The sequence below is a fragment of the Mesoplodon bidens genome (assembly GCF_964165515.1).
Source record: "Mesoplodon bidens genome assembly, chromosome: 18".
Classification (NCBI taxonomy): Eukaryota; Metazoa; Chordata; class Mammalia; order Artiodactyla; family Ziphiidae; genus Mesoplodon; species Mesoplodon bidens.
The window spans coordinates 40,289,478-40,360,515 of NC_138175.1; the positions used below are offsets into that span (position 1 = coordinate 40,289,478).

At 49.9% G+C, this 71,038-nt stretch overlaps 2 protein-coding genes across 4 annotated transcripts; one reads left to right on the forward strand and one right to left on the reverse strand.

Annotated features, from left to right (window-relative positions):
- The first annotated feature begins 8,206 nt into the window (after positions 1-8,206).
- PLEKHF1 (pleckstrin homology and FYVE domain containing 1) lies at positions 8,207-16,036 on the forward strand. The gene is made up of 2 exons (XM_081215341.1): positions 8,207-8,321; positions 14,376-16,036. Exon 2 carries the CDS (start codon positions 14,390-14,392, stop codon positions 15,227-15,229), a length of 840 nt encoding a protein of 279 aa, XP_081071467.1. The 5' UTR covers positions 8,207-8,321; positions 14,376-14,389; the 3' UTR covers positions 15,230-16,036.
- Positions 16,037-35,627: 19,591 nt separating this feature from the next.
- Positions 35,628-45,343, reverse strand: LOC308606187 (protein C19orf12 homolog; the record flags this gene model as incomplete). 3 transcript variants are annotated; one of them, XM_081216796.1, is made up of 3 exons in its annotated part: positions 35,628-36,630; positions 40,962-41,131; positions 45,261-45,343. In XM_081216796.1, the coding sequence occupies 2 exons, from the start codon at positions 41,119-41,121 to the stop codon at positions 36,365-36,367; spliced, it is 426 nt and encodes a 141-aa protein (XP_081072922.1). In that variant the 3' UTR covers positions 35,628-36,364. The 3 variants fall into 3 exon arrangements, with proteins under 3 accessions (XP_081072922.1, XP_081072923.1, XP_081072921.1); XM_081216797.1 differs by having other exon boundaries at positions 45,265-45,340; XM_081216795.1 differs by lacking the exon at positions 45,261-45,343 and having other exon boundaries at positions 40,962-41,145.
- Between the last annotated feature and the right edge of the window lie 25,695 nt (positions 45,344-71,038).

Sequence of the window (71,038 nt, forward strand, 5' to 3'; positions counted from 1 at the left end):
GAGTAGTGGGAAAAGAGACCACTGGTAATCTGTGTCTTAGTTGGGGTCTTCCAAGAAGCAGACACCGAGACAGGAACAGACATGCAGGAGATGTACTAGAAGGAAGACCTGTGAAGGAAGAAGAAGAGGTAGCCAGAAAAGGTGAGGAGAGCCTGCAGACTACCATGCCAGTCTACCACCTGGTTAGAGAGGGAGAAGGCAGAATTGCATAGAGTCTCAAACTTCAGTGCAGTTCCAAGAAAGTGTACCCCGCCAACAGGAAATCCTTGATCCAGGGCGGCCTGTCATGGACTGAGCATGTGCCCTATAAAATGCATGCATTGAAACCTAATTCTTTATGGGCCCCCTTTAGGAGGCACATAGGTCATGAATGAGATTACACGAAGAGGCAGGAGAGCTAGCTAGCTCTCTCCTTTCTCCATATGAAATACAAGGAAAAAACAGCATCAGCAACCCAGAAGAGGCTTCTCACCAGAACCCAATCATGCTGGCACCCTGATCTCAGGCTTTCAGCTTCCAGAACTGTCAGGCCTAAATTTTTATTGTTTAAGCTCAGTCTATGATAATTTGTTATAGCAGCCCAAACTGACTAAGACATTGCCCAAGATCCCACATCTCACAGGAACGGACCAATATTTCAGCCCTGCATGCTCAGACAGTGGCTGGGAGCAGTTTCTAGAGGAAGTAGGGCCTTGGCATGAAAGGAGTGAAACCAGAAAAGCAGCTTCTGGGGCTATCAGTTAACCAGGCAGCTGGAGGCTGAGCAGTGCTTTAATACTCTGCATCCAATCCAGACACTGTCTACCTGGAGATAGCATCAGGCCCCACAGGTTAAAGGCTCAGTCCCACAGGACTGCCAACCACCCACCGTCCCCAGTTCAGACGCCAGTCCAGGTTGTCACCTGTGCTTCCAACTGACTGGCTGTAGATGGGAGCTTCCCAACATCTCTTCCTTGGGTTCAATTAATTTACTAGAGCAGCTCACAAAACTCAGAGAAATGTTTTTCTTACTAGATTACTGGCTTATTATAAAAAATATATCTCAGGAGCAGACAGATGGAAGAGATGCACAGGGCAAGGTATAGGGAAAGGGCAGGGAGCTTCCATGCCCTCTCCAGGGGCACCACTCTCCCCAAATCTCTATGTGTTCAACAACCTGGAAGCGCTCCCATTTCAGTCCTTTTGAGTTTTTATGGAGGCTTCATTACACAGGCATGCTTGATTAAATCATTGGCTGCTGGAGACTGATTTAATCTCCCGTCCCTCTCCTCTCCTGATATGGGGTGGGGGGTGGGGGGGTGGCAGGGCACTGAATGTTCCAACCCTCTATTCCCAGCGGTTGGTTCTCCTGGCAACCTGCCGGCACACTTAGGTGCGTCCCAAAGGTCACCTCATTAACATAACAAGAGACACCTTTATAGCTCTCAACACTTAGGAAATGCCAAGTGTTTTAGGAGCCCTGTGCCAGAAACAGGGGACCGACCAAATATATATTTATTATAAATCACAATATCACACGTATTTTCTTTTTTTTTACAAGTTTATTGGAGTATAATTGCTTCACAATGGTGTATTAGTTTCTGCTTTATAACAAAGTGAATCGGCTATACATATACATCTGTTCCCATATGCCTTCCCTCTTGCGTCTCCCTCCCTCCCACCCTCCCTATCCCACCCCTCTAGGTGGTCACAAAGCACAGAGCTGATCTCCCTGTGCTCTGCGGCTGCTTCCCACTAGCTATCTACCTTATGTTTGGTAGTGTATATATGTCCATGCCTCTCTCTCGCTTTGTCACAGCTTACCGTTCCCCCTCCCCATATCCTCAAGTCCATTCTCAAGTAGGTCTGTGTCTTTATTCCTGTTTTACACCTAGGTTCTTCATGACATTTTTTTTTCTTAGATTCCATATATATGTGTTAGCATACAGTATTTGTCTTTCTCTTTCTGACTTACTTCACTCTGTATGACAGCCTCTAGGTCCATCCACCTCATTACAAATAGCTCAATTTCGTTTCTTTTTATGGCTGAGCAATATTCCATTGTCAACCTCCACTGTAAGGGGACTGGGCACAGTGTAGGGAAGAAAATCCCAGTAAGATTGCTGTCCTCTGTCGCTAGCTGCCCGCCCCACCCAGACTCCAGGGCTACTCCTCCTGGAGAGGCACCAGTAGAGGGCACGTCTTGCAGGAACTGCACTCAGCCTTCAGAGTCCAGACGCTGGGAAGGAGAGAGCCTGTGGGGAACCAGGATGTGCATGCCCTCTAATAGTACTCAGCACAGATTTCTTTAAAGTTACTTCTATTTTATTTTATTGAGGTATAACATACATACAATACAGAGCATAAATCTTAAGATTTATGTTCACACTTAAGTGAACTGTTTATATATGTATACACATTTGGAATCATCACTAAGATCAAGATAAATAAAATTCTATAAAACAGCCCTAAAGGGCTCCTTCCTACCCTTTGCCAATCAATACCAGCCCTTTCCTAGATCGCCACTACCCTGATTTCTACCACTGTAGTTTAGTTTTGCCTTGTTTTTTTTTCTTTTTTTCTTTTTTTGCGGTACACGGGCCTCTCACTGTTGTGGCCTCTCCCGTTGCGGAGCACAGGCTCTGGATGTGCAGGCCCCACGGCCATGGCTCATGGGCCCAGCCGCTCCGCAGCATGTGGGATCCTCCCGGACCGGGGCACGAACCTGCGTCCCCTGCATCGGCAGGCGGACTCCCAACCACTGCGCCACCAGGGAAGCCCCTCACACTTACTTTTTTTGCACCTTACTTTTTTCACTCAATATATCTTGGAAATCCTTCCACATCAGGACATAAAGACCTGCCTTCTTCCCTTTAAGTGTGATAAACCATTTCACTGCATGCATAATTTATTTAACCATCCCCTATTGATGGTTGTCTGGGTTGTCCTCACTGTTTCCCTACTGAAAGCAAAGCTGCAATGGATAAATGTAAGCATATACCCTTTTGCACTAGCATAAATATCTAGAAGTGGACTAGCTGAACAGAAGAGACTGGGCATCTTTCACTGTAGCAGATGTTGCTGCATTGCCCATCATGGAGGTTGGATAGAACAATTGACTTTGCCACCAGCGAGGGTGTGGATTTTATGAAGCATTGAGGGGTAATGGCCAAAAATGTGGGGCATCTCGGGCAGCTCAGCAAGTAATTAAAAATGGAATATCAGGGCTTCCCTGGTGGCGAGTGGTTGAGAGTGCACCAGCCGATGCAGGGGACACGGGTTTGTGCCCCAGACCGGGAAGATCCCACATGCCGCAGAGTAGCTGGGCCCGTGAGCCATGGCCGATGAGCCTGCCCATCCGGAGCCTGTGCTCTGCGACGGGAGAGGCCAAAACAGCGAGAGGCTCGCGTACCGCAAAAAAAAAAAAAAAAGGAATCTCACCCATCTTTGCCTTTTGAAACTTTTCTCAGTCACACTCCTCAGCCAGAGAGTTTCCCCTGGCCCTCTCCCACACCATGAGCTAGGCCTTTTTCTCTCTCCAGCTTGCTTGCTCCTGGCCCCTAAAATTCTTGTTCTTGACTTAAATGCAGCAGGTGAAGAGTTCTTTGCCAGCCAAGCCCCAAACGCTGACATTTTAATGCCAAAATGGTGCTCCAAGATGTGTTATCCAACAAGATGGTTCTCACCAGAGATGACCTCTGCCCTCTGCCCTCTGCCCTCTGCTCTGGGTAAGCTGTTCTCGCTCCTCAGGGATAAACCTGTGTTTGCAGGTCTGCCTCCTGCTTGACTGTGAGCTCCTCAAGGGCAGAAACAGTGCCTCATTCATCATGGCATCCGCTGCTCGAGGTGGCAAAACGAGCGTCTAGGAACTGTTTGTTGAATGAATGAGTGACGCAGATGGAACCTTGTCAAACCAGTGTTGTCAGAGGCCTCTTAGCTTTACTCTATTTGAGAAGGTAGGTGTGTCTAAATCACTGTGAAGACTATATTGAGATGAAAGCATTTATTTCCTCCACCTGAAGCATTTCTCAAAGGGCAGCATTTCTTTTCGTCTTTCTTGTTTTCCCCCTTTGGCCTAGTCAGAGCCTCATGGAGACATCTATGATGAGAAACAGGCACAATAATGCCCACAAACACGAAAAGGATGTGCAGACTTGGAATGACAAACACGGGGCAAACTTAGACAAAGAACAGCATAAATATTGATACTGCAGAGGGAGGGATGGGAAGCCACTGCAGTTCCAGTTCCATGATTTAGCAGAGGGTAGATGTGGTCGTGGTTTCAAATCCAATACTTTAGCAACCCCAAATCCAAAAATTTTGAGAGATATTCTTTTGAAACCATAGTTTCTGAACATTCCAGGTGTCTTCCTTTAAAACAAATCTTCGTAACCGTTTGAACAGAAATCTTTCCCCAATGTCCCACATTTCCATGGCTTTGAGACAGCCTCAGGTGTGTAATTGATAAAGAAGGCAGCATGTAGAATCATGGAAACCTGACTAGTTCAAAGTCTGCCTGTTATAAGCAGGATGGCCTCTGTTTCCTTTTCTTCTTTATTTGTTTTCCCTACTTTCTGTTTTGAATATCTTCAAACAGACAAAAGAGTTGCAGGAAAAGTATGATGAACAGCTTAAGTCAGGGCTCAGCAAACTCCAGCCTGCAGCTTGTTTTGGTACAACCCGTGAACTAAGAAGGGATTTTATATTTTTAAGTGGTTGAAAAAAACTCAGAAGAAGCTGTCACAACACATGAAAATGACAGGACAGTCAGACGCGTGTCCCTCGTTTGCTGAGTGCTTGCGCACTATCTATGCCCTGTTCACTCAACAATGGCTGAGTTGAGTAGTTGCCACAGGGATCCTGGCTCCCAAAGCCCAGAATATGTACCATGTGACCCTTCTCTGACCCCTGACCTAAGGTCATCAACTGATACTATTTTGCCCCCTCTGTTTTCTCTCACTCTTGCTGAGACAAGAGTGACAGAAAGTATTGCATTAGTCTCAATACTTCACCCTTAGATGCTTTGGCATCTGTCTCACTTTCTCTAGCCCAAAGCTGGGAATCACAAGTCTAGCCTGGGGAAAGATAAGATGATGTGAAGTGTGTAGCACACACTGCTTGGCACTTAGACAGAACTTAAGAACTGATCCAGGACTTCCCTGGTGGCGCAGTGGTTAAGAATCCACCTGCCAGTGCAGGGGACATGGTTCGAACCCTGGTCCGGGAAGATCCCACATGTTGCGGAGCAACTAAGCCTGTGCGCCACAACTACTGAGCCTGCGCTGTAGAGCCCATGCGCCACAGCTACTGAGCCCACGTGCCACAACTACTGAAGTCCACGCGCCTAGAGCCCGTGCTCCACAACAAGAGAAGCCACCGCAATGAGAAGCCTGTGCACCGCCACAAAGAGTAGCCCCCCACTCGCAGCAACTAGAGAAAGCATGCGCAACAGCAACGAAGACCCAATGCAGCCAAAAATAAATTAAAAAAAAAAAAAAAAAGAACTGATCCAATAAAAATTCCTAGCATTTTCCACAGAGGTCATTGCCGTGACCCCTAACCTGAAAACCCTGAGACTGGCGCTTTCCTGAAAGCCTGGTTCCCAAAGTTTAGAAGCCAGCTTTCCCTCAGAAAGGGCTCCTTACCCGAGGAGCTGAAAAAGCCTCAGGGAGACTTCATTTTTTCCACAGCCTGTGGCTTGGCTGACTCAACCTCTGCCTTTCCCTGAGTCACGAGTTTTTCCTCTTATTTGGAGGAGCTCAGCCCTCCACCCACGGCTGGTCTCTGGTGGGAAGGGGGTGGACAGCTAGAGGATCAGAGCTTGTGCTGCCTCCAGGGGGTTTCCCGGAGCTCCACCCACTTCCATAGAATATCAGCACTGAAAGGAAGGACAGATGAGGAGACTGAGGCCCCAGTGGGCCCTGGACCAGCAGTGAGAAAAGGCTAGTTGGGGGGTCTCCTGACTCCAGGACCAACAGCTGTGTATCTTCTCTCTGGTTTTCCAGAATCATGAAAAGGCCTCCTTTTCCTGGACACCTGCTCTGTGCCAAGCACAGAGTCAGATGCCAGACAGCTGTTTACAGGGCTTTCCAGCTCCCTTCCTACAGCCACCTCACCCCAGGCAGGACCTGCCTTCCTGGAGAAGGCCCCTCTTGCTAGGGAGGTAGGGGATCTGGCACTGAGGCAGTCACAGAACATGGCCTACAAGGCTAAGCTCAAAGTCCCTCTCCATCTCCCCCACCCCAGGCAACAAGATGTGTACACTTGGGATGGCATTTCCCAAGTGTCTCAGTGTCCCAACTGACCTTCCTTGTTTTAACTCAGCCTCTGGGATCTTGGGGTCTTGTCTCCCCCACCCTCTGTCTGGTGTATACCATCAAAACTCATAAACTCAAATGCTTATTCAACTGCAGGTACATAAATGTGTAAACAGGGGGTGAGAGGGAAACCATGGAGAATGGTGGGGACTGTGGTGAGTGGGAGAACACATGCCCCATCTAAAGGGGACAGCTCTGTGCGGAGATGGGGGACCAGCTCTTTCAAATCCTCTGATTTAAGAGAAGCTGAAAATCCTGAAATTTTTTTGTAATCTCTCAAGACGAAACGTTGGCAATGCATTTTATAAACGTTTAAATACATTTGTGAGGCTGTGGCTTATGTTGGGTGAGGGTAATAGCCATGAAGGTGGTGGAGGTGGGGATGCCATGGTGGGGGGATGTGGACTCTCCAGGGTCACAGCTGGTGGCCCTCTCACTTGCCTATCCACCCCTCCTCTTTCTCTTAGCCTCTCCCTGCTCTCTCCTCCCTTGCCCCAGCCCCTTGCCCTGAGGCAATGTGCCCATGTCCCGGCCCCACTCCACTCGGGCTGAGAAAGGCCGATCCCCAGTACCGGGCCCCACCTCACAGCCTCTGCCCACACCACCCAGGAGAGTGGGTCACCCCTGTTCAGCTCATGCCTCCCAGCACCAGCCCTTCAGGCCCCAGCCCTGGGCAGAGTCGGAGGTCTGGACCCAGGCACCTGGAGCTGGGTCAGCTCTTTCTCCCGCTGTTGTCTCTTGCCTTGGTCCTGGCCCAGCAGGCACTGCCTTGGACTGAGCCAGCCCCTCTTCACAGTACCCAGGTCTCCCCTATTTGGCAAGACAAACTCACCCCTGCGACAGACACTTACTAAATGCTGAACTCAGTTCTCAGCACTGGAGAGAGAGAGGAATAAACAAGATGCATACTGTCCAGCCCACGGGGCTCACAGCCTACCTAGGTGGGGAAGATAATCCATGAACATGTAAACAAGCGACCTAATCAGATGACTTCAGGTTGAGAGAAGTGCTTTGCAAAATAATAAAACGGAGTGAGGTAGATGAGGGTGATGGGGTGGGTCAGGAAGCCTCTGAGGAGGGGACAGTTTGAGTTGGATCTAAATGCCAAAAATGCAGCCATGGGAAGATCAGGAGGCAAAAAGGAAGTGCAAAGGCCCAGAGGTGAGAACAACCTTGGAGTTTTGAGGAACAGGAATAAGCTAGTGTGAAATGAAGTGTTGAGAGGAGGCCAGAGGGAGGTTGAGACAGCCCTCGAGGGGTGGTGATGCTGAGGCTTGGACTTTCATTTCATTTCAGTGTTGCTGGCCGGGGGGGCGGCGGGGGTGGGGAGGAGGGGGACAAAACCTGCTGGTAATGTTGGAGCTGGGTGATGGGTACATGGAGTCCATTAAATTAGTCTCTTGCCTTCAATGTATGTTTGAAAGTTTTCACTATAAAAAGTTTAAAACATAAAACAGGTAAAATACTGATTTTTCATATTATGATTATCAATCTCTCGATTTCTGAGAGAGGACTATGCCAGCCAGCAGCAGGAAATCCCGCCAGAGGCAGCAGAAGGCACAATAACGCCAAGGCCTCCCTCCCCCTTTCCTGGCTCACAGGCCCCAGTCCGGCGAGTTCAAAGTCTGCTGCCTGGCGAGAACAGCCAGCGTGCAGAGCGCGGCGTCGGAAAGGGAAACCGGGGCGCTTGAGACGGGGTACCCAACGCCGGGAGAGAGCTACAAGCGAGCCCCGCCCACCCCTGGCTCGCAGCAGGGGCGCAACACAACGCACTCAAACTCTGGCCGCTCCGCCTGCGCACTTTTCCCGGGAACTTGGGGTTCTGGAGTTGGAGTCCAGGCTCCGCCCCCGCCGCGCGCCAGGGCTCCAATTGGCGGAGCTGCCGCGAGGGGCGTGTCGGGGAGAGTTGGAACGCGTTGGCTTGGGCGGTTAGGGTTAGCCCCAGCTGGCGAGAGAAACGGCGCGGACGAGTGCGGTCTGACACGGAGGCTGCTGGGCGGGGCGCGCGGGGCCCCGGCCGAGGAGGTAAGGGTCCCCGGCCGGGCTGCGGCGAGCAGAGCTGGCGGGCTTCCGGCCGGCCGGCCGCCTCCAAGCTCCCCTGGCCGCCTCGACTATATGGCCCCGGGGCTGGGGCGGGGCGGGCGCGCAGCCAGGACCGTCTCGCACTCCGGCCCGGAGCAGAGGCGCGGAGCAGGGCGCTTATTGCTGGCTGGTCGGGCTGGAGGCGGGGCGGGGGCTGCAGGGGCTCCAGGGATAGCGGGGTGACAACAGGTAAGGGGTCTCCGGGGTGAAAACAGGTTAGGGGTCTCCGGGGTCGAGGCAGGGTCCCCGGGGTATGCGCGACGTGAGAGCGGAAAAGGTCAGGAGGCGCCCGTGGGCGTTGAGCCCTGGGGCAGCAGGGATCTCAGCGCTCCCGCTGTCCGCAGATGGTTCAGGGTTTCCTGACTCACGCCGTCGTCGGTCCCAGTCTGCGGGGTGTGGAGAAGTGGGCTGAGATAGTTGCCCTAGCTATGGGGGGAGGAGAGGGAGGGTGGAAGCGCCTTCCCCGTCGTGACCTAGGTGCTCGCTGGCCTCTCTCATTTAGGAACCGCCTGGCCCCTGAAGCGTGTGAGTTTGTGACTTTTGGTGGGAGTTGTCAAAGGAAACAGGGCCGGGCTTAATCTCCCATTTCACAGAGGAAGTAACTGAGGCAGGCCCAGAGAGAGGTGGCAGCTCCTTCCCAGCCTGCAGTCACCTGGAATCTCCTTCCCTTTCTCTCTCCCTGAACACCTGAAGAGCTGTGCAGGGGGAGAGTTGTCATCAGCCCCTTTTGCAGGTGGGAAAATGGACGCTTTGAGTCACACTGAAACTGTTTTGTTTGTTTTTTTATAAATTTTATTTATTTATTTATTTTTGTCTGCATTGGGTTTTCGTTGCTGCACGCGGGCTTTCTGTAGTTGTGGCAAGCTGGCTTCTCATTGTGGTGGCTTCTGTTGTTGCAGAGCACGGGCTCTAGGCGCGCAGGCTTCAGTAGTTGTGGCTCACTGGCTCTAGAGTGCAGGCTTCAGTAGTTGTGGCGCACGGGCTTAGTTGCTCCGCGGCATGTGGGATCTTTCCAGACCAGGGCTCGAACCCGTATCCCTTGCATCGGCAGGCGGATTCTTAACCATTGCGCCACCAGGGAAGTCCCTGAATTATGCATTTGACAGCATGTGGTGGTATAGATCAGGGGTCTGCAAACTTTTTATGTAAAGCGCCAAATAGTAAATATTTTAGGCTTTGCAAGCCAGTCCCCATCGCATGTGGCTGTTTTCCAATAAATTGTATTTAGAAAAACTGGCAGTTGTTCAGACTTGATATAGATTTGCCACTCCTGGTGTAGATCATGTGTGACACCTCGACTGTCAAGCACAGAACCCTGGCCACCCAGTGACACTTAGGGCATGGCTCACTCACTGAGAGCACCTTTGGCCCAGCTCAGGTGGTGGGATCACCTGTGTTCAGGAAGGCCAGCCCAGGAGACTGCCCTCCTTCCAAAACCTGCAAGCAGGAGCAGGTCTGTTTACTTCCCTGTTCCCAGACACTGGCCCTTCGGGAGTATCCACCTTGTGTCAGCATCTGGGGTACCACATGGGGGTCAGCACAGGCTGTCCTGAGGCAGGCGGCCCCCGAAGGAGTGGGCACAGGCTCAGCTCTCTCCTCCGCTGTTCTAAGGGAGGATGGTTCACTTCCCTAGTGGGAACAGTAAGAACAGAATTCCCCACCTGCTGGGAGGGGTGGGGAGGTGGCGGGTGGGGAGGTGGGGGTGCTGCCTCGTCTACCAAGAAAATCTCCAGGGGACTTCCCTGGCGGCCCAGTGGTTAAAACCGTGCGCTTCCACTGCACGGGGTGCGGGTTCGATCCCTGGTGAGGGAAAGAAGTGAGGGGCGCGGTCCAAAAAAAGAAAAAATCTCCAGGCCATGTTATAGCAGGTGTGAAGTTCTGGTCGTGGCAGGTCTGGTAGGCAGATGTGGGGGAGCCCCCCAGGAGGATGCTGTCTGCCCGGCCCCTCACCCCAGCTGGTACTCGCTGCAGGCCCACGGAGGAGGGGGCACAAGAGCCTTCCCACTACCCCAGTCAGTGTGTGGAGTCAGCACGGAGCCCAGACCCCTTTCATTGTCACCAGGTACTCCCCACCCTTCCTGCGCCATGTTTTGCTGCCAACAGGGCCTGGAGGGGGTCTGTAAACCACTGACTAGAGACAGAGCAGCGTGGGGCATCCTGGGGTCTCCTACAAGGGACGGGGAGACAGCGTTGTAGGCCTCCCCTGCCAAAGCTCTCCCCTCCCTGGGCGCTGTTCCTCACTTCCTCCATGGCGCCCACCTGGGTAGCATCTAGTCAGAGGTGGACCTGGGCAAGTCTGCCTCCAGAGCTCACCCACTGTGGGGGGCATCTGCTCTTCTCTCCACGTAAAGTCTGTCTGCTCAGTGCTGAATGTGTTAGGCCTCGGCGTGTGGCTGCAAGATTGGATTTTCACCCAGTTCTGCTAGGTGGCTGCCAGGTGTATTGGAGGGAACAAGTGGCATTCCGGCCTCAGATGTTCATCCTGGCATGTCCTGCAGCCTGGGCCCTGCTGCTGTGCGGTCAGGGGAGGCCCAGCCTGGTGACCTGCTGCGGGGCCAGTAGAGCCCAGAGCTCTTGACCCAGACATTGTACTGTAATTCTTTTCTTTTTGAGGACCTTAAATTTAGAAAGAGAGAAAGAAAAAGCTCATGTTCCCACTTCCCAGAACTGACATTTGCTGCTGCCTTCTTTTAAATGAAAGAAATAAAATTTTCTTCTGATTTTGGTTTGTATCTATCTTTTTTTTAAAAAAACATCTTAACTATTTTTAAGCTTACAGTTCAGTAGTGTTAAGTATATTCCTATTGTTTTGAAATATCTCCAGAATTCTCTTCATCTTACAAAACCGAAACTCTATACCCATTAAATAACAACTCTCCTCCACCACCACAGCCCCCGCCCGACCCCGTTCTTCCTCCGCCTCCACCCCCAGCCCTGGTAACCACCTTGCTACTTTCTGTTTCTATGAATTTGACTACTATAGATACATCATATTAGTGGAATCATGCAGTATTTGTCTTTTGGGGACTTGCTTATTTCAGTTGGCATAATGTCTTCAGTGTCCATCCATGTCGTACGTAGCAAGTGACAGGATTTCTTTTTAAGGCTGAATAATATTCCATTGTATGTCTATACCACCTTTTGTTTATCCATTCATCCATCAATGGACACTTGGGATGCTTCCATTTCTTGGCTGTTGTGAATAATGCTGCTATGAACATGGGTGTGCAAATACCACTTGGAGATCCTGCTTTCAATTCTCCTGGATAAATAAACAGAAGTGGGTTGCTGAATCATATGGCAGTTCTATTTTTAATGTTTAGAGGGACCTCCATACTGTTCTCCATAGTGGCTGCACCAGTTTACATTCCCACTAACGGTGCAGGAGGGTTCCAACTTTTCCATGTCCCTACCAACACTTACTTCCTGTTTTTTTGATAGCAGCCATCCTCATGGGTGCGAGGCTCCATCCTATCCATTTTTATTCACAGATATAGTTCTTGAACGCTTTTTAAATGTTGCGTAGCTTCTGCATACGTGGTGTCACACAGGCCATTCTGCAGGCGGCTTTTTCCACTCAGCGTTTGGTGTCTGTTGTCGTTCCATGTTGGCCCACGTGGATCGGGTGGAGGCACTGTAAGCGCCAACAGCAGCCCATTGTGTGAGTGCGCCCAGCTCACCCTTTGTTCTGCCCTTTCCCCTCTGCCAGGCATCTCCATTGTCGCTGCTGTAGGTCCCAAAGTCCCTGCTCTTGGTGCCTCTCTCTCCTTTGCTACACTCTGAGCTCCTCCAGTGGAGTCCTCATTCAGCCCATCCCGGGGCCCAGCACCCAGCCCAGCGGTCCTGGGGGTGGCCTCTGGAATGTTACCAGACTGTCCACAGCAGGGACGCAGTGACTGGTCCTAGCAGGACAGCCCGGGGCTGTCACCCACCCATAATCAGCTGGGTTTGCAACATGCAGCCGAGATCAGCAGCCTAAAAATAGTGGTTCTTACATGAGGTGGTGTGGACAGCACTTCTCAGGATGGCTTGTGGTCTGAAAGGGGCAAGGGGCGCGTGAGTCGGGGCCGAGCACCCCTGTTGTGTCCTGCATCCAGCCCCCGCGCTGGCCACACACAGCTTCCCACAGCTCGCCTGACTTACAGAACTGCAGTGTGGTGACCCAGAAACCCTGCGTGTGTGATCAGTTTGGCCAGGGGTGTGCTGTGTGTGCCTGTACACTTGTGCGCACATGGTGCAGCGGCAGCAGCGGCTGTGGGGTCAGCTCTCATCTACTTCCTCTTCGGATATAGGAGGTGCTGGCTCCTTCCTCCTGTGGTGGGCCCCAGGGAGCTTTGGTTCATTCATTCACTAGCCACTCATGAAGCACCTACTATGTGCTCGGCACTGTTCCAGGCATTGGGGATACAGCAGTGAACAAGAAAAGGCTCCTGCTGTGATGGAGCTTAGAAGTGGGTGAGGGAAATAGAAAACACTCAAGCAAAGGATGGATAGACAAGAAAATATCAGGTCCTGGTAAGTCCTGTGAAGAAAAAGCAAAATAGGGTAACATCCTACAGAAAAGGTGAGCAAACTTTTCCTGTAAAGAGTAAATTTTAGGTTCTGTAACCATGTGGTCTCTGTCACAGCTCTCAGCTCTGTTATTGCAGCAGGAGAGCAGCACAGATGATCGTAAATGAACGATGTGGCTGTGTTCCAATAAAACCTTATACAGGAAACCAGATTTGACCCTCAGGCCATGGTTTGCTGACCCTGTCCTGGGTAGCGGGAGAAGCTGCCTGAGCTGGGGTGGTCAGAGAGACGCCTTCTGAAAGGGAGGTAGCCTTGCTGTCAATCCACTGGTGGAGTTGTGTGGTGAGAAGTGGGCAGGCTGGGGCCAAGTGTGAGAGAGAAAAATGATGGAGCTTGCTCGTGGGTTGAATGGGGGTACAGGAAATTGGAGATTCAAGGGGGAGTCCTAGATTTGGGGCTTCAACAACTAGGTGAATGGTGGTTTGTTTCTGGAAAAGAAGAGGAGCTGGTGGAAGGTCACGGGGGCAGCTCAGGGGAGAGCTGGGACTGCAGGCTTGCCCTGGGGTCGGCGGTGTTTGGGTGTCCTCAAAGCTGTGAGTCTGGTGAGTCAAAGGGAATGGGTATGGATAGAGCAGGGGGGCGCCCAGGTGAGATCTGGGGCTACCACATGGAGTGCTTGGCAGAGGAGGATAGAGGCCTCCTGCTCCATGGGGGAAGGCTCTGAGCAGCACCGTCTCCAGGGGTGCAAGCTCCGGGCTGCCTAGTTACTAACAGAGCCTCAGTTTCCTCCTGTCAAGGGGGGACCTACCTGCTACGGTTGGTGTGAGGACTAAATGAGATAGTCATGCTTGACATGGAAGAAGCACTCAGCAGTGGTACCTGGGATGATGATGTGGTGACCACTGGGCTCATGGGCTGAGTGAGTGGGTTGCAGGGTCTACGATGCTTTGTCTTGGTAGGTGGGGGGTGGGGGGGGTCACTGACAGGCTGGGGTTGCAGACACTCCATTGCCTGGCACTCCCCATCCTGGTGCACGCACCTGCACCCTTCCGCCTGGGGCAGGCCCAAAGTGCTGGGTAGTCAGTGCTCCTGGAAGCCCCTGAAGGGAGTTGGGGCTCAGTATTCTTGCCCCTTGGGTGGATGGTGTTGAGGCCTGTTCTACCCTGTTTTCCAAGGCTCCCCAGGGGCTTGAGCCCCCACTTCTCAATCACACATCTTTATTGCTGCCTTCCTATCCCGGGCTGGCTTCCACACGCCCCTCACTGGGTGGGGGGTTCCCCCTTCACCTCCCAGTAACTCCTTGTCTAAGGGTCGTTTTCTGGGGCAGCGAGTTTCCTTGGTTGAGTGGCCGTCTGGGCCTGCATTGGGGTAATTAGTGGGTTGTCTGACGGATGGGTTGGTGAGCTGGGGGTTGGGGGGGTCCCGCCCCCCCCGCCCCCCCTATGTCTGAGCAAGCTGACGCCTCCTCTGCTGCTCCTCCCACAGCCGAGTGGCCGAAGATGGTGGACTACCTGGCGAACACGGAGATCAACAGCCAGCGCATCGCGGCTGTTGAGAGCTGCTTCGGGGCATCGGGGCAGCCACTGGCCCTGCCGGGCCGAGTGCTGCTGGGTGAGGGCGTCCTGACCAAGGAGTGCCGCAAGAAGGCCAAACCGCGCATCTTCTTCCTCTTCAACGACATCCTGGTGTACGGCAGTATCGTGCTCAACAAGCGCAAGTACCGCAGCCAGCATATCATTCCGCTGGAGGAGGTGACGCTGGAGCTGCTGCCCGAGACCCTGCAGGCCAAGAACCGCTGGATGATAAAGACGGCCAAGAAGTCCTTCGTGGTGTCAGCCGCCTCTGCCACCGAGCGCCAGGAGTGGATCAGCCATATCGAGGAGTGTGTGCGGCGGCAGCTGCTGGCCACGGGCCTCCAGCCCAGCACGGAGCACGCGGCGCCCTGGATCCCCGACAAGGCCACGGACATCTGCATGCGCTGCACGCAGACGCGCTTCTCGGCGCTCACCCGACGCCACCACTGCCGCAAATGCGGCTTCGTGGTCTGTGCCGAGTGCTCCCGCGAGCGCTTCCTCCTGCCGCGCCTCTCGCCCAAGCCCCTGCGCGTCTGCAGCCTCTGCTTCCGCGAGCTGGCCGCCCAGAAGCGGCAGGAGGAGGCGGAGGAGCTGGGCACCGGGGCCGCCGGGCAGCCGGCCTACCTGGCCGGGGCCGTCTGCGGAGCGTCCAGTGGAGACGACGATGACTCAGACGAGGACAGGGAGGGCAGTGGGGATGGTGACTGGCCCAGCCGCGTGGAGTTCTACGCCTCGGGAGTCTCCTGGTCATCCTTCCACAGCTGACCCCGGGTCTGCAGACATGCGGGAGGGCTTCCCTAGTCACTTTGGCATCCAAGCGGATGCCATTGACCGGGCCCCTGAGAGGGCAGAGTTCCCCAAGCTGCCCGGCACCCTGCAGGGCCCTTCCCCATGGGACCCTACCCCACGGCAGAAGTGGCTCTTTTTTTCTGAATCCCCAATGCCTCTTTTTGGATACCGGCGTCCTTCTAGTTCCACTTCAGGTAGTTACCTTTTCATTGAGCAAACCCAACATACTTAGGCCTCTTGGGAACAAATGTCGTTTCTCGTTTCTCGGCCCTTTGAGCTCTTGATCCAGATGATCCCTTGAATTAGACGACCTCAGGCAGCTTTAGGGACCAGAGAGAAGGTTGCACTGGAGTGAGGTCCCCTCTTCTCTGAGGCCTTGAATCCCCAGACCTGGCCCCGCCCCCCTGCAGGAAAGACCGTGGGTCCTGAGAGGCCTCCAGGAAACCAATGCCTGCCCACCTACCTTGCTGATGCCCACCTGCCTGGCTGGCTGGGCCTTGTCAAGGCAGGCATGTGGGCTCACCCAGAGCCAGGCAAGAGACTGCCATGCTGTGGGTGCCCGCCAGGCCCAGGGACTGCAGCCTGAGCTCCCCATGGTCCAGAGTGGCCTGCCAAGCCCTCTGGCCCAGTCTCACCTCCCTCCAGGTGTCTGATGCCTCTCAGTCCTGTCCTCATCCCTCCCTGTGCTGGAGAAAGCAGTGTTTTCTGTTAGGATTCTTAATTGCAAGTGACAGAAACCCTACCCAGACTGACTTAATAATAAAAAGAAAGTTTATTGACTCATGTGTTTGCAAAGTCCAGGAGTGTTCTTGCTTCACACACAGCTCTGTGATTGAGGACCGAAACCATGCTAAGTGGCAAATGTCAACAACCGTCCACCACTCTGGGCATTCCTGAGAATGCTGGCAGTTCCAGTGGGGTCAGATGTTTGCACCACACCGTGGTTGATTCCCAGGGACAGAGCCCCGTCCATCCAGGCGCTGTGACTGTAGCCCAGCACCTGCAGCCCTGTTCACTTGGTGTGAGTTACCTAAACAGCCAGACAGCAAGTAAAGGAAACAAGGAGCCACTTGTCCAGCTTTCCATGAGCCTTCCTGGTTTAAAGCTCTCCCATGTGTCCTCCTGCTCTGGCCCACCCCCGAGGATGGTGCCATTGAGTGGGGAAGTCCCAAGTGCAGCAACCTGCCATGCTCAGCTAGTGTGCATTGGGGCTGGAGCTTGAATGGCAGCCACCTGATGCCTGGCCCACACCCGGCCACGGAGTTGTGGTCCTTCAAGACCAAGGCCTGGCTGGCCTTGGCCAGAGCCCACTGGGCAGAGAGGGGATCACTGTCAAAAGTGGTGACTCTGGGGCCAGGAAACCTGCCCCCAGCCCACACTGTGCAGTGCCTGAAACCCCACCATCAGCTCCAGTCCCTGGGTGAACAGTTGTCCTCCCGGCCCAGTTCTCAAAACGTTCACTTGCAGACAGAACCCTGAGAATCTCCTTTGAATGCTAACTCTGATTCAGCAGGCCAGGTGGGCTCCAAGGGGTGGCAACACCCCAGCCTACTCTTGACAGGAGCCACCCGTGTGAGGGAGGGCGGGAGGGGCCAAGTGTGAGGCACCCAGGGCCTGCCTGTGGCCTAACCGGCAGGGCAGAGGGACTGGGTGGGGAGGGTCAGAGGTGCTTCCAAGAACTGAGAGTCCTTGGCCTCCCTGAGCCACACAAACTGGTTCAGGCAGTTCTGCCTGGGCACGGGGTTCAGGGTGCAGGGCAACTTACTGAGGCCAGATCGGCATGAAAGCCCGGGCCAGCCAGTCCTATCCCTTCACCCAGCGTTGGTGCCCAGGCAGGGAGTGCCCAGCTCCAGCCACTGGCCTCTTGGTCACTGCCCCACTCCCCTAGAACCTCCCTTTCCTGGTAAATGGGAAGTAGAAGCACCAGGACAGTGTTCCTTTGGACAGAAGAGAATTTCTGCACCTGATTCCAGGCACCGGCAGCCTTCTCCACAGCTGCCTGCCAAAGGGGCACAGGGCACAGAACCCCAGGCAGGTGAGGCCATGCTCTCCACACTGGAGCTGGACAGGTGCCGGCTCGGCCCTCAGCCTTCGACCCTCAGACCTGCTTCCTTCACAACCCCAGCCACCAGGGCTGGGACAGGGCGGCAGCTTCCCTGAGCCCTGAGGCGTTAGGGCCTGTAAGGACCCAAGGGCTCAAGTGGCCACCAACCTTTGGAGGGCTTTCATTCACGCACACTCACTCATCACTGTGTGCTGCGTCATGGACTGGGGACACAGGCTGAGTGAGATGCCCAAGTTCTCGGCTCTCAATGAATGAATATACAGCCTAGCACAAGAGGCACAGAAGTGGGTGGCATCGGGCCTGGCGTGGGCTGTGATGGGGGCATGGACTCGGGCATGGCGGGGCGCGGGAGGAGGGCAGCACTCCTTGAATAGTGAGAATGAGTGAGTGAGGCCAGTTGGGGAGACGGCGTTCCAGACTCCAGACGGGGCAACAGCAAGTGCAAAGGCCCCGAGGAGGGGAGGAGCCCATGTGTTCTGGAGCAGCTTGGCTGGACTGAGGCCAGAGAGGTGGTGGCGGCAGGTGGGATGCACCGGGAGCCACTGGAGACTTTAGCAGGGCGGCAGGTCTGCTGTTGGCTTTCAGGAGCTTGCCCCGGTGGCTGTGTGCAGCTGGCTGAGGCGGGACGATGGCCGTGAAGCCTCCTGCTCCCCCTGGGATCCCCAAGGGGTGGCCTAGGCTTCACTAAGGCCACATCTGCCTGCCACGGTAGGTGGCGGAAGGCAAGCCTTGGCTGCCCTCAACTTATCCCAAAGGGCTGGCCCCTGCCCTGTTCTGCAAGACGCTCTGATGACAGCAGATGGTGCCCTCAGAAGCAAAGTAAAAGCCCTGGGCGGAATGTTGCCCTGGGCCAGCGTGTGAGGTGGAGCAGTGATCAGGCCCCTGACCACTGAAGCACAGAGGGGAACGTGTCGGAGGAGTCAGGACCTCCTGAAAGGGAAGATGTGGGCCCAGGAAGGGAAGGCGCTGCCTCGGGAGACCCCATCTCTGACTCCTTACGGGTCTGTTTCCCTTCAGAGACAACCTGGTCAGCCTGGCTTGGGTCGAGAGTCAGGCCAGGTCCTGACTCCACCCCCCTCACGCACAACCCCCCACCCTACTCCCCCATTCCCCCCACCGGCTGTTCTTAGCAGTAGCCTGCTGCCCAGCCAGGCCGCAAGGGTCTGCGCTTTCTTCCCCCACCTACCCAGTGGCACATGTTGTCCAAGACTCTGGAGTTGCCCTCAGTCAGGGCCACGTGGCTGGCCCTTGCCCTTGGCCACCATGCTGTCCCCACACGTGGAGGAGGTCAGGAGTTCTCAGGCTGAATCAACGCCTGGCTGTTTGTGGATGTTCCCTTTCCCCCAGGACGATGCTTAAGGTCTGGCAGGAGGGCTGAGTCTGCTGGGCCTGCGTCTAGGTCCTCTCAATCCCTCCTGCGGCTTCACTTGCAAGGCCTGGTAAGGGCACGAGAATCAACTGTCCTGCCAGCCAAGTACTTCTGTTCCTCACCCAGGAATCTTCCCCCTCAGCTGGGCATGGACTCCGCGTCCCTGCCAGAGGCTAAGCCTGCTAACAGGCTTTGGACGCTGGGAGGGGCCTGCCTTGCCCCTCCTTCTCAGAGCGGCAGATGGACGAGGGTCTGAGGATCAGGCCCAGGTGTTTGAGGGGCACTGTGGAGCCCCTACCACCTTAGTACTGCCTGAGGCACCCTTGCTGGAATCCGCCCAGACGGAAGTCTGAAGTTGCTCCAGGTGGAAAAACAACTCACAACGGGGACCTCAGGGCATTTGGGGACTGACTGACAGGCAGGCCTCCCTTTAGAGTTTAGCCCACTCCTAGGCAGGGGTGCTATGTTCCTACAGGACTTAGCTATTAGGGGAGGCCTCCTCAGGCCTCCCCCACAGTTTTGTCTGTTGGGATTTTTAGATGCTGAGTTTTCTTAAATAGGGCCCACTGCATGTGTGCTGATAAGATTTGGGTGCTTTCTGCCACAGGCAGGCAAAGGATTCACAGGACCCAAGGAATCTTATCCCTCCTGGATGATGATGATGGTGGGTAGTGGTGCTGATGGGGTCTGTGGCTGCCACTTACTGAGACCCATCTGTGCACTGGTCCCAGAGAGGCAGACCCAGGTCACACAGGCCATCCTAAGGCCCTCAGGACAGCTGTTTGATCAGGGAGGGCTTCCTGGAGGAGGTGGTGTTTGGTTGAGTCTCAGAGGAGGGCAGGACTTTATCATAGAGGGTGGTAGTCTCCATGAGGCCTGGGAGTCTGCGTCTTTTTGTTAACCATCCCCTCCTGTCCCTGGCATTAATTTGTTGACTGAATAAATGAATCAAGTAAGAAATAGGCTGGGGGCACTGGGGCAGAGGGGATGACAAGGAAATGGGAATTGGGCCTCATTCCTGAAGCCCCCAGTCAAAGCACTGGATGAGAACCCTGGCCTCTTTCTGGACGGTTGGAGACCAGCCCCTCCCCCAAGACACTGATTGTTGCCCTCTCAGGTAGGGCAGGAAGTGCCCATCCACCCCCACCCACCCAGGCAGAGCTTTCTGGAAAGGTGTCATCACACCTGTTTGCAGGGGTCCAGTGGCTCCCTTGGGGATGGCATCCAGGTTGGCATCAGAGGATTTCTGGTGGCCTGGCCTCTCTCCTGCCCCAGCCTGTTCTCTGGGACACGGCCACAAAGAGGCTGCAGGGGGGGTCAGGGCCACTCTCGGGCTCAGCCACTGGGCAGGGTGGGAGTGGGTGTGAGGCTGACCCAGTTCTCAGCCAGGACCCAGGGTCTCTCAGGCCAGGCTTGCAAAGCAAGGCAGCCACTTCCTCTGCCCTGAGCCTGCAGGAAGTGGCCTTCCTGAGGGCTGTGGGCGGGGGAGGGGCCGCCTCTGTGTCTGGGGCTTTTCACACCTGGCTGGCAGTCTCTGGGCTGACTGAAGCCTCCCTCCTCAGTGCTCACCGCCTAGCCCGTGCCTCTTTCTGTGCCCAGGCCCGCAACTGTGACAGGGCCCCTGCCCTCCACCTAGGTGCCCTGCTTCAGCCCTGAGCAGACTCAGTGGGACCTGTGCTCAGAGGGCAGAATGTGGGCTGGGGGCCAGAGGTGGCGGAGAGGGGTCTGCGTCACTGAGACCAACAGAGCCAGGCTCTGGGCTTCTCTGGGCTCCTTGCTGTCTCTGTGCTCACCATCCCACCTCTGCGCATGAACTTAGCCCCCCTGGGAACCCCAGTGCAGCTGCCACCTCCACTCTGCTGCCTTCCTGGGATGCCCCAGGTCAGCATGGCTGTCCCATTTATGCTCCCAGAGCACCTGCAGCCCTGCTCCAGCTTCCCCACCCTCTGTCCTCCTGGAGGTGGCTGAGTGGGCCTGTGCCCATCAAAGCTGGCCCTCAAGGCTGAGCCACTCTAGGGCAGGGGGCAGCTCAGTCATCATTCATCTGCGGCCCCCACAGCTCCCAGCACAGGCCCAGTGCCCCTGGCCATTCCACACATGCTTCTCTTCTAGGGGGAGGTAGCCTTGTGACTTCCCCTAGCTCCCGGGGGCCATTGGCAAGATGCTGGGTTCACAAGGGCAGCCCCTGCGGCCACAACTGCCCCCATCGGCTTGGCCTAACCTGCTTGTCTGGCCTGCATTGGCGCCTGCACTCAGGCCTTCTAGCCAGACACTGGGGTGTCTTCTGGCCCTTCCCTTGCCCTTCCAGGCCACCCAGGTCCGAACTGAGGGAGTCTGTGGTGCACTGAAGCACCGAAGGAGCTTCCTTAGGGCCTTGCAGGGAGCAGTTCACACAAGGCCATGGAGCTGGATGTGGACCAGGCTGGGCGCCCCCTTCCCCAACACAGACACCTCCAGCCCCTCTCGGCCTGCCTCCTCCTTTTCCCCTCCTGGACTCCCCATCTCAAAGCCTCAGACTGGCCTTGGATGAGTCTCGAAGGGAGGAACAGACAGTGAGGACTGGCAGGAAGGAGAGGAGAGTGAAGCCCACGGGAGGCTCTTGGGGCTCTTCCCCGCCCCCTTCCCAGGCCCCCAGGGCAGGGGTGTCCCCGACACTCGCAAGTCAGGGTCAGTGCCGCACGAGAAGCAGTGGCCAGATCCCACCTCCTGCTGGCTGCTCTCCACACCACAGAGCCCAGCGCTGACCAGAATGTTCCAACACTAAAGACAGAAAGGCAGGCGGGCAGGCGGGGGTGGGGGGGATAGAGGGAGGGCAGGCTGAGCCAGACGTTTCTGGGCAAAAACAAGAGGAAATTTCAGTCCTTGGAACGTCAGCTTAGGGATCCTGCCAGACATTCTGACCCCAAAGAACAGGCTTTCCAGAGACCGGTTCCTGCCCTCCGTGGCTCCCAAGCAGGGAGGGGTGGGAGTGGGGGCCTGGGGCCAGCCATCCTTGCCACCCATTCTTTCTCAGTACAGAGGGTCCTCTGGCTGCCCACAGCAATGCCCAGGGCTGAGGAAATCAGGGTCCCAGGATTCTGGCACACACACACACACACACACACACAAACTTTAAGTAGTTTGTAAATTACCAACATTCTAAAATGTCAAAATGCCTTCCTTTGTATCTCAACCAAGGCTCCTGGGGTCCCCACCCCCCCTCAGGAAGTGGAAAAACCCGTCAGCCTTGGTCTAAGACCAGCCACTAGCTGACAATTTCTTTCCCCAACACCTGAGCTGAAATAGAAGTCAGAGTTGAAGCAAAGGCACTCAGTGAGAGGGAGGGGGCCTGGGGGGCCACAGCGGAGGCAGGGCTCACGGGCGCCCAGCACTGAGTGGGGCTGGTGTGCAGATCATCACCCCAGGACAGGCCCAGGATCCCCGTGCTCTTTCTGTTCTGCACTCATGCTGTGTCCTCACCTGGAAACACCCGTTTGCTTACCGCTCCCTACCCCCTGCTGCTGGAGCGAGTTCACAGGGTGGTGGGCACCCGTGGCTCACCTGAGTGCATATTCCTCCCTCGGGCGGTCACACTCTGGTATTCCCTGGTGTGGACTAATACAAAAAATATATATTCGTCTCTGCCCCCAGTTCCTGGCATAGAGCTCCTAAAACCTTTGTAATTTCCCAAGTGATAAGAGCACAGGAGCGTTTCTGACACAGAGCTCCTAAATCCCCTGGAACTTCCTGGGTGACAGCAATGTCTCTTTTTTCTAATGAAGCAACACTTAGTGGGCAGTAGAAAGACTGAGCCATGATTAGAAGCTTGGAACTTGTAGTCCCCCGCCACCTCCACCATCCACGCAGACGGGGAGAGGTTGAGTTAATGATCAATCATGATGAAAGCTCCATAAAAATCCCACAAGCGGGGCTTCCCTGGTAGCGCAGTGGTTGAGAATCTGCCTGTCAATGCAGGGGACACGGGTTCGAGCCCTGGTCTGGGAAGATCCCACATGCCGCAGAGCAACTGGGCCCCTGAGCCACAATTACTGAGCCTGCGCGTCTGGAGCCTGTGCTCCGCAACAAGAGAGGCTGAGACAGTGAGAGGCCCGCGCACTGCGATGAAGAGTGGCCCCCGCTTGCCACAACTAGAGAAAGCCCTCGCACAGAAACAAAGACCCAGCACAGCAAAAATAAATTAATTAATTAATAAAAATCCCACAAGCGCAGCGTTGGGAGAGCTTCCAGGCTGCTGAACATGTGGAGGTGCTGGGAGGGTGGTGCACCCGGAGTGGGCACCCAAGCTCCACATCCTTCCCCACTCATCTCTTCATCTGGCTATTCATCTGTATTCCTTATTATATCCTTTATAACAAACAAGTAAACGAGTATTTCCCTGAGTTCTGTGAGCTGTTCTAGCAAATTATCAAACCCAAGGAGGGGGGTCACAGGAACCCTGATTTATAGCCAGTTTGTCAGAAGTACAGGTGACAACCTAGGACTTGGGATTGGCATCTGAACCGGGGGGCAGTCTTATGGGACTGAGCCCTTAACACCAGTTAGTGCCAGAATGGAATTGAATTATAGGCCATCCAGTCGGTGTCACAGAGAATTGCTTGGTGCAGGGAGGGGCGGGTGGGGTGAACCCCCGCACATCTGGTGTCAGAAGTGCTGCGAGTGTGGTACTAACATGAGAGAAAATGAGATCACGGGGTGTTTTTCCCACACCCCTGGGGAAGCCCTCTTCCTTACCTTTAGCCACATGTTTTGCTGCAGCTGACTCACCTACACCCTGGCTCCAGAAATGGGCACAGGACATGGGTCTGGACAACCAGTGCAACCGTGGGACTAAGTGAGGGGACCTACTGAGAGCTGCGAGGGTCCACAGCCACTTCCTCCACCTGTGCAAAGAGAGGAGTGGTCCTGAGTCATGTGACGGGGGTCTCAGACCAGCTCTCAGGGCAAAGGACCAAGGAGTCTAGGGAAAGGGACCAGGTGAGGGTCTTGGGGCCCAGATTCACACCCAGAATGAGGCTGTTGCCAAGACACTGTGCAGATTTCAATTCAGTTAGGGAGAAATCCACCCAATGATGAACAGCTCCAAGATATGAAAACAGAACATTCACAGTGATTGTTTCCTTTATTCAAGGCAAAAACAATGCGACATCTCACTCAGGCAGTCTGTCTCACAAGCTGATTATCACATGAGTGGGGGAACAAACATAATTCAGATGAAAATCTGATTTGGGGAAACAAAGCCTGCCCAGCCCTCCTCAAGTTAGGAGAGCAATGATGCAGAGAGACCAAGTTCTTCAAGGATATACTTTGTGAAAGCACCCGTGTCCTCCAGGATTAGGTCCTAGGTATTTCGGCACATCGACCTCCTCTCCAAAGGTCGAGTAGTGAGCAGGGAGGAAAATCAACAGGTCTTCAGAGCATTACAAGGATGAAATTAGCACAGGGTCGGATATAAGACAGAGCTGTCATCTGTCTGGGTTACCACTCTGGGACTTTTGTTTTCTTTCTTTTCTTTCTTCCTTTCTTTCTTTCTCTTTCTTTCCTTCTTTCTCTCTTTCTTCCTTCCTTCCTCCCTTCCTCGCTCCCTTCCTTCCTCTCTCTCTTTCTCTCTCTTACTTTATTTTTTTCTTTCTTTCTCTATTTCTTTCTTCCTTTCTTTCTTTTTACCTTCCTTCCTTCCTTCCTTTTTTATTTCTTCCTTCCTTCCTTTCTTTCTTTCTTTCTTTCTCTCTATCAAGGTCTAACCTTCATTCAGAAGAGTGCACAAACTTCAAGCGTGCAGCTCAGTGAGACTTTGCACACTCTCACACACACCTATAAGCACCACCCAGATCAAGATATAGAGCATCTCCAGCACCCAGAAGGCTCCCTCAGTCCCTCCCAAGCAGTACCTGCCTCTAAAGGTAACTGATGTTCTGCTTTCTGTCACCACAGATTTTTTCCTATTTTTTTAAACTTCATATTGATGAAATAAAATTCATACTTTATGGCAAGACAAGAAAAATTTAAACGTAAAATTTTTCTCTGCCCATTTGGGCCTCCTCCCTTTAGTGTGTGTTGTGCATCTGCATTAACCAGACCTCCTTAGGAGATAACATTCCTCCTTAATCTCATCAAGGGTCACAACTCTTTAGGCGATAACCTTCTTTCTTAATCTTGCAAGGGGCCATGATGACCCATGACCCACTACTCGCTTTGTACTCAGAGATCTGGATTATGTAAACTGTCAATAATACGTCATTTAATACACAGGCCTTTGTCTCAAAAACTTATGTAACTGTGCTTTGATCTCTAACAAGTGGAACAGTTCTTGGAGCTTTCTGAGAGGCTGTTCCTGGGTTATAATCCTCAGTCTGGGTCGAATGAAATTTTCTATTTCTTTCTTAGGTCGACTGATTAACTTTTCTTCGACAATATGAATAGAATCACACTGTATGTATCTTTTTGTTCAGGTTTCTTTGCTCAACATTGTGTCTGTGAGATTCCTCTCTGTCATTGTGGGTGGCGTGGTTGTTGTTTTTCATCATAGTAGAGTATTCCACTCTGGGAACCCTCCACAATTGTTTATTCATTCTGTTGCCAGGCATTTGAGTTGTTTGCAGTTGGGGTTATCATGAATGAGGGTTCACTAGTAATCTTATAGATGTCTGTTGGTGGACGTAAGCCCTCATTTCTCTTAGGCACATAACTAGGAGTGAAGTTGCTGGGCCATAGGAGAGATGTATACATGGCTTTAGCAGATGCTACCCAGCAGTTCTCGGCAGGAGGCAAACCAATTGGCACCCCACCAGCAGTAGATGAGGGTTCCAGTCATTCCACGTTCTCACCAGCAGTTGGTGTTGTCTGTCTTTCCCACTGCTGTCATTCTGGAAGGTTACTTGGCACGTAGGCCTCAGACACTGCACTGACGTTGGAGCCAGCCTCACCAGGCACACGGGAGGCTGCCTTTTCTCTCGCACTTGGGTGGAGTGGATGTGTGAGATGGAGATGGTGTGGGAGTTAGGCCTGGCCTGCGAGAAGCAGTCAGCCTGCGTATGGGATGCAAAATGAAATGGGAGAAAACCTGCCTGCTAGCTTTTAAATGTTTGTTTATTCATTCAACAAGTATTGATTGAGTACCTACAAGCACTGGGAATATGGCTGTGACCAAATCAGACAAAAATCCCTCCCCTCCTGGAACTCACACTACAGTGAAGAGAGACAGGCAAATACAATTTTTTAAAGTATGTTATACTCTGTCTCTGGTGTCTTTTCTAGCACTAGGGTGATTTCCAACCAAGAGGGACCACACTATTTGGAAATGCTCATGTCTGTCCCTTGTCAGTTCAGCTCTGCTAATGTGCTTTTTCTTTTGTTTTCTGAAAAGATTATCTCAACACTTCTTGATATAGATGGTCTCTACATCATCTGGGAAAAAAAGTGTGTAATGGAGTAAATTTGTAGGTATTGAGTGCTGTAGATGATAACAACGCAGGGTAGGGTACAGTGAGGGCTGGGCAGCCACAGTTTCAGATCCAGTGGCCAGGCAGGGCTTCACTGAAAAGGTGTATTTGAAAAGGTGTATTTAAGTTAAGACCTGAAGGAAACGAAGCAGATATTCAGGAGAGGGAAGAAACAGGTGCAAATGCCTTGGGGTGGGAAGGTCGCTGCCCTGGTCCAGGAGCATGGAGGAGGCCAGTGTGGCTGGGGCAGAGCCAGTGGCCGGAGATGAAGAGATGAAGGAGATGAGGGGTAAGGGGGAGGGAGGTGAAGTAGGGGCCTGGAGGCACTGTAAAGGCTCTGGTTTTTCTCTGCAGTCAGACAATGGGAGTCATGGGAAGGCTCTCAGCTGAGAAGTGGCACAAGCTGACTCATCTTTTAGCAGGATCACCGGCTGCCATGAGCTTGACTAAGAGGGCCAGGAGGGCAGCTGGGAGATCACCGAGGAGGGAGAGATGATGGTGGCATGGACCAGGGCCCAAGTGGATGTGCTGAGAAGAGATTAAATTACGGATATACTTGAAGGAAGAACCAACAGAATTTGCTAATGGGATGGATATAGAATGTGAGAGAAAGAAAGACGTCAAAGCAACTGGAGGCGTAAAGTCCCTTGTTTCTGAGATCCAGAAATCTGAAGGAGGAGCCGCTTTGTTGTTGCTGCTTGTTTGTTGTGGGTTTTCTGAGGAGTGGGGAGTACGGTATCAGGAACTCAGTTTTGGAAGGTAAAGTTGGGAAGATTGAGCGAGCAGTTGTATTTAAGGGACTGGAGTTCAGGAAAAAAGTCTGAGCTGACAAACACACTTGGGAATCTTCAGTGAGTGAGCAGGCTGTGCACAGGATGAGAGCCCCAAGGGGCTGCTGTAGATAGAAAAGAGAAGGGGTGAGCCCAGACGTGGCAGCAATGTAAGTGTCCATCGATGGATGAATGGATAAAGCTGTGGTGTACGTATACAATGAAATACTACTCAGCCACGAGAAAGAGTGAAATCTTGCCATTTGCAACAACATAGATGGACCACGAGGATAATATAAGTGAAAAAAGTTGGAAGGTGAAAGAAAAAAAATCATATGGTACGATCTCACTCGTATATGGAATCTAAAAAAACCAAAAAAACCCACAAGACCCCCAAAACAAATGAACAAACAAAAAAACAAAAACAAACTCATAGACACAGAGAACAGACTGGTGATTACCAGAGGGGAAGGAAGTTGGGAGGATGGGCAAAATGGGTGAAGGGGGTCAAGTGTAAGGTGATGGATGGTAACTAGACTTTGTAATGAACACAGATGTTGAATTATAATGTTGTACACCTGAAACTTATATAATGTTATATACCAATTTTACCTCAATAAAAAGAGAGAGGGAGGGAGAGAGAGAGAGAGGAGGGGTCCAGCGATGAACCTTGGACATTTCAGTGTTTACAAATCAGGACTGGAGGTGGAAGCAGCAAAGATCAAGAAAGAGCAGCCGGGGAGGCCAGAGGAAACCAGGAGAGCACAGGGTCGGGGAGGCCAAGTGAAGAGGGGTGGTCAACTGGGCCAAATGCTGCCCACGGGTCAGGTAAGATGAGGACTGAGAATGACCACTGGGTTTAGTGACGTGGAGGACAGTGACCTTGACAGGAGATCACTTAGTGGGGTACTAGGAGCAGATGCCTGCCAGAAGGGGAAGAGACAAACTGGTGACACTGAGTGTGGAAGACTCCTGTGAGGAATTCCACTGCAAAGAGAAAGAGAGAACTGGGGTGGTGGCTGGAGGGGGCAGCACTGCCAAAGAGAGTTTTTTTAAACAGCTTTATTGAGATATAATTCACATCGCATAAAATCCACCCTCCCTCTTTAAAGTATACAGTTCAGTAGTTTTTAGTATATTCACCAGATTGTGCGACCATCTCCATTGTCTAGTGTCAGACATTGTATGTTATATACAATGTATATGCCTCGTTTTGTTCATCCATTCACCAAGTGATGAACATTTGGGTTGTTAACACTTTATGGCTATTGTAAAAAATGCTGCTAATAAACATTCGTATACAAGTTTTTGTGTGGCCATATGTTTTCAGTTCTCTTGGGTATATACCTAGGAGTGGAATTGCTGGATCATATGATAATTCTGTTTAATATTTTGAGGAACTGTCGAACTGTTTTCCAAAGTGACTGCACCATTTCACATTCCCAACAGCAACATATAAATGTTCCAATTTCTTCCCAATCTCATCAACATTTGTTACTGTCTTTTTTATTTTTGCCACCTGAATAGGGGAGAAGTGGTATCTCATTGTGGTTTTGATGACGAATGATGTTGAGCATCTTCTCATGTGCTTATTGGCCATGAATATGTTTGGAGAAATATCTGTTCAAATCCTTTACCCATTTTTAAATTGGGTTATTTGTCTTTTTATTGTTGAGTTGTGAGAATTCTTTATATATTCTAGATAGTAGTCCCTTATCAGATACATGATTTGCAATTATTTTCTCCCATTCTGTGGCTTGTTTTTTCACTTTCTTGATGGTGTCCTTTGTCTTTTTTTTCTTCTTTCTTTTGTGGTACGCGGGCCTCTCACTGTTGTGGCCTCTCCTGTTGCGGATGTGCAGGCTCAGCGGCCATGACTCACATGCCCAGCCACTCCGTGGCATGTGGGATCTTCCCGGACCGGGGCACAAACCCGTGTCCCCTGCATCAGCAGGCAGACTCTCAACCACTGCGCCACCAGGGAAGCCCGATGGTGTCCTTTGAAGCACGAGAGTTTTTAATCTTAATGAAGTCTTATTTATCTATTTTTTCTTTTGTCACTTATGATTTTGTGTCTTATCTAAGAACCCATTGCCTAATCCAAGGTCATAAAGAGTTATTCCTATGTTTCATCTTAGAGTTTCATAGTTTTAGCTCCTACATTTAGGTGTATGATCCATTTTGAGTTAATGTTTTATATGTTATAAGGTAGGGGGTCATCCAACTTCATTTTTTTACATGTTGTTCCAGAACCATTTGTTGAAAGGACAATTCTTCCCCATTGAATTTTCCTGGTACCCTTGCTGAAATTTTTGTTGTTTTTTCAATATGGGAGAAATCATGCACATGTGCACGCTGATGGGACAGGTCTGTGCAGCGGGGGACGTGGCGATGAGGGGGAAGGAGGAGAATGACTGGAGCAGTGCCCTCAGGAGGGAGGGGGTGGGATCTGGTGTCCAGTGGAGGGGCTGGCCTGAGTCAAGAGCAAGGGCGGTTCATAATACCAGGAGGAAAGATGGGCACAGATGTAGGGAGTGAACATTCTCTTCTGGTTAATTCCTTTTCTCAGGGAACGAAGGTCATGACCTGAGGGAAGACACAGGAGGAAGGGTTGGGAGCTGAGGAGAGGAGAGGCAGTGGGAGAGGAAGTGAACTAGGAAAACACAGCAGTGCTGAGTAAGACCAGTCATTGTGGGCAGGTGTTTTCTTTAGCCACATTCAGCTTGGCAGGTGCAGGCAGAGAGGGGGTAGAGATTAAGGGGTGCCATCCTCCAAGGCCTCTGAGGGCCACCTGTGCCTGGGACAGGAGGACAAGGCTGGTTCTTAGTGGCTGAGGATGTTCATCCAGGGGGGTCTTCACCCACACACCAGGTCGAGTTGTCATCTTAAGGCAGGGAGAAAATGCTGTTGCCCCGTAATCAGGTTAGAGAACAGGGATCTGGGAGGTCCCCAGTAAGCCTCCCCCTCCCAGCTTCCCACCTGCCGCAGTCTGCTCAGGCTGCCATAACAAAGTGCTGCAGCCTGGCAGCCTAACCATGGACATGTATCGCTCGCAGTTGTGGAGGCTGGAAGTCCAAGATCAGGGTGCTGGCATGGCTGGGTTCTGGTGAGGGCTCTTGGCTTGCAAACGGCCCTCTCCTCCCTGTCTTCACATGGCAGAGAGAGAGAGAGAAAAAGAGAGAGAGAGAGAGAGAGAGAGAGCTCTCTGGTGTTTCTTCTCACAAGGGCACTAATCCCATTGTAGGGATGGGGGTCCCCACACCATGGCCTCACCTAACTCTAATTACCTTCCAACGGCTCCATCTCCAAATGCTGTCACATTGGGGGTTAGGGCTTCTGCATATGAATTTGGGGGAGAAACAATTCAGTCCATGGCACCATCCAACCTGATCTTGACCTCTAACAAGGACCACAAACAAGCCCAGATGCTGAACTTCAGAACAGAGGAGTGACAGAAAGAGGTTCCTGGTCCTTAGAGGGACATGTCTATATCACTGGCAACCTAAGGGGAAAAGAAAAATCTTTCATCTTTATGTTTTCTATTATGTATCTTATAGAGTGGTGATGCCTGACGTGGTAGCCACTGGCCACACGTGGCTTAACACGTGGCTAGTCAGATTTGAGATGTGCTGTAATTGTGACGTATACACTGAGTTTCGAAGACATAATATAAAAATTTGGAAAATATCTCAATAATCTTTTCTATTGATTACGTGTCAAAATGATAATATATGTTGGCTATATTGGGTTAAAATATACTACTAAATTTATTTTTTACTTTTAAAAAATGAGGTTACTAGAAAATCTAAAATTGTGTTTGTGGCTTGTATTATATTTCTATTGGACAGACCTTAGAGAGAAGACCCTGTATCCAAACAGCTCCCAGCATGGCTGGCCCTCCTGCCTTGGTCAGGGGGCACATGTAACACCCCTAAGAGTTGTGCTTTGGAACCTTGCGCTGCAGTGGGACATCGCCTCTGTGGGGGCAGGTTTGTGACAATGCTGCTCGTGACGTGGCCTTGAACAGTTCCTGGGAGGAGTAGCTCCAGGGTGCTGGGGACCAGGCTGGTTCTTGCCTGGTTTGCGGATAGGTAAGTAATTCACATTTTAAAACACTAGAATCCCCTCAGGCACAAGATGCCCACACTCTGAGATTCTCATCCACCTGTGCCACTTCCCCTGAGCCACACCCTTGGGGCATTGGAAGCCCTTGGGGTCACCAGCACTAGTTACAGCTTGTCTTTTTCTTTATTCCCCCCAAACACATAAGTATGAAGTTGCTGTAAGGCAAATAATGCACATGGAGCAATTCCACTGACTTTCATACACCCGCCCCCATTTACTACTTATTAAAATTGGCTGTTAGTATTCCATTACATTGCCCACATACACAGTTTAACTATATCCCTGTTGTTCAACATCGGAATTGTTTCCCTTTTTTTCCTGCCACCGTAAACAGCAGTGCTATGAATATCTTTATCTTTTTTCTGTTTGAATTATTTTATTGTAATATTTTCCCTGAAGTGAAACTGGTTGCCTGGAAAGTATATACAATTTTATGGTTCCTGTGACTTTTTTCCTTTAAATCACTCTCCCAAAAGACTGTATCACTATGTATTTTCTCCAGTGGAGTGTATGTATGTGTATACATTGGTTTCCCACAGCCCTGCCAGCTTTGGGTTTGATCATGTGTATTCATTAATACTAATTAATTGGTGTGTAACAGATAACTCCTAGATATTATTCTTTCATTTGTTCAACTGCGAATGAGAACGAGTAAAGTCCTCCCCTTAAAACCCACAAAAATTAAATAGCCTCCACCTCAATAATTTAGAAAAACATGTTTTAACTTCCTCCATTTGCCAGCATTTGGGGTACCTTAGCAGCCCCGAGGCTGCGATGCAGCCAGCGAGGCCCAAGCTTTGCCTCCTGACCTGCTGTCATCATAATAGTCCAAGACGCCACCTCCAGCAAATAAAGCCATTTATCTCCTCCCAACAAACTGAAAATATATCAGACAGTCCTTCTTCCCTGTGTGGTTTAGATGAATCCTGGCATTGCTTAACTGCCATATGTTGATTGTTCAGGACTGAGAGACATTCTGGTTTATATACAAAAAGGTTGCAGCAGACATGGCTGATGTTCGGTTCATGGCTTATTAAAACCTCAGGAAAGGGCTTCCCTGGTGGCGCAGTGGTTGGGAGTCTGCCTGCCGATGCAGGGGACACGGGTTCGTGCCCCAGTCCGGGAGGATCCCACATGCCGCGGAGCGGCTGGGCCCGTGAGCCATGGCCGCTGAGCCTGCGCATACGGAGCCTGTGCTCCGCAACGGGAGAGGCCACAACAGTGAGAGGCCCGCGTACCGCTAAAAAAAAGAAAACTCAGGAAGGCACCAGCCCCCTCCCAAGGGGAACTCACAAAATATCATCCTTGTGGAGCTACATCCTGGCCTGGCTGGAGATTCAGAGAAGGCTCGACAGGCCTGGCTCACAGGGAAGAAGAGAAAGGATGCACCCGCTTGCCCACTAGATGGCACCTCTCAATAAGTAACGGGGAGAGGACCCTTCCTCCACACCCTGAGCCCCAATCCTCCCGCACTGCAACACACCCCGGTGTCTACTTCCAAAAAACAGAAAAATAGAAAAGTTCATTCTAGCTAAAAATACACCATCTGCCTGGAAAAATCCCACTCGGCACTGTCGCGTCAACACCCGAAGCAGGTTAATAACCGGCCCAGAGCAGAAGGTTTCTTTGTATAATTACTGGGTCCCCCACCAAGGCTTCCTCCTCAGCTGCCTCCTTTGGCTCCTGCTGCTGGCAATTCCCTGCTGCTTCCTGGCCGCAAGCCGCCGCCACCCCGCCAGCCCTCTGCTCAGGCCAGGGCCCCCTCACTCTCTGCTAGGCCTGGGCCATGGGGGCCCGGGGGCTCTCAGCACCGCCTGGGTAGGTGGCCGCCAGGTGGTCACCCTGGCCTTGTCAACTCCACTCATAATCCAAAGATAAATTACTCAAACCAAGATGTCAGTAATCACCCATTAAATTAATAGACATTTAAGACACTCTCATTCTATTTCTTGGTGAGGATGCGATGAGATGTGCACGCCCAAAACCTGTTGCTGGGAGAGCAAATGATTGATACTGCCCCTCTGGAAAGAATTTTGATCGAATAGAAAAACAGCCTTAAAAAATATTACATACTTTTTTTTTTTTTTTTTTTTTTTTTTAGCGGTACGCGGGCCTCTCACTGTTGTGGCCTCTCCCGTTGCAGAGCACAGGCTCCGGACGCACAGGCTCAGCGGCCATGGCTCACGGGCCCAGCCGCTCCGCGGCACGTGGGATCTTCCCGGACCGGGGCACGAACCCGTGTCCCCTGCATCGGCAGATGGACCCTCAACCACTGTGCCACCAGGGAAGCCCCTGAAAAATATTACATACTTTTTAATCCAGCAATTTCACATTGAGGAATCTATCTTACAGACTATCTATCATAATCGAAAATATGAACAGAATATGCACACAAAAACGTTCACAAAAATGCAGCACTATAATAGTAAAAACCTAGACAGGACACTACAGCAGGTATGTATATATGGTTTAGTGCAGTGGAATATTATAAAGCCATTACACATGTTTACAAGAGATTTCAAAATACATCACAAATGTTATTTAATGTTAACTGGTAAGAGTGTTCAAAAAGGTCTAAACAGTAAAGATGCAAATATGTTAGAAATATTAAAAGGTTTGCACAAAATATGCCAAATTTGTTAACAGTGGTTTTCTAGGTGGTGACACTTCTTTTTTTGGTGGGGGGGGCTGTGCTGGGTCTTAGTTGTGGCACGCGGGATCTTTCGTTGCAGTGCATGGGCTCTTCGTTGTGGCATGCGGGCTTCTCTCTAGTTGTGGTGCATGGGCTTCTCTCTAGTTGTGGCGTGTGGGTTTTCTCTCTTTCTCGTTGTGGCGTGCAGACTCCAGGGTGCGTGGGCTCTCTAGTTGAGCTGCGCGGGCTCAGTGGTTGTGGCACGCGGGCTTAGTTGCCTGGAGGCGTGTGGGATCTTACTTTCCCGACCAGGGATCAAACCCCCGTCTCCTGCATTGGAAGGCGGATTCTTTGCCACTGGACCACCAGGGAAGTCCCATGGGTGGTGATACTTTTAATGGTTCTTATTTCAGTATACTTTTCTGGATTTTTCTGTTTTCAGCAATGAATACTGACAAATAAAAGAAAAGAATACTATTCAATGACTATCTAAAAACAGAGTTAAAGGAATATACAAGAAATTGGTATAGTGGCTGCATCTGGAAAGGGGGCTGGAGCAGGGATCAGTATAGGAGGACGCCTTCCTTTTCCATTTGTATATTCTGATGTCTTCTAAGTTTTGTACCAGGCCTATATTACCTATTCACAAATAAATAAATGGAAGGATTTCAAAGAAGATGCAGAAATACTGAAGCCACAGTTGCTGGGAGTCGAGTGTGAGGGGGGCAAGGAAAGTGCTTTCAGCTCCTGGTGGACATGAGACCCGAGGCCTGGACTCCTCTTGGGCCTAAAGTCCACCGCAAGTCACCCAGGACCTGGCTAGGCCAGTGACTTTATTCTGTAAGGCCTGCTTCCTCTGACCCCAGATTGGTCAGGAGTCAGGCCATCTCCTCCCGAGGGTGGTTTTTCCAAGGGTAAAGGTAGGCAGGACAGGGAAGGGACTCCAGTGGACACTGGTGCAGGACCTCCGAGCTGGGACCACCTGTGTCCCCCTGGGCCTGGCAGAATAGGACCCAACACACGAGTTGAATGGGTGGGGCCCCCCCATAACTACCCAGTCACCTTCTATGAGTCAGGATAATCATCTAAAAGGACCCCACCCTGCCCCCCATCAACCCAAGCAGTGCAAATGTCCAAAGTGGCTTCATCAACCCCAGGAGTGTGGCCTGTAAAGGGCACCTGATGTGTGCTAGATGAGGCCAGATAAAGAGCAGCTTTTCTGGGCTTCCCTGGTGGCCCAGTGGTTAAGAACCTGCCTGCCAGTGCAGGAGACATGGGTTCGATCCCCGGTCCGGGAAGATCCCACATGCCGTGGAGCAACTAAGCCCGTGCGCCACAGCTACTGAGCCTGCGCTCTAGAGCCCGCGAGCCACAATTACTGAAGCCAAGCGAGCCACAACTGCTGAAGCCCGCGTGCCTAGAGCCTGTGCTCCGCAACAAGAGAAGCCACCGCAGTGAGAAGCCCGCGCGCAGCGACGAAGACCCAACACAGCCAAAAATAAATAAATAAATAAATTTCTAAAAAAAGAGAGCAACTTTTCTGAGATAAAAGCTTGATCTTTCCTTAATCACCCTGGGTTCTAATTTGCCCTGAAGTTTTCTTTACACACACAGAGGTGCGGGACACTGACTCTGCTCAGCAGGAGTGCCTTCCTCTGCACCCCAGGGAGGACAGTGCAGCTTCCTTCCAGGTCCCTGGGACCCACGGGACATGCTGTGGCTGCTAGGGAGGCTCGGGGCAGTGTGTGTTCACCGGCAGCACAGGGCGCCACAGCAGCCTGGAAAGTCAGGTCGCAGGCCCTGGAACCCGGAGCTTTCATTAAAATCACAAATCACAATACCTTCTCTTCCCTTGTGCTCCATGTGTACAACTTCAAATGTCAGAGATACTTTACACAAATAGGTGGAGAAAAGGACTGTTCAGAAAACATTTATTGTAGTTTGATGACACTTAGTCAAACTGTGGTTCTGAAAGCAAAGCAAAAACAATATTAGGGGAAATTTAGGGTGAACACATTTCTTAGAGATAGTTTATGATTCTACCACTTCAGAAAGAGCAATAATTTACTGAAAATATTTAATTTAAAAAACAGAACTCAGGAACTACTATGACTTTTCAGATGGGGAAAGCAAGCCCCTGGGAGGGTGAGAGCCCAGTCGGGCAGCTACTGGGGGAGGGGCTGGGTGCCACTGACGTTTGTGGCTTCACTCAGCAGGCCGACTGCCCCCTCCCTGAGGCCACTCAGAAGTCACTGGGTGGGGAAGGGGCATTCAAGAGGTAAACATGATTCCAGCAGGGGACAGCCCCAAGGTCCCAAGGGAGGGCTGGTCCTGCAACGGCTGCCTGGACAGGCATCATCTTCACATGATGAGGTGAGAAGGCTGAACGTGAAGACCTTCTTCCGGCTCCTGTGTGAGTGAGAGTAGATTCAGAAAACTGCCACTACGTAGCAGCAGTCACAGCTTTACTGTTCACCAGCTTCCCAGCTGAAGGGTTGTCAGGGCACACAGGTGCACACGGCCACAAAACACGGCATCTTCTCAAATAATTCCAGAACATGATATAGCACAGACCCAGCCTCTACAGCAGGAGATTTCGCTACAGTTTAGGGTAATATTCTGATGATGTGGGGCTTCCTGCAGCTCCCCAGGCACCTTCCATGAGTCGGGGGAGAATCATCCAAATGGACCCCGCTTCCCGGAGCAGAGGCCTAGTCGTCGTACTGCACTTCCGCCCGGAGCTCCTTGGTGACGTAGTTGGCCAGCATTGCCAGCAGCTGCTGCTGCAGGGCCTCACTGCCCATGACCAGCATGGTCAGCTGCACGGCGTCTGTCCATTCCAGGTGCCTGATGATGGCAGTGGCTTCATTAAAGAGCTTCTGCTGCTCGGCAGGTGGCAGCTCCATTATGATCTGAGGAACTGGCTTAAACTGTCCACTTGTCATCCACGCGCCTAACAAACCCCCGATGGCCCCCCCTAGAAAACAGGAAGGACTCAGTTAGTCGGTCATTTATATTCATAAACGATAGCCACAGGTTCTCGCTGACTTCACATCCACCGTCGTGACGAGTGGGCACATTCATGAGCGGGTCAGAATGGGCTTGGCTTCATGCCTGCTCCGCCAGGAGGGCAGAGGGCAAAGGTTGACACGGTCTTTGGTCGATTTGGCTCAGATAATTGACACCCAAACATGCCCTCCCCTAAGCTCTTGCACTCACAGTGCAACACAAAGCATCTCCCCTCCTGAGAGCTGTGCTAACTAAAATCCTCTTCGTGGGCAGAGGTTTCCATGCTTCTCACAAAAATCTCTCCCATCTCAAAGAACAGGGCTGAGAAGCAAATGCATTTTCAGGGAGAACCATCTCAGCGGTGAGGCTGAGTTTCCTCCACTGGATGGCTCATATGAGCCTTAGCCCTGAACTCTGAAATTTCCAGTGGAACCACGTGGTTATAAAGGACCCAGCAGACAGATGAGGAGGTATTTTCTCTTGAAGCAATGTTTTTCATACAACCCCTCCAAAGTTGTATGATGATAAATAACAAATTTAATGTATTCAACTACTCCTCTTTCTGCTACCCCAAAAGGGCACAAACATTCTTTTTAAATGTCAATTTATTATTATCAAAGTTAAAGCACACTATTTTGGAATTTGAAGACCTTGTATCAATGGAAAGTTCTATTTAACCAGGTCAGGTGCAGTCTGCTACAGGAAGATGTCCTAGAGCAGGGGTCTCAAACTCAAGTGCCTACAGGGACCAGGCAGGTAGCTGAAAGGAGTGAAGTGAGCTGAGTGGGACTGTGGTGACCTGGAGAGATAGGTCGCTGTCTAAAGGAGACAAGGCTACCCTAGGCCAGCCAATTGCTGCCGCATGGAATACCAAGTATGTATCTTTTAAAAGTCTTATGATTTTTAAATATCGGCAATCAGATATTGAAAAGACGCAGCCCAGCTGGACTTGGTGACTTTCTTCAAAAGAGTAGAGTATGGAAAGGGGAAACAGTAACTTTGCAGTGGAGAAACCTGGCGGACATGACCTTAGCCAGGTGATCAAGGTGAGCATCACAAGGGAGGTCCTGTGGGTGTCATGTGTTCCTGAAATGTGTGACAAGAAGGGCACTGCACCTCTATGGTATTCTTTCCAAAGATCCATAACCGCAGTCTACTCGTGAGAAACACATCAGGCAAACCCAAATTGAGAGGAGCTCTCCAAAATACCTGACCAGTACTCCTCAAAAGTATCAAAGTCATAAAAAACAAGACCGGAGAAACCCTCAGAATGGGAGAAAATATTTGCAAATGAAGCAACCGACATGGGATTAATCTCCAAAATATACAAACCGCTCATGCAGCTCAACATCAAAAAAAGAAACAACCCAATTCAAAAACAGGTGGAAGATCTAAATAGACATTTCTCCAAAGAAGATATACAGATGGCTAAAAAGCACATTAAAAGATGCTCAACACCACTAATCATTAGAGAAATGCAAATCAAAACTACAGTGAGGTACCACCTCACACCAGTCAGAATGGCCATCATCAAAAAATCTACAAACAATAATAGCTGGACAGGGTGTAGAGAAAAGGGAACCCTCATGCACTGTTGGTGGGAACATAAACTGGTACAACCACTATGGAGAAGAGTATGGAGGTTCCTTAAAAAACTAAAAATAGAGCTACCATATGATCCAGCAATCCCACTCCTGGACATATATCCGGAGAAAACCATAATTCGAAAAGATACATGCACCCCAATGTTCATTGCAGTACTATTTACAATAGCCAGGACATGAAAGCAACCTAAATGTCCATCGACAGAGGAATGGATAAAGAAGATGTGGTACATATATACAATGGAATATTACTCAGCCATAAAAAAGAATGAAATAATGCCATTTGCAGCAACATGGATGGACCTAGAGATTGTCATACTGAGTAAAGTAAGTCAGACAGAGAAAGACAAATATCATATGATATCACTTATATGTGGAATCTAAAAAAAGGTACAGATGAACTTATCTACAAAACAGAAAGAGTTACAGGTGTAGAAAACAAACTTATGGTTACCAGGGGGTAAGGGGGAGGGATAAACTGCAAGACTGGGATTGACATATACACACTACTATATATAAAACAGAAAACTAATAAGGACCTACTGTATAGCACAGGGAACTCTACTCAATGCTCTGTAATGGCCTATATGGGAAAAGAATCAAAAAAAGAGTGGGATTAAAAAAAACAAGACTGGGGAGACTGAAGAGACATGACGATTAAGTGCAATGTGCTGTCTTGTGCTGGGTCTGGGACAGAAAAAGGTCATGGATGCAGAAACTGATAAAATCCAAATATAGTCTGAAGAATAGTTAATAGTAATGTTAGTGTTGGTTTCTTAGTTTTGACAAGTGTACCTTGGTAATATAGGAACTGAAACTGGGTGAGAGATATATGGGAATTCTCGGCATTATCTCTGCAACTTCTCTGTAAATCTAATATTATTCCAAAATAAAAAGTTTATCTAAAAGAATGCAGCCCAGGCCACAGAGAACCCATTTGCAAGCTGGACTCAGCCAACAGTAAGTAAATCTTGCACCATCTCAGGAAACCAAGTGTGGAGGCACCTGGTAGCACACACCTTCTCTGGGGACCAGCCAGCCTCATGTCCTAGAGGCTGAACACTGCCCTTCGACAGCTTCCCCCCAGTCTGAAAATAAGGAGCATTCTAGGGAGGGAGGGCCAGTCATTTACGAGTTTTACTGAACTTTTCCCCGTGACACCAGTGAAACACTTAAGAGCTGATAAGAGTTGCACTCATCTGCACTAAACCTTTATGAGAACATCAATATTTGATTTAGAGCAGCACTTAATGCAAAAAGTCGCCAGGAAATATCGACCAGAAAATTACCAACTCTTTGGAGAAGAGAAAATTCCTTTGTTTTCTGGGTAAAATGATGCTCCTGCCCATGACCAGGGGCTGCAAGTAGCGAATCCCTGGGGTTCTCTTTGCAGACATCCTGTTCTCTACCAGCTTTTACTCAATCTGAATAAAATATGTCCTCCCAAAATGGCATTTGGGCACAGCAATATGATAAATGATCCCAGCTAGCCTTCCCTGAGCACATTAGATGGGGTGGGACAAAGATATAGGATGTCACTGAGGAAGAAGGCAATGGCCTTGTCTCCTCCCTCACGGGCTACTTTCTGGATGGCAAGAAGCTGAAGTCAAGACTCACTAATTCACAGAGTTTGGAAACGGAAATGCACAGATGGAAGGCCTGGGGCCACCCACAAGCTGATTTTTCTCCCCGGTGTGGGCTCAGCTTAATACAGTGTCCTTGAAGGTCAATCCTGCTACCAGAGGGAAGAAGAGAGCAGGAAGCCTTACTGGTGAGCTGGGACACAGAAACCAACCTCAGCAGAAAAGCAGCCACCTCTCCAGCCTGTATTCACGTGAAGACTGCAAGCCATATAGAAAGGACTTCCACCAGACTGTGAGCTTTCCCAGGCCCTGTATCCCACCACAGGCTGCCTGGCACAGAGGAGGCATTCAGTAAATATTTACTGAGCCCAGTGCTGACCCTGTGTTGCAGGGTCCATCTGAGGCACCTCGAGGGAGGCCTTATCTGGCCCCTCCTCAAGTCAGGCCTGGACAGCAGCCAGCTCTCTGACACCACCCCTAGCCCATGGTTTGGGCCACAGAGGAATTCTTCCTGCTCCTCATCCAAGGGAAGCAACTTCATTCTACCAACAATGAATGATGCGAAAATCAGCCAAAGTTTCGTTTATTGCCAGAAACGGGTTCCCAAATAGAAGCAGGTGGTAAAAGAAGGGGACAGGGATGACCACTCTAGGGGTTAGCTTATTGCTTTTCCTGCGTTGGACTGCTTGCTTTCAGAATGGGGAAGCGCTCTGGGAACGAGCTTATGTAAAGTGGCTCTACAGCATCAGCCCCGCCTGGCAAATCTCAGCTTCCTCTCTGGATGTGTAATGGTGATGGGGGGAGGGAGACTGTCCAAGGGACCCAGGACACCCTGAAATCTTCAGACTCTAGGACACATCCCTGGGGGGAAAGGTGTCCTCCAGGTCTGCATGACACAGATGCCATTTGAGAGGGCCCTGCACTTCTGAGACATTCACACAGGAGCTCGTGTTTTCAACAGGACGACTTACGCACCCAAAGATCATTTCACAGAAGCAACCTCAACTCAACAAACTTCTCACACAGGACAGAGGCTTTTATGAGGTCTCTGTGGTTTCAAAGGTCTTTTTTTCCCAACAACTGCACTGTCCCTGTGAGGCACTTGCACTTACCAACGGCTAGTCCTGGTGGGCCGCCCACCAAACCACCAACAAAAGCCACGGCCCCTGTGACCAGGGCGCCCTTCCCGGAGTGCCTGACGGCCGCCTTCATTTTCCTCTCCTCAGAGACGGAGCACAGCAGCCTCATGATGTCCTTCACCGCGACGGGCATCGCAACAGACCTTGAAGGAAGCATTCCAAAGGAGAGTTTTAATGAGTGAAGTGTATTTCTACCCAAATGTTACTCTTCCAAAAGTTTTAAGGAAGGTTCCTCATTTTTGGTACAGAACAGTACCTCTGCTGTATGCACGATGACAGTACCCCCCAGTTATGTGCCAAGTCCTTTGCCAAAGAGAAAGCAGGGCAGCTTTCAGTTAAGAAGCAGACGGAATCAGCAGAGTGGATGAAAGGTCTTCTCTGCCCTCTGATTAACTTCTGATTTACAACCGGTTAAGGAGCAACGCTGGCCACGTGTTCCACCAGTTCATCACGAGTGACTCAAGTCTGAGCTCTCTTGCGTCAGGGCCTTTCAGCTGGCTCAGGCAATCCCCAAGCACAAACCTTGGCCGAGTGCACAAAGTCCCAGCCCCTGGTCGTCTCCTGTGTGACAGGGCATCTCAGCCCACGCCAAGCCAGAGAAGGGGAAAGCACAGGACTCTGCAACCACACAGCCTTCACCCACTGGATGACCCTGAGCAGAATGGCAGATTCCTCACCTGTAAGATGGAGATAAACCACCTACAGGCTGGATTCTTGCAAGGTGTAAGTAGAATGGAAGCAAAGTGCCTGGAGCGAGTCTGGAACACTGCAGACTCTCAGACATGATGGCTCTAAATGAACGTTTGGTTCCTAACATACACCACTGGCTTCTATAAGCAACCACTCATAGAGTCAATCCAGTTCTACTCATGAGACATCAAAGGCAAGGACAGGATGATGTAGTAAGATGAAACAACCAGAGAATAAAAGAAATCAAAGAATTCCAGGGGTTTGCATATGGATGGACAGATGACAGATGGATGGATGTACTTTGGAACAATGACCTTTAGAACAATTCTCTGGGGTCAGGAAACTGTTTGCCACACTAGCAGGAAAAGGACAGGCAGGGGCAAGGGTGAGGGCAGGGCAGGCTCCGCCCCAAGGTTGGTGGGAATGGAGAGCTTTGGCACTGATGGGCCACCTGGCAGGATAGGAAGTGAAATCAAAGCAGCAATGAGCAGGTGATTCTCCTTCCAGCTTCGGCTAGACCCAAGGCTCAGTGGGCACTTTCCTTTCTCACCAACACTCCCCTTTTCATTTAAGGCTGAGACATGCAAACATTCACTAAAGGAACTCGACTGTGGAAGTTTGGAGCAGACCCTATTACTTGATATCTTTTGGATATATGAGTTGTTTTTTTTTTTTTAAACCCAAGGATAATCCAGAATTAGTCTCTAATGTAAAATGATCCTCCCAATCCCGAGAGAGAATTCTGAGCCCTTAGAACAAATCTGTGGATCTCCTGTATCACCAGTCAGAACGTCTTTGTAGTCCCAGGAGAGGTAAGAGGGATCCTGTGCCCCAGCCCCTGTAAATTTCCCCTCTTTTCCTTTTATATTCGTGACATCAGTGATTCTCCACCAGTGCATAGGAGTCACTGAAGATCTTGTTAAACACGGCCTCTATGGGCAGGGAGAGATTCTGTATTTACAAGCACCCCCAGGTGATCTTCTGCCCTCACTCTGGACAGCAAGAGTCTATGAGAGCATGACTCAAGATGTCTGACGTCTGTTACTCAGTCCTTGAGTTCAGAAATGCAAAGAGGCATCCCCCAGATGTGTCTGTTCACCAGGGGTGTGAGAGGCAGTGGAGGGGCAGTCCTGCAGGGTTGCCCAAGGGACTAGAGGAGAATTCAAGTGTGTTTGTCTTTGCTCTGGCTCCCAAGTGTCCTGGATCTGCTAAAATGCCTGCTAGCTTCCAGGCCCCTCTGCTCACCAGCAGTGACCACGTGTAGACAGAGCACATGCCCCCTCCTCCTCCCTGCAAGAGAGCCCCCTTCCACCCTTCCAGAGGTCAAGAATTTTCCAGGCACAAATGTCAAGATAACATTATAGCATTAATAACAGCGAAGGAACTGCACTCAGAAATGGGGGGAGAGGGGAGAGAGGGTAACCTGATTTACCCAATAGCCATGGTCCTGTAAAGCAATGCAAACAAAATGTTTAATTTCAAGTACATATTAAGATAACCAAAGGAATTAATTTCATGGTAAAACCTTTCAAAAAGCTAAAAATCCTCCTGTAAAATATCTAGTCACCTTCTAGCTTAGCTCTGGTTTATATCCAGCTTTTTATCTGTCACTTATGCTGAAAAAAGGGAGATGAAGCACAGGTCCCTCGAAGGTCCCTCGAAGGCCCCTCTGGAGGCTGCCATGAGCCTCCCATTCCCAGAGGCATGAAGACCTTGAGCCTTGCCATGCTTGATCTACAAGTCTGGCTTCTAGGCCAGCGTACTCTGCCCAGATGCCACTCCTAAAACAGGTTTTCTGCAGAATTACGGATCTGTACTCTTGAAACAGTTTCTTCACAGCAAGAAAAGGTATGTAAAAGAGGAAGGAAATAGATATATAGCCACTTCACCCTCTACTGTCTATTTAAAAAAAAACCACAAAACAAAAAACCAGATTCCAACCTGCTCTGAATGACTTTAGGTCGAAACCCACAGGGGCTAATGGGGCATCACTGTGCAAACGCCACTTCCAACCTCCACTTAGCCCAGTTGGGCCAGCACAAGGCACAAGCCCAGAGCTCTGTAGGACTGGAGAGCCAGCAGGTGTCATGGTGTGTGGGAGGGGAGGAAAGAAGTGGCCTGATTCCAGCTGGGTTCAATGGTTCCACACCATGGGTAGAGAGGTGGCATTGTGGCTGCCTCCATCCAAGGGAATGCTGGTTTAATTTCCTTGTAAGAATCATTTTAGAAGTTAGAGCATCAATAGACTCTTGTTGTGGAAGAAAGATTTGCAGCCCCATCTCCTGAGCCCTTGCTAAAAAGCTCAGCCTCCCAACTTCTCCAGGGCTTCCAGATTGAGGAAGGAAGCCAGTCCTGCTTCTCCTTCTCCCACTCCAGCTGCCTTTGTCTGTAAGCAGTAGAGAAGTGGGTGAGGAGGGAGGAGACAGGAGCACTCTGATGGGGACAGTCCTCAGTGGGGTGGGAGTGTGCCTCCCCCCATATCACACCTATTTCAGAATCAGATTTGTCCACGAAACAGGCTCCGGTCACAGGAAGCCCACCTGCCAGCCACAGGGAAGGCAAATGCCAACGTGAAGCCCTGGTTTCGTGTAAGCACCCAGGCTGGTCTGCCGATTACAGCAGGGATCTGGGGGAGAGGGAGGTGAGCCCGTCCCTGGGACTATAGCCTGGCTTTCTGAGGTGGACCAGATTGTGAGAGATGAAGAGAGGAAGGCTGCAGAGCTAACACAGACCTCCATGCACACAGCTCTTTTTAAAAATTAGAAAAGCAGGGCCTCTTAAGAATCAGAGCAATGTTGCTCACCTGCAATCATCAGTACTTTCTACTTTGCTGGTGACATTTACAAAGCTCCAGTGTGCCCACTGGCTCCTATAAACCGTGTCTTTCCACCTCTCTATGCTCCAGGGCAAAGATTGGATCCCATCAGCAAACATTGTCAGATTAGCCCACAGACTTTTCAAAAACGAATTAGTTGCCAGAATTTTAAAATCAAGAGATTTCACATACAACTCAGACTTCTGATTTCTCCTGAAAAATCAAAAGCACAAGCCACACTGGGGCCACCATCTGCAGCAACGCAGGCCAGAGTGGAGCAGGACCCTAGCAGAGCACACCTTACCTACCTACCTGGCCCATGAGCTGGTCGCTTCACACCCTCTCTAAATATTCCTATTTCTTTTGTTTGTTTGTTTTAAAGGCTAAAGAAGCTACCAGTCCCCACAAAGCTAATCTCCCCCAGCCCCTAAATCAGTAACATCCCTTCCTGATCATCTCTAAACTAGCGTCCAGATTCTCTTCCCAGAGGGCAAGGCCAACGGTGCTCCGCCCTGCGGATGTAACACCAGACACACGCACCGCGGTTCCTGTGGGAAGTGACACGCGCGGGCACACGCACACACAGGAGTTCCTGCGGGAGGTGACACGCACACACAGCCCTCCGTGTACCCCGATTCTCCATATGGAAAATGAATGCACGAAGAGCGTGCGCCCCGCACGGGAGGGCCAGGCCCGCGGCCAGCTGGCACGGCAGCCGCTCCGGGCGCCCCTCCCCCTCCCGGCTCCAGCAGCTCGGAACCCTTTACCTGCGGAGGCGGCGCCGTGAGGTCACAGGCCGGCAGGCGCTGGGACACCAGGCCGCCCCTCCTGGCGCGCAGGCCCCACCCTCCCGCCTTCCGGCTCTTCAGCGCTGGGCCTTCCGGGGCGCCACCCACCTGGTCGCGCAGCCGCCGCCGCCGCCTCCGCCTCCTCCTCCGCAGCCGCGCTCCCGGCCCAGGCCCGGCTCCGGGGGCGGCCCTTCCGGATGCTGCACCTGGAGTGGGGTCGCTGGGGCCCCGAGGCCGCGCGCACCCCTGCCTTCCACCTCACCCACACCCGTTTTAGGTCGGGGTTCCCTTGGACCTTGCTCAAGCCCGGGGTCCTCCTGGGAGACCCTTTCTCTCTTTGGCCCTTCGCTCAGGACCTAGGGACCCCTCCCTTCCCCCATTTCCGGCGCGGGTGAGAGCACGGCAGCCTTGGCAAGTAAAGGCGCTGAATTAACATTCGGTGAATATTCGGGGCAGAGTCAAACATCAGCTGGCCGCAGTGCGGGTACCGGCGGCATCTGGGTCTGGGGTTTGAAAAGGCCTAGCGCCACCTCTGCTCCTGGGGTTCCAAGGGAAGAGGAGGTGCAGTTTCGGGGCAAAGCTGAGGTTGGGGAGCCTCTTGGGAGGGTGCAGAGGCTGAGGGTGGTGGGTAACAGAAGGGCCAGGGACTACTTTAGGGGGCATATGGAGAAGGCTTCCCCCCATCTCCTCCGAGCCCCCCAGACAAGATCTGGCCTGGAACCATCTCAAATCTGAAAAAGACTTCTGGGGACTTTCCGTGCACCGTCTCAATCCTGACAGCAATCTAGGCATGGTTGCCGTTGCCATATTAGACAGGAGAAGGGAGGCAGCAAGGCGCAGAGACATTGATCTATCCAAGGCCACCAGGACAGGGAGTGTCAGGGTCCAGACTCCATCTTGGGTCCACCTGCCTCAAAGCCCCTGCTTGTAACCAGCACTCTGCCTTGCTTTCCCGGGTGCTGTGGGCATCCAGAGGGTGAGCCTCTTTCACACTACCAGAACAATTTTGTTACTTTTCTTTTTTCTTTTAATGGGTAAGTACTTTGGGTATGTTTGTTTGTGAACTATAGATATATGGATACATATCTCACTTTACTGAGGTATGACTGACATACAAAAAGCTATACGTATTCAATGTATACAAAACCTGATGAGTTTAGGGATGAGTTTATACCCATGAAACCATCACCACCATCAAGGCCATAAATACAGACATCGCCTCTGGACGTTTCGTCCAGCCCCCTTTATTATTATGATTTGTGTTTGGGGATGTGGTAAGAATACTTAACATAAGATCTACCCTCTTAGCAAACTTTAGTGTACAGTACGGTATTGTTAGCTATAGATACTATTATGTATAGTAGATCTCTAGAACTTATTTATCTTAGTTAACTGAAACTTTGTATTCTTCTTTTTTTTTTTTTTTCTTTTTCCTTCCTTTTTGCAGTACGCGGGCCTCTCACTGCTGTGGCCTCTCCCGTTGCAGAGCACAGGCTCCGGACGCGTAGGCTCAGGGGCCATGTCTCACAGGCCCAGCCGCTCCGCGGCATGTAGGATCTTCCCGGACCGGGGCACGAACCCGCGTCCCCTGCATCGGCAGGCGGACTCTCAACCACTGCGCCACCAGGGAAGCCCTTAAACTTTGTATTCTTTATCATCATTTTGTCACTTCTGTTTCCCCTCTGTGCCCATTGTGAGAAAGGGCCTAAAGCATTAACCAGAGTTCCCCTGGCCACAGTGAAATAACCCCATCCGTTCCTGGATAGGAGCTTTTGTATGAGTTTGGGTAACTTTCAAGAGTGAAAATTAACCGAAGTTAAGAATAGCCTAACTCCCTGGGGTGTCTCCAGGCATGGGCCTGGGTGAGATTCTCCTGTTTCTCTGCAGGCAGCTCCCTCTGGCGGCACCTTAAGGAACTGGGCCTGCTCACTTCCCCAGAGATGGGGAGGAGAGGACAGTGGGGAAGGAAAGATGCTGGAAGGGAAAGAAACTTCAAGGTGGGGACCCTCTAGAGAAGGTTAACTATAAGAAGTCATGCAAACGTACAACCCATCAGCAACTTGGGAACTTCATTCTGATATGAATAAAGTCGTAAAATACACACACCGAAGCCCATAAACATAACACATGGTACCACATTCTCATAATGGCAGCTGGACCTCCTGCGAAGTGGAGGAGGTCCCATGAATGAGGTGCACAGTGGGGTCTCCATCATGGCGTGGTGACTGTGTACTGACCCAGCAACCAGCTAGTGCTTTCATAATGCTTATAGTCTTAAGGTCTGGCTGGATGACCTTGGGAAACTTCTCTGTGCCTCAGTTTCCTCATTTGGGAAATGACAGTAATAATAGTACCTGTCTCATAGGATTCTTCTGAAGATTTAAGGGGGTACTGTGTAGGAATCTAGATCATTCTTGTTTACATCATAGGTTATGAAAATGAACCTCCAAATTCCCAAATGTGAGCCTCATATGCCGAGAGTGGCAGGAAATTCAATGCCACCCCAGCCTTCATAATGCACCCTCTTCCTGATAGGCCCAACAATCTCCCAGGGCGCTAGGTTTTGTTCAAAGAGCCAGATGGAGCCAGAACTCAGGTGGGGTCCCCTGAGGCCAGCGCCCTCATCCTCCCCTTTTCCAGAGGATGAGTGAGGCAGCTCCCAACTTACAGCTCTTTCAGGATAACCCAGCCCAGACCCAAGGCTGGATGATCCATGCACAGGACACACACATAAACCCCTGCAATCTCTTAATGAGAGCATACAAGTAAACCAGGTGTCATTTTCAAGACTAAAACGTGTTCTTTTTATTTTAAATTACCTCTAAGGAAGCACCATAGTCTGTCTGGTGCTTAAGGATTCCTGGGGATCTTGATCTAGCCTCGCAGACAGTCATTTGTCCCAAGGCACTCACAGAGCCAAGGTTTTGGGTCAGGAGAGGTTTCAGCCCCACATGCTGGGTTCAGGACATGTGGGGCTGAAAGGACCTCTGAGTCCTTAGACCTGGAGGCAAAGGAGGTCTCCTCACCTCCCAGTCCTTCCCCCAGGATGCATTCCATTCCTTTCACCTGTGAAGTGTTCAGCACACTTTTGGGCACATACCAGGTGTATTAGTTTGCTGGGGCCCCATAACAAAGTACCACAAACTGGGTGGCTCAAAAGGGAGATTCATTGTCTAACAATAATATACATCTTTGTTTACTAAATAATTAGCTCTGTTACGTAAACCATAAAAGTCACGATTCTCAGATCATTATATCAGAGGAACAAGAATGTTTCTGAATTCTTATAATCTGAATTTTGATTGAGGATCATACGATGGATTGAAAGGCTTTACTTAGACTATATGTGAACTTAACATTTGTTAATAAAAGTGAATTTTTTTTTTTTTTTTTTTTTTTGCGGTACGCGGGCCTCTCACTGTTGTGGCCTCTCCTGTTGCGGAGCACAGGCTCCGGACGCACAGGCTCAGCGGCCATGGCTCACGGGCCCAGCCGCTCCGCGGCACGTGGGATCTTCCCGGACCAGGGCACGAACCCACGTCCCCTGCATTGGCAGGCGGACTCTCAACCACTGCGCCACCAGGGGAGCCCGTGAATGGTTTTTAATGTGTTAAAAATATAAAAAAGAAGTCCAAGGAGTTGGCAGGACATGCTCCCTCCGAAACCTGTAGGGGAGGATCCTTCCTTGACTGTTCTAGCCTCTCGTCATGGCCACCAATCCTTGGTGTTCCATAGCTTGCAGCTGCATCTCTGCCTTTTCTGTCACATGATGTTCTCCCTGTGTGTCTGAGTGTCCAAATTTCCCTCTTATTATATGACACCAGTCATATTGGAGTAAGGGCCCACCCTACTGACCTCATGTTAACTTGATTACATCTGCAAAGACCCTATTTCCAAGTAAGGGCATATTCATAAGTACCAGGGGTTAGCACTTGAACATATGTTTGGGGGTGACACAATTCAATCCATAACACCAGTTATTCAGCAAATGCCAGCAACGATTATTATCCAAGCATGCACAGCATGCAAATGGTACCTGCAAGCATGCTAAAAATACCAGTCTCAGCCATGCCTTGTGTTGAGGCTGTTGTATACAGGGGACCATCCAGCCGCCTGCCTTTAGTCTTGGGAGACCTTAATTCCAAAAGGGTTGTTGAGGGACAAGGTGGCTTTAGGACTAGTAATGAGCTCCTCCTGGGCTTCATCATTGTTCTTCTAAATAAGTAATTCATCTTCTTCCTTGCTGTTTACATCCTTCACATATTTGTAGACGATTGGTTATCCTGTCCCTTTAGTCATCACTTAGCACCACTCTACATATTTGCCATGGTGTCGAGTGTGTGCTGTCCTCATTGTCATGATTAGTATTATTATTTCCTCCTGGCCCACTCCCTGGGTCCCTCAGCCACCATCACCACTGTGTGAATCTCCTTCAGGTCCCCAGCCTTTCAAGTAACAAGTTCCTTGGCATGGAACATTAGAAGTCAGTAGTGGTGACAAGGGATGCTTGCAGGCCCTCTGGCCCCTTACTCCTCTGTCATTTTTGTCAGTTTCCCCAAAGCCACATCAAATAAATAGACAAGCTAAGTAAAAAACAATGTGCTTACAGTGCAAATACTGTTTCCAGACAAATCTCCCTGTCCCTGCTTTCATCCGGATAATCTCAATTTCTTCAACTATAAAATAAGGATAAGAATTCTCACTCTCAGCAACCTGGGATTACTGTGAGGACTACATGAGGAAGAGAGTGGAAAAGTGCTTTGTAAACCACAAAGCAGGGGGAGTGGCAGTACCAGCAATGCCTTCAACATACGATTAGATTTCTGCAGAAAGTTCCAGGGGTCAGCTGTTCTAAAAAGTTAGAAATTCTAAGTTAGAATTTACAAAATGAACTCGATAGAACTGAGATTCACCCTAAAATCTGTTTGTTGAAAGAATATAGAGATGCCCTACTTCAAAATCTACTATTAGATTTTAGTATTCCAAAAAAAGTGTGGAACTCAGAGCCGGATGGGCCCTTGGAGACATGTTACAGATGGCCCCGAGGAGGCTTTGGAAGGTTATGCTGCTATAAAAGATTTTTTTTTTAAATCCACCTTGTCTTCCATTTCAGATCTCACTGAAAAGTTCTTCTGTACCCGGAAGACTTATTTTCAGTCTGAGAAGAATGATTTTCAATGGTTCTGTTGAACACGCAATTCTCATGCAAGTATTTCTATAATTACCCTGTTTCAGTTATAATACAGTTTCTGGAACAATAGGACTTTTATTGTATTGCCATATCTGTTATAATAGATGTTTTATTACAGAAAATTATGGTAGAATCACTATTATGATTCTGAAGTTTTTATTTCAAATTGTTCATAGGATGGAAATTCTTTCTCCCAAGTAGTTTTTACTTTAATGGTGCTTTGAGTCTTTTGGGTTTTTTAAACTTTTGGGGGGATTTTGTTCAATGGCAGAATGTGTTCTTTTGCTCCAGTACATACTGTGGATGAAAAGTTACCCCTGGTGTTTATTTGTTTGTTTGTTCTTAGCATGTGGTGCACAGAATTTTTTTTAATGCCATCTAGATTGTTCTATATATATCTGCATACATTAGCCTGCTCAGGCTGCCGTGGCAAATACCACAGACTGAGTGGCTCAAACAACAGAAATTTATTTCTCACAGTCTGGAGGCTAGAAGTCCAAGAGCAAGGTGCTGGCAAAGATAGGTTTCATTCTGAGGCCTCTTTTCTTGGCTTGCAGGCAGCTGCCATCTTGCCGTGTGCTCATATGACCTCTTCTATGTACAGGCAGGGAGAGAGAACAAGCTCTCTGCTGTCTCTTCTTATGAGGACACTAATCCTATCAGATCAGGGCCCCACTCTTATGACCTCATTTAACCTTAATTACCTCCTTGCGGGCCCCATCTCCAAACACAGTCGCATTGGAGGTTAGGACTTCAACACGTGAATCTGGGGACACACAATTCAGTCCACAGCACTGCATAACTTTTATTATTATTGCAGAAGAAATTCCCAGAGCCCTTGTATTAAATAAAGTTAATAAACTATATTTGAGAAGGAATAAATAATATTAGTGAGAATGACAACAGGGAAGTTGAGACTTCAAGCACAGAGTAGGTAATAGCCTATTTCAGATGGTAGCCCCACTGGGGGAGAAGAATGGGGGCTGGAGTTTTTCTTGATAAATTCACTGGCCTCAGACCCCCAGCTGGGGTCTGGAAGCATGTTTGTTGGCTCCAACGTGATGGTTTTGGTCCATAGGAAGATCTCACCTCAGGGGAAAAGGTGATTCTGAAATCTCAGACGTCAGGTCAAGCTCTAGACCCAGTGGACCTGTCCACATTGTAGGATTTAAGAACTATGAAAAGTCCCAAAATATCTGTGCACAGGTCCAGCACCATCAGGACCTGCCTCTGAGTTTAGCCATCATTTCCACGTGCCCCTGGTAGAGCACACTCCCCGGCTTAGAGTCCAGAACTATTGATGGAGGGAAAGTCCTGGGCCCTGGGGAAAACAGAGGATCTCCAGCCATGGTCTTTAACTAGAAAGACCTTAATTCGTCTGTGCTTCTGGGTTTCCAGATGATTTCTTAGGCTCCCCAAGAAAGAGAGAGGAAGGGATTTCCCATGGTTACGGCATTAGTAACAGAATCATAACAAAGGTCCAAACCTCTTGGTTTCCTAGCCTCTGTTCTTCCCACAGCATACACTCCAACAGGGAAGGGAGGAGACCCTGGAGGGTACTGGGGGTGGGGGTGCTGAGCATTGGGAGCTGAATGCCTTTGAAGCCTGGGGTGTGGGTAAACACACACACACACACACACACACACACAGTAAACGTGGAGAAAATCAGAGAGGAGACTGTTAGGGAATCTTCCAACGTAGAAAACAATCAGGTAGTTTGGAGCTCCCAGAAGAGAGGGACTTTGGAATTCAAAGCATCCTTTCGAGGCTCAGAGGCACTGGGAGACGGGTCTCTGGGGTCTTACCTCCTCTCCTCCCCCCACTCCCATCCCACAGTGTGGCTGTCCACTGCAAAATGTCGGCTGCCTTGTGGGACTAAAATCCTGACTTCAGGATGGAAACCGGTGAGGAAAGGGAACTGCTTTGCACACATTTGGCCCCTTTGCTGGGCCACATTTCTGTTAAGCAAGCAGAGACTCGTCCTGTGTTCCCATCAATGCTTATCAGCTTGTGGACCTCAGGTAAATGATAAGGCCCTGATAAGGCAGACTTCGGGGCGATGGTTTGGGGAGATAAACATATATTATCTCTGGCAGTTTCTGTAAGTTAGGATTTCAAGCATGCGGAGAGGGCACCCAGTAGTCGTTTCTACCAGGGATCCCCTCCCCTGCCCGAGGCTCAGGCAGTTGCCAGGTCCTAGACCCTCGCCTCTCCTTGGTCGAAATCCCCGCCGTAGGATTGCCTTCCTCAGCTGCCACCACGCTTTGCTGTCGCGGCCCAAGGCGGGAGACAGCCACGTTGGCTGGGATCACAGGCCCACGTCTTGGTGAAGGCCTGCCGGTGCCAGCGGCTAGTGGAGAGTGATCCGAGTCAGCCGAGAGATTCCACCCCAGTAAGCTCCTCAAAGTATCTCCTGAAGCCTCAGAGATTACACCGCCCACACAATGCGAGCAAAGCGGCTTCTAATAATGCGGCAGACGGCGGGGCGCGGGGCCGCGGCAGGGATGCTCAGCGCTCGGGGACGATCGGCGCCCGCACTCGCGCGGGCCCAGGTCGGCGGCACGCCGGCTCACCCAGTGCCTTGCTTCTCCCCGAAAACAAAGGCCCGGGGCCAGTCTTTGCGGGGCAGCGGGGTCGGGGGGAGGGGGGTCGGGGGGAAGGGCCGTGCTGGCTCGGCTTGAGCGACAAACAGAGCAAGCAGACAAAGGGCGCGGCCCGCGGGTGTGCGCGGTGGGGAAGCAGTGCAGCTCGGTTGGAATATCGTGTGCGGATTTGAGACCAATGGGAAGCGCTCCCAACAATGCTCGTTGTTTTTACCGGGCTGATTTTTGCTCAGTTTCATCAAGTAATTTGCATGTCATTTAAATAAAACAAATGAACTATGGCCGAGTTTTTGTTTTATTTATATTAAATAATGGCTTCCTTTCCTTTATTATTGAGATAGTTCGTCCTGAGCAGGGTGCACAGTGGGCAAAGGGAAGCTCTCCCGCTGGCCAGATCCCAGCTTCCTGTCTGCTGAGCCGGATAGTCAACTCCCAGGACGCCCTTCGTTTGTTCTGGCTGTCCCGCGTGGCAGTGGGAATAAACTAGAACATCAGCCCTCTCCTTTCTTAAGCCTCCCTTTCTTGCAGTGGAAGCTCCAGAATCTCCATGTAGGAGGGGCTCAGAGGCAACAATGTAGACAGAAAGAGCTGGATGGTTAAAGGGTTTCTCTTAAAGTGGTATTTGCAAACTAAGCTCACTGTTTACTAGGGTTTATGTTGCAACTTTTTTTTTTTTTTTTTTTTTTTTTTTTGCGGTACGCAGGCCTCTCACTGTTGCGGCCTCTCCCATTGCGGAGCAGAGGCTCCGGACGCGCAGGCTCAGTGGCCATGGCTCACGGGCCCAGCCGCTCTGCAGCATGTGGGATCCTCCCGGACCGGAGCACGAACCCTCATCCCCTGCATCGGCAGGCGGACTCTCAATCACTGCGCCACCAGGGAAGCCCCTATGGTGCAACTTTTAAAAAAGAGAATATTTTCTAAAATTCCTTTTCTAAAATTTTCATAAGACTGAGGAACTGTCAATAGTTGGATTAAGGAACAGCATAACATCACTGTATTTGTTATTATTGCTGCATAACAAATTGCTTCAAAACTTAGTGGCTTAAGACAACAATAAACATCTAATATCTCTCACAAAATTCTGGAGTGCTTTATCTGGGCAGTTCTAGCTTGCGTTCTCTCATGAGGGTGCAGTCATTTGAAGGCTTGATTGGGGCAGGAGGGTCCATTTCCAAGGCCTCGGTTCCTTGACACCTGGGCCTATCCACAGGGCAGCTTGAGCATCCTCATAACAAAGCAGGGGGCTTCCTTCAGAGCCAATGATCCACGAAACAAAGCAGAAGCCACAATATCTTTATGATCTAGCTTTGAAAGTTACACACCATCACTTTCTCAACATCCTATTGGTTAAGCAGTCCAGCATTTGTCAGTATGGGAGGGGATTACACAAAGGTACAAATACAAGCACTGGAGGATCATGGAGGGCCATCTTAGAGACTGGTTACCACAAGTGATTAGCACTGATATAGTTCGGCAGGGGTTTTTTAAGGGTCTGGAGGAGAATACTATATGCCTAAAGCCAACATTTCTTATTTGTCTTTCTAGTCAATGCAAACTTAAATGGTCCATCACCTTTAATGCTCTTCCATGTCAGCCCAGCCAGTTTATTGTGTTTATTGCACAGCCGGTTTATCTGTGCAATAAACATGGACTCAGGGTCCTCTCAGTGCCAGCCTCACCTCCAGATTGGGGAATAGAGCAGTAGTCAAGGGAGACAAGATCCCCCTCTTGGCTCCCTGACATTCTAGAGAGAGGAGACACAAGGAGACAAACACATGGCAATTAGGGCTATAATGCTATAGGCAGTGCTGTCACCTGGGGGATTCAGGAAGGACACTAAGCCCTGAATGCCATGGTTGGCGGTCTGTATACCTTGGTCCTCCCCAAATTGGAAATCTCCAATGACGCAGGCATTGCATTAAGGTGGCTGCAAGCCAAACCTTTAGTAGAATAACAGCCTAGATAAAATGGACTTTTGATATCATCACAGCCCTCATGGATCACCCCTCATGTATACAACACTCTCCCTCCCAGAATGTGAGATCCACAGGAGAGGAACTATGTTTTATTTACTCCTGGGTCTTTAGTGCCTAACGAATGACTAGTATGTAATTGGTATTCACTAATGACTACTGTTAGTAATAATTATTTAATAGTTATCAGCCTGTTGGTTCCCCAAGTCTTTCAGTCTTAATGGAAGTCACCCATTAATAAATAAAAGTGACTAAAGCTCTCAATCCACTGACAGTAGAACAGCAGCACTGAATCCTAGAGACTGCTGATAGGTGTGGTGAAAACAAACTCCATTTCTCCTAAACAGAAGTCCCTGGAGCCTGGCTCTTCCTGGCTCCTCTCCTAGCCTCCCTTCCCAGCTCCTGCGTCAGCAGCCCTCTTCCTGCTTAGCTTCCCTGGACTGAATGAACAGGGAATTCCAGAGCTTCCCAGGAACTTCCCCAAAGCATCTCTAATGCAAGGTGCTCTGTGCTGCAGACTTTGACAAAGGGCTTGCAGCCTCCAGAGAGAGTTACATGAAACAGCATGGTCCATCAGGTGGCCTGAGAGGGAATACTGAGTCATCCGGATTCTTTAAAGTTACTGGGGCCCAGCCAGGCTCTCCTCAGCTTATTGGGTCTCTTACTACTCTCTTCCCAATGGACCAGCCTCAACTCACTTCCACACTCTTCCTGGACTCCCGTTCCCATAGCCAATGTCAGTAACATGCTCATCCAGGCCTCAGTAGTTAGGGGTCCAAAGCTCTGAACTAATGCCTTACCTTTAGCATCATCAAAATTTTAGGCTTCAAACCCAGCATTCTTCTAAATGGAGGGAAGCCATGGGTATAAAGGTTTACTCTGTTCCCATAATGAATTACACTCCCTCTTCTCTTTAGAAGACACAACATTTCTGGTTTTTTTAATAGCAGTTTTTCATTCTGGTTATACTTAGATATACATACATACCCACAAGACTGCTGATTACATTTTTTCGAGATCTTCTGGTGTACTGTCACTTTGCAAAATAATTTGTTGTCCATGCAGTGACTTTAGGGGCTTTCTAAGACTGTCTGTTCTCAAAGACTATTTATCAGAGAGGTGGCACAACTGAGTGCGTCCCAGCCATTCTGTAGACAGGAGGACTGAGGAAGAAGTTCAGAGGGCATTCTGGAGTGATTTGCAACTCCCCAAACAGAAATATAACATCTTCTTTCATCCTCTGCAGAGTCTGGAGCGAAATTCACACCTTTTTTTTTCTTCCCATCACTTAAAATCAAATTCTCGCCCTTAATACTTCCTTTCAGAACTGCACCCAAAATGATGATGTCTTCTCATGCATATGAATTACCCGAAGTGTATGAGAATCAACCCCACTGGAGTGTGCTAAAGCCTTAACTCAACTGCCTTGAAAGCTGCTAAGCCCTGATTAAGGCAAAGGTGTCTTTTTATTTGATAAGACATTTAGGATAGTTCACATCACTGTGCACAGATGCACTGAAGTCGATTGTGGGGGGAACTATAAAGAGAGCATATGCTCCCTGTATCTGTTCCTGAGCCAGGTAGGATGCTGAATTCTGATGAGGGATTGAGGCAGACAGCGGCATCTGTCTCCTTGCAAACACCTGTTTGGACACTGGTCTGACACCCTTCCTCATGTTCATCCTGGGAAGGTGGTGCATTTTCAGTTGAAACCTCATGATCTGGCATGGTGTCTTCTACAGACCACACGGACACTCAACAATTAATTGCCGGAGAAACAAAGGATAAAACATGACTTTTTTTCTTTTTTGGCTGCGTTGGGTCTTCATTGCGGTAAGGGGGCTTTCTCTAGTTGCAGTGAGCGGTGGCTTCTCTTGTTGCAGAGCACGGGCTCTAGGTACACTGGCTTCAGCAGTTGTGGCTCGCCGGCTCTAGAGCGCAGGCTCAGTAGTTTTGGCGCCCGGGCTTAGTTGCTCCACGGCACGTGGTATCTTCCCGGACCAGGGATCAAACCCGTGTCTGCTGCATTGGCAGGAGGATCCTTAACCACTGTGCCACCAGGGAAGCCTGACATTTTATTTTAAACAAAGAAGTGGAACACATTTATCCTCCAAAGATTCAAACACCTGATGATCTCTCCTTAGAGAAAAAGCAATGAAAAGTAGGTTCTCCTGTAACAAGTTTCCACTGACATAGCTTTTGCCAAAGTCAAACTTCGGTGCTGAGCTCAGGACATGAATTGAAGATACCACAAGGGGGTGCTAGAGATCAGGCAATCCAGGAACCATTGGCACTTGGGAGAGCTCAAACACAGCCGGTTTTAATCTAACAAACTAAGCATTTCACTTAGTGAGAACTGTACATTGAAAATGACCTATGTCTTCACTATTTATGCTATGATGAAATTTTTCTATATGTTCTCAATTTGATAAATTTGTGTACCCTGTGATTACATGGAATTTCAAGACTGGCTGCAAGTTACAGAGCCCAGGTCTCTATGATAAACACTAAGTATTTTAAGTACTTTATGTTTTTATCCTTTTAAGCCTGACACAGACAGAAATCCCACTCATGGACTTCAGTTATTTTCCAGGGGAAGTCAGAGTTTGGAGACACTGTCTTTACCTGGGTCCTTCCCAAAGTCAGAACCTGAAAAAAAAAGTGACTTGGAGGAAGGTAGCTTATTTGAGAGGTGATCCCAGGAACAGGGATGTGGAACCAGAGGAAATGACAGGGAAGGGGGAGCTGCATTATTAAGGCTAGTTGGTCACTGCTGTGGGCAACCAGGACTGGATCCTGTGGGGACATATAAAAGGCCTCTCAGAAATCTCTGCCTGCCCCCCATTGGTTGACAATTCCCAGGGAATGTTAATTTCCTGTACTTCCAGGCTGCACATGTGGGGTGCAGGCTGAATGGGGTCTTACCGCCATCCCATGCCACAGCATTAAGGAAACCCTGGGGCCAAAAGCAAAAACACACTTGGGGCAAGGTGCAGTCAGGACCAGGTAAGCTGAAGCTTGCCCAAGACCATCCACCACAGCCATAGCTGGAGCACAGTTGAAGCCATGAGGACGTGGAGCAGAGAACAAGATATGTCTGATACAGTCCATCCCTTGTACCAGTGAGATCCATTCATGCTCTGCATTAAATCCAATCTGTCAGCAAGTCTTCAAGACAAGGGCCAACCAAAATCTCTACTGTAAATGGTCCCGGAGCTGTTACCGATAGTCATTATCTCCCTTCCACAGCAGGCATCCTAGACTTCCCTCACTCCTGGCCAGCCTTCAGCTTGTCTAAATTGTGTGCCTGGTGAGGTGACCACACCTCCACCACTGAGAGTTCTAAGTCCTTAGCTGATCTGTCTTGGGGCCCATGGCTGCTGTGGTTGCCCATTTACCTTTATTGCAGGACACAGACTCACCGAGACGCCCAGTGGATCCCCTGAGACCAGCTGTACCCGGTCTTCCCTCCCTGTAGAGCAACAACTCTATCTCTCTGTGATAAGCAGGATCACACTGTAATCACAACCTTTATTTTTATTGTGGTAAAATATATACCACAAAAAAATTTGCCGTTTTAACCATTTTAAAGTGTACAATTCAGGGGCATTAATTACATTTACAATGTTGTGCAACCATCACTATTTCTAAAAGATTTTAATCACCCCAAACAGAAACTCTGTACCCATTAAGCAACAATTCCCCATTCCCCTTTCCCCACAGTCCCTGGTAACTGCTAACCTATGTTCTGTCTCTATGAATTTGCCTATTCTAGATATTTCATATAAGTAGAATCAGACAATATTTGTCCTTTTGTGACTGGCTTATTTTACTCAGCATAATGTTTGCAAGGTTCATCCATATTGTAGTGTGTATTAGAACTTCATTCCTTTTATGGCTGAATATTCCACTGTGTGTCTATACTACATTTTGTTTATCCATTCATCTGTTGATGAATACTGGGTTGTTCCCACCTTTTGGCTATTGTGAATAATTCTGCAAAGAACATTGACATACGAGTATCTGTTTGAGTCCCTGCTTTCAATCCTTTGGGGTATATACCTGGGAATGGAACTGCTGGATTGTACAGTAATTCTATTTTTAACTTTCTGAGGAGCCACCATACTTCGTTTCCAATAGCAGTTCCACAGTTGTGCATCACCACCAACAGTGCACAAGGGTTCCAGTGTCTCCACATCCTTGCCAACACTTGTTCTTTTTTTTTTTTTAATGGTAGCCATTCTAACAAGTGAGAAGTGGTATCTCATGATGGTTTGATTTGCATTTCCCTCGTGAATAGTGATGTTGAGCATCTTTTCATGTACTTTGGACATTTGTTTATCTTATTCGAAGACATGTCCATTCAAGTCCTTTGCCTATTTTTCAGTTGAATTGTCTTTGTTGTTGATTTGTAAGAGTTCTTTATATATTCTGGATATTAAACTCTTATTAACTGTATGATTTGCAAATTTTTTCTCCCTTCCATAGGTTATATTTTTAAGTTCTTGATAATGTCCTTTAACGCTCAAATTTTAAAATTTTGATGAAGTCCAGTTTATCTTTTCCTTTGTTGCTCATGCTTTTGACATTATATCTAAGAATTCATTGCCAAATCCAAGGTCATAAAGATTTACCCTTATGTTTTCTTCTAAGAGTTTTATGGTTTTAACCCTTATGTTCAAGCCATTGATCCATTTTGAGTCAAATTTTGTATATTGTGCGAGGTACAGGATCCGTTCGTCCTCACTCTTTTGCATGTGGAAATCCAGTTGTCTGAATCACTCCTATTTTTCCCCCCGCTCTGACTCACTTACATGAGAAGCTCAAGGTGACCAGGCAGTAGTTATGTTTTTAAGTTCAGTGGAATTTGTGATGTCCCCTAGTGGAAGAGTCCACCTTCCTTCCACTCCCTCCACTCCCATCAAGAACCAAGACTGCTCATTTGCCAGGGCCCAAACCAGGGTGGGGACATGAAGCACACATTTCTCCAGTGGGTCACTGAGAGCGATGGGGAGGGGCACCAATCTAACTCCCATCCCTTGGTTCCCAGACCCATATGTTTCAGCTGTTGGAAACCTAGGACCAATGTGTGGTAGAGCATACATGCTACAGTCTAGAGGATAGCACCCCAACTATACAGGGTACTGTCCCTAAGCTTTCACCTTCACACAGCCCTGAAATAGGTCATTCTGATGTTCTATTAGGCCAGCTGCTTCTGGATGAAACTTGTCGTGAACCCATTGTCTACTTCCTTTGCTGTGAAACAAAACAGATCCCTTGGCTTGAGGCAACGTTGCTTGAATCCCATGTCAATAAACCAGGCGTGTGTAAGTCCTTGGGTGGTTATGCTGGTGGATGCACTATGGTAGGGAAGGAAATCCTTATCTAGAGTAGGTGGTGAGAACTAATCACTGTCTCCTCTATGGTAGAGGGATCTGATGTCATTAACTTCTCACCAGTGGCTGCCTGGTCTCCTTAAGAAACAGTGTCATATTGAGGACTCAGTATTGGTCTATGTTGATGGCAGGTAAGGCATTCAGCAGTGGCAGTAGCCAGATCATCCTTAATAAGAGAGAATTCATGACGTTGGGCCCATGCATAGCCCGATCTTTGCCACCATGGCCACACCATTCATGGAACTATTTATTGCCCAAGCATGAGGTTGCTGATGCTGAATCCATAGGACGAATTATCTTGTCTACCTATTTTCTGAATGCCTCCTCTGCAGAAGATGCTTTCTAGGTGGCCTTTGCATAAGTCCAAAGACTGGTGCACTGGTGCCCATTTCCACAGATCAGTATCACTGATTTTCCTTTTGCCTCAGGCTCCAGTGTGGCTCAGCAGAGCACTTACTGATCCTGTCTTTACTTAAAACTTTGATATTTTGCTCATCGTGGATTTTTTTTGCATTATTTTTGACTTTTTAAATATTATATTAACATATTATTTATCTTGACTACTCATGAATTTTTCACCCAAGATGAGTGCCACCCTTGTTCCAGCCCTGAGGGCAGCAGTTACTCTTAGTTCTGCTGGGCATGGGGACACCTCCTGCCCTCCCCTGTCATATGCCCTTAAGGCCATATTTTAGTCCTTTCAGGCTGCTATAACTGGGTGGCTTATAAACAACAAACATTTATTTCTCATGGTTCTGGAGGTTGGGGAGTCCAGGATCAAGACACCAGTGGATTCAGTGTCTGGTGACAGCCCTCTTCAGGGTTGCAGACTGCCAACTTCTCCCTGTGTTGTCACGTGGTGGAAAGGGCTGGGGGGTGGGTGGTGACTCTTTTATAAAAAGAGCACTAATCTCGTGGTAGAGGGCTCCACCCTCATGATTTAATCACCTGCCTAAGGCCCCACCTGCAAATTACCATCACCTTTAGGGGGTAGGATTTCAATGTATGAATTTTGGGGGAACACAAACATTCAGATCATAGCAGGCCACAGCGTGAGCTGAGGGAGAAGTGTCACTGCATCAGAGATAAATGATTATGGGGGTCTAGGCCACCTGTTCACATAACTTGTATGTATGTTCCCCTTGGACTTCCTTGGACCTGATCCCAAATGCATCATCTTTCATGATGGATTGCAGTTGTGCCCTCTCAGTCTGTGACTCGATGGGCCTGACAATGCCCAGCTCACTATGGTTAGTTCCAATAGCAGTCACTACTCTCCTAGGGGTAGGCACTAAGCCTCTACCAGGACCCAGTCGCACACACACCACAAGCTGGTTTTCAAACTGTGAGCAGTTCTCTGCAGTAGAAGGAATGGCCTTACTCCAGAATGCTAAAGGTCTACCCTGTGACTCTCCTCATGGGGCCTGCCAGAGCCGTGATGTGGCATCCTTATCCATCGTAGTGGGTACAGAGTCTGTCGCCATCAGTTCTGCTAGATCGTAAACCTGAGTGGAAAAGCAGATTGTTATTGAGCCTTCTCTGGCTCTGGGCTCCCTCAGAACTCTGATAAGTGGGTTGGAGAAATATTACCAAGTGTGCAGCTCCTAAAGTCCCAGGAGGTGGGTGCACCTAGCACTGTGTTTCTTTCTTGGTAGTAGATGACACGACATTTCTGCTACGTGTGCTTTACCTTAGAAGGTATGTCTGGCCTGTCCCAGACCAGTGGGACCTCTGAAAACCTTGCCAATGTGGCAGTGCCCTGAATACTTCTAAGTTTACCTCCTACCATTGGCATGTAAGTGACTTCTCACTAGGACATCAGTGTTTGCTGCTCTGCTTGCCGGGTCCTCTTGGCAGAATGTCATAATGGGGTACCCCTGTGCTGTTCAGGCTACATTGTGATGGAGAACCCTGAGGTATTATTTTATTCATGATATTTTGATTCTTAGTTTAAAAAGTCATTTTAAGGACAGGGTCTATGTAGGGATCCTTTCTGACCACCCCCCCCCCACACACATACACAGAGTCCCTGGCACATGGCAAGGGGTCAGTAAATGTTGGTTGGATGGATAGATGAATATAGGAATGGATTTTTTTTCCATCTTCTTGGAACTTCTCCCAAAACACCAGTCAAGCTGCCCATGTAAAGTAGGTTCCCACAGGGTAAATACAGTGACTTATGGTGAAATTTGAATAAGATGCAAAGATTGGATTACAGTACCAAATCAGTGGTTTTTTCCCGATTTTGATAATTGAACTGTGGTTGTATAAAATAATGTCCTTGTTTTTAGGAAATACACACAGAAATTTTTAAGAAGAAAGGGAATTACATCTGCAACTTATTCTCAAGTGTTTCAGGAAGGAAATTATCTATCTATCAAGAGAGAATGATAAAACAAATGCGGTAGTATGAAAATATTTGGAGAATCTGAGTGAAGGATATATAGGAATTCTTTGTTTTATTTTTTCAACTGTTGTGTAAGTTTGAGATAATTTCAAAATAAAAGTTAGAAATGAATGCATTAATAATTTTAATTAGCAAATCATTTATAAATTAGTTTCATTATACTAAAAAGCAAAAAACAAACAACATATCCTTGAGAAGAATATGTTCTCTCTTGGATATGGATATTTCTTGTATACCCATATCCATAACTTGGATATGGATATTTCTTGTATACCCATATCCATAACTTGGATATGGATATCTCTTGGATATCCATATCCAAGAGATGTTCCATATGGTGGATATGGAACATCTTTGTTCGCTGGGAACTAGAAGTGGACAAAAAGCCCAAATAGAATCTACTTAAAATAAATACAAAACATGATTTGGTTATTATCTTCAAAATTGAACCTGTCAACTATTGAAAATAAGTTTATTTTCAATATTTTACTTAAACTAAGATCTAGATTATACTTCCACTATGCTCTCTAAATTTTAGGGCAAAGAATGAATCAACTATTTTTATTTCTTATTTATAACTTCTATATTTTACCTTATTATATATTTATTTTATTACATTTTATTTACAACTTTTGTATTTTTATTTATAACTGTTTTACCTTTAGGGGTAGAATGCTTTTCTGGCAAAAGTATATGATGACATGATATCGCATCCTTTACTTTTGACTTCCACAGGACAATCGCAAAAAGATCATTTTTCTAAAAATACGTGAGGCTTCGACTATTTGACATTCAAATAATTCTCTTTTGAATTCCTATCACATCAACATCCTTGTCGATTTTCTTTCTTTTGGTACTTATCTGGTCTAACTTAGTCATATGCTCAAAGGCTTTCATATGATTCCAGAAAGTCTCCACCATCGTTTTCATCAACTTCATGAAATCCTTCATCTTTGTCAAGATTTTCAACCTTCCCTCATAAATTATTTGCATCCCATGTGCATTTTATTGGTGTACATTTAGACCAAGATTCTGGCATGTGGCAGGGAGAGGCTCTGGTGTGAAAAAAAAAAGAAGTTTGAGTGGTGTGTGTGTGTGTGTGCTGTTCCCTTGTGTATCTGCGGACCTCTGTTGTCAGGAGGGCTCCTGTCTCTAAGTAGATTGAGCCTCAGGGTTGTGGAACAGTGGAGGAGACTTTTCTCCTGAGGAGTTGGTAGGAAGTTTAGCATTCACCCAGTTTCCTTGTAATTCTACCTGGAATCAGGGACCCTTAGGTCTGATGGCCTCTGTTTTCTGCTGGAACGTGATAGGAGAGAGAAGCGGAGACTTTCATAAAAGGCAAGTGACTTCTCTCATCTAACGGGTCAAATTGTGTAGTCAACATCCTCCTACTTGGTCCCTGGGAGTTCCTCAATTCTTAACACTCAAAACAAGGAGTGTTAAATGAAGGTCGAGGTTTTTTAAAAAGTGGTTTTAAAGGGGGGCAGGGGAGGGATGCATAGGCAGAGCACAGAGGATTTTGAGGACAGTGAAAATACTCTGTGTGATACTCTAATGGTGGATGCATGTCACTATACATTTAACAAAACCCATAGAATGGACAACACCAAGACTGAACCCTGATGTAAACTATGGACTTTGGGTGATAAGGATGTGTTTGTGTCGGTTCATCAGTTGTAACGAATGGGCCACACTGCGGGTAATGCTGATGATGGGGAGGCTGTGCACATGCAGGGGCCGGGGGTAAAGGAGACATCTCTACCTTCGATCAATTTTGTTGTGAGCCTAAAACTGCTCTAAAAGAATTGTCTTTAAAAATGGAAGAATATTTTAAAAGTTATGTCAGTTCTTGAAATTGGAGACGATCATGAGAGCCACCACTTACTGTGTGTTGCCAGCTCTGGGCTGTCAGCTTTGTGTCTGTGATTACTTCTCTATGGCATCTCATCTCATGAATGTACAAAGTAAAATTACTTTATTTTACCAAGTACTGCCTTCAGCCATTTGATGTTGAGTTTCTCCTTTCAATCCCTTGGGGCGTCTCTATAGTGGACAATATATCAACATCACCTTGGCCCCTTCTATACCTAAAGACTCCCTCTGAGGGGCAATCTGGGATCCCTTCTGCCCCATAAGGGCTGTCTTCTACCTACGTATCCATCCCATGCCCCCCTGCCCCTCCTCATCTTCCATGTCCCTTTCCCTGGTGCCTGAGGACATGCTGAGATCCCCATTCTCAGAGGGCTGCAGGGAACTAAGGTGGGTGTGTGTCCCCATCTTTCTTTGCAGACTTGCTCCACTTCTCAGGACACTCCAGCGTCTTCCACCTTTAGACAAAGATTGTACTCCATTGCTGGGTCCACAGAAGCTCCTGGCTCCCAGGAACACATCTTCAGTTCTCTTCCTCTGCTGGGTCTGCAGGTCCTGAATTCAGCAAACACCTCGGTGGGAATGAGGTGCCGGCTCCCTTTTCCTGACGGCACCCTGATCTCCCCTTCCTCCCTTCCTTTCTTTCTTTCTTTCTTTCTTTCTTTGCCATGTGAAGACATAGCAAGTAGGTGGCATCTGCAAGTCAGGAAGAGAGTCTTCACCAGAATCCTGATGAGGCATGCTGATGAATCATGATGGCACCCTGATCTCAGACTTCCAGCCTCCAGAAACTGTGAGAAATACATTTCTATTGTTTAAGCTGCCTGGCCTGTGGTATGTTGTTGTGGTAGCCTGAGCTGACAGAGACAGGAGACTGGCTAGGGGTCTGGTCGAGTGAGAGATAAGGGAGGCTTAGGGCACAGTGGCAGCAGGGTGGGGAGGAGAGCCGACAGGGCACAAGACACATGCTGTAGGGTGCACCCACCTGGTGATGGTTTGGACGAGGGGCTGGGAGGAAAGGGGCCCCAGGAGTGACTCCTGGGTCTGGGCTGGAGCCGTAGGGAAGGTGGACATGCCGTGTTCTGGGGAGGACAGCAGGGGCTGTGGGATCTGTCTTGTAGGGTTTGGCTCTAGAGCAAGGAGGGGCCTGAGAGGCGGGGGGCCGTTGGGAGGGTGGGGAGTCACTGAGGCTGGCACGCAGAGGATCTCCAGGAGAAGGCAGCAGTCAATCACCATGGTAAAGCCTTGCCTCTCAGCCTGTTTGTTCAGTGCATTTGCCCCACCTACCTCCCCCCCGACCCGCATTGCTGCTCAAGCAGCCTATGCTCTGGGCCAAGGGACCCTCTTGGCTGTCCCCATCTGTGAGGAGGGTCCCTCAGTTTCGAACCATCACTCCCGACTCCACAGATCCATGCTGCCTCCTTGAGGCTTTCCTCAGTGTCCCCAGTTCTTTTTTTTTTTTTTTTTTTTTGTGGTACGCGGGCCTCTCACTGTTGTGGTCTCTCCCGTTGTGGAGCGCAGGCTCAGCAGCCATGGCTCACGGGCCCAGCCGCTCTGCGGCAAGTGGAATCTTCCCGGACCGGGGCATGAACCCGTGTCCCCTGCATCGGCAGGCGGACTCTCAACCACTGCGCCACCAGGGAAGCCCCTGTCCCCAGTTCTTTACTCTGCACTCCCCAGCCCCTCCATGCCCCTCTTCTGTCTGGCACAAGAGCTGAGCGTGTTCTTGTCTGTGTCCCCAGGACATGAGCTTCTCACAAACAAGGGCCCATGCTCTGAACAGAGGGTTTTGCTTCTGAGCAAAGGGTCAGGGACCTGGTAAACGAGTGAGGAAAGTTTGCTGAATGCCTATGTGAATGCACGCCATCAGCGCACGAGATTGGCAGACTGGGCTAAGTCACCCGAAACATCGCTTGCCAGTCAGGACAGCCCCACAGTGCAATGCTTTCTGCCCTTCTGTAGTGAGCAGCCCATCCCTGGAGGTGTCCAAGCAGAGGATGCATGGACACTGTCCAGGGCTGGGAAATGAGTGAGGAGATTCCTACAATGGGGGGAAGTCAGACTGCACAGGCCTTCCCGCTCTGGGAACCTCCCAGCATAAGAACAAAGCAAGAATAATGATCATGGAAAGCTGAAGGATTCACTGACATAATTCCAGAATTTGGCGCTTAGCTTAATCTGAAAATATTTGCCAACCTATTATGAATAACAATATTTGCAGCTTAAAATGCTTAACCTCCACACTCCAGAGTGTGAAGATGAGCCTGTACCCAGACAAAGATGTGCTCGCTGCCATCAGCGCAGATTGATATGGGGAACCTGTGGGCCTGATTCGTGGTGTCTCAGTCACACTGCCTCCCCGGGGCCGTTGATAACCTGGCTGACAAAGACAGTAGGATGCAGGTAGGAGAAGGTTCATAGGCCCGAGGGCTTGGTGGGCCTGGGTGTGGGGTGCTTTCTAACCCCCCAGCTCCTCCTCATACCCACACGCATCCTTTTCATTGTCACAAGGTCTCTGGACTGTTTTCCCTTGGGCACCTATAGGGTTCAGGACATCCTCACAGCCATATCCAGGGTCTGGCAAGGCTCTGTGGGTGTGAGATCATGGCTGCTGGCTAAAATGGGTGGCCAAGGTCACCGGAGTTCTTGGGTACAATCACGCTGCACATCTGTGGAGGTGGGGGGGTCTCTCCCCTCAGGGGAATGGCCTAAGGACCACGGAGCTCTGTGTCTACAGGACACGTCTGCATAGGGCATGGGACAAGGGGAGGTACTTATCCACCTGGAGCTTTCAGCAGCACATGGCAGAACGTGCAACTCAAGCCGGCTTGAGTGTAGAAGGAAGCTCATTGTCCATTGCAGCTGAAGCCCAAGGCTGGGCTGCCTGAGAGCCTCGTGCCTTCTGCTGGGCACCCTACTCCCTGTGCCACAGCCCCACTCTGCCGCCAACACCCAGGACGGCCAAGGCCAGAGCCCCTTCCTGTGGCTCCAGCTCAAATCCTGGGGTCCTCCCTCTCATGGGCCCAGTTTGTGGTACCTCAAAACCTTCACTGTGCCCTGGGAGGGGGTGTGGAATATGACACCTGATCCCCAGGGCATGGTCTGGGCATGGAAAGAGGGCTTCCTTCCCCAGGAAAGCTGGGGAGCTTTCACCAGAAAGAGAGGAACTGAGGCCGGGCAGCAAACGTGTTCAAGAAGAAAGAGAAGGAAGAGAAGGCTGGCTGCTTCGGCCAGTTCAACCAGCTGGCTGGGAGACCAGGGCTGGCTGACCTGTCAAAGGACGGGCGCAGGCAGCCACATGGACAAAGACATGGAGCAAGAGAGACCTGAGCGCTCAGAGACCAGAGAACTAGAGAAGTAAGGTAACCACAATGAAAACAAGTCTTAAAAACTACCCTCCACTCAACGCTTATCCTTCAGTTAACTAGATTTTTTTCAGGGAGGAATTATCAGCGTAATTTGGAAAAGCATCTCTTGTGGGGAGGACCAAGGGAGGGAAGTCATCTGTGTAACCGTCCAGGTCCCACGGCCTGGAGCCTCGGTTTCCTGGCTCAGCTGTGGGCTCAGCATGGCTGGCCCCTGGAACCAGTGTTTCCTTCATGCTGCTCATTCCACAGATGGCTACCAGGTTCCCGCTGTGGGTGCTGGGCCCTGTGCTCACCAATGTTCTGAGCAGAAACGACAGGGAAACGTCCCTGCTGTCACAGAGCCCAGGTTCTGCTCAAGAGAGGAGATGGCAGGAATAGAGAAGAAGAATTCAGATGATGATACAGGCAGGGAAGAAAAGAAAATAAGGTGAACTAGAGAATGGACTTGAGGATATGGGGAGGGGGAAGGGTAAGCTGTGACAAAGCGAAAGAGAGACATGGTCATATGTACACTACCAAACGTAAGGTAGATAGCTAGTGGGAAGCAGCCGCATAGCACAGGGAGATCAGCTCGGTGTTTTGTGACCACCTAGAGGGGTGGGATAGGGAGGGTGGGAGGGAGACACAAGAGGGAGGGGATGTGGGAACAGATGTATATGTATGACTGATTCACTTTGTTATAAAGCAGAAACTAATAATAATAAAAAAAATGAGGGAGGGGATATGGGAACAGATGTATATGTATAACTGATTCACTTTGTTATAAAGCAGAAACTAATACACCACTGTTAAGCAGTTATACTCCAATAAAGATGTAAAAAAAAAAAGAAAAGAAAAGAAGGTGAGAGAACAAGGCACTTTGGGGCAGGATGTCCAGGAGGGCCTCCCTGAGGAGGTGATACCTGTACTAAGCACCAAATGACAGCAAGGAGCCGTGCAAGGATCTGGATAGAGCGTCCAGGCAGAGGGAACAGTCAGAGCGATGGTGCCGAGGTCAGAGGCCCTGAGCTGGAAGGTGGGGTCTTCTGGGGAGGCCCCTGCTGGGTCTCTCTCTCGAGGGGCTCTCTGGACCGTCCCTGACAGTGGCTCCCTGAGCACACGGGGGCACCTGGACCCACACGCAGGGAGCCAGAGACAGAGGCTAGGCCGGCTCCCCCAGTACTGTCCTGAGAACACACAATCCCTTCTGTTGCTGTTCCTCAAACAAGAACGTAGACATGTAAGGCAGACAGACAGTAAACCACCGCAGAGCTGTCAAGTTGGCAAAGCTCGTCATTTCTTACCCAGAACATCCCCTTTAAATCCTCAGCAGGACAGGGCAGGACCCTGGGGGTCTTGTCAATTCTCTGACTTTAGGAAAGAATCTGACCAGCCCAGGCTCGCTAACAGGCTTGAGAGTGGCCTCTGGTCAGGGCAAGGGTCAGGTGGGGGGTTGAGTGGGACCATAACAATGTCTTCTTTTTGTTGGTGGTGGCTGTAACCCGCCTGGTGGGTTTTTTTTGGGGGGTTTTTTTTGTATTTTTTTTTTTTGCGGTACGTGGGCCTCTCACTGTTGTGGCCTCTCCCGTTGCGGAGCACAGGCTCCGGACACGCAGGCTCAGTGGCCATGGCTCATGGGCCTAGCTGCTCTATGGCATGTAGGATCTTCCCGGACCAGGACACGAACCCGTGTCCCCTGCATCAGCAGGTGGACTCTCAACCACTGTGCCACCAGGGAAGCCCCCGCCTGGTGTTTTGATGCCCACACTTAGAACAAAAGCTGCTGAACAGCACAACCATGATTCCTGAGAGAGGGGAATACTGGAGAGATGAGAGAGGAAGGGAGAGAGAGAGACAGAAATTGGAAGCTGTCTTCTGAAAATGACCAGGCCTCCACCAGGTGGTACCATGACGGTACAGGCTGGAGGGTGGATTTTAAAACATGGGCAGGCAGGCAGGGAAGGGCCTGGGGGTCACAGATCCTTGTCCAGGCTACCGACAAAAACCTCCAGGCCTCTGCTCACTGTCTTAACACTGAAGGTCATGCCCACTGACAAGCCTGACTCCTACTGCAGTGAAGGCTTGGGCTGTGTTCTCAGGGCCCTCCCAGCATGCTCGCCTGCTCAGGAAGCCAGCTGTTCTGTTGCCCTAAGGAGTCACCAGGCACAGGACCCCAAGGCTCAGGAACATCAGCAGAGATGGCGGCAATAAACGTAGGAGATGTATCGGGAGGCGGCAGGCTGCCGAGCCTCGTCCCAGGCCACCTGGAAGGGGTGCGGCGGCTGGCCCGGGCGGCGGCGTCTGTGGCCCTCAGGGCAGGGCTGGGCAGCTGGGCCAGGGCCACTTTGCAGGTGGTCCTGCACAGCTCTTAGCATGCCCTTGCTTGCACATCTGTGAAGCGGGCATGCCACCCTGCGCCCTGCCTGCCTCACTGGGTCTGTCCATCACTCAACATTCAACGAAGAACACCTACCACATGACCAGCCTCTAGGTCATGGGAGAAATGGGTGGATGAATGCTTCAAAGAGGTTGATAGTGGCTGGCTTATGACACAATGTTCCCACCTTGTCACTGTTGGTCTGTTCATCTCCCCCAGGACATGGACCCCACTTTAGGGGCAGGGACTGAGCACAGTTTGAAAAAGGTGTGTCACCTCCAAGCCAGCACAGGGCCTATCACATGCTTAAATATTTATTTCTTTTATAAAGGATGTGTCAGTGTTTCTGGAATGTGAATGCATGAGGAGCAGACCCAGGGCCTGCATTCCTAGGGGAGACCCAGGGGCTCAGGAAGAAACTGAGGCTCTGATGTGCCACTCAGTTCTTCATGAACAGATGGGCTGGGTCAACATGTGGGCCCAGCAAATAGGTCACCTCTGATCACCAGCCTCAGGGCCTCTGCTGAGCAGGGCCTCAGGAGAATAGGACCTCAGGACCTCACAGGTCTTTCTGGAGTCCAAAGATACCCCAAG

Bases quoted from the DNA above. Each gene is read 5' to 3' on its own strand.
- PLEKHF1 (XM_081215341.1), top strand. From the start codon at position 14,390: ATGGTGGACTACCTGGCGAACACGGAGATCAACAGCCAGCGCATCGCG.